This window comes from Diadema antillarum, unplaced genomic scaffold (genome assembly GCF_040938485.1).
Source record: "Diadema antillarum isolate AM-2024a unplaced genomic scaffold, OU_Dant_1.0 seq00000239_RagTag, whole genome shotgun sequence".
Classification (NCBI taxonomy): Eukaryota; Metazoa; Echinodermata; class Echinoidea; order Diadematoida; family Diadematidae; genus Diadema; species Diadema antillarum.
In genome coordinates this window covers 407745-478261 of record NW_027271286.1, presented here as the reverse complement: position 1 = coordinate 478261, position 70517 = coordinate 407745, and the positions used below count along the sequence as shown (strand labels likewise).

The window sequence follows — 70517 nt, the reverse complement described above, 5'->3', positions numbered from 1 at the left end:
CGTTGTACTCATGTGACTTCACAAGCTATAGTAGTCTTTTCATCCAGCCGTTGCTGAGCAGAATATTTAACTTCAAAAATTCATAACTTTTTAACGGATTGTCCGATTTTGCTCAAACTTTCACTGATGTGTTCTACTATATAATATTGCTGCATTCACTCAACCCACATGTCTACGAAGGTGAACTTGTCCTTTAAGCGTCTTTGGTGGACAGGCAAATAAACTACTGCTTAGTTTGATAAACGACCCTTGAGCTAACATGCATGTCCCTATTCCGTAAAATTCGCGGTGCAGCATTATTTAGAAAAAATATATATATATCCCGAAATCCCGAATCCCGAACTGTCTTGTTCCGAATTCCCCGCATGCCGCTCTTGGGATTGCTCGGCTTCGCTTATAGTCGGCAAAAAGGGAATCGACAAAAAGGGCCCAAAGCTAGACTATCGATAGTACCACCATGGCCTGATTAAAACATACCAGGAAATTGGATTTACAGATAAGATGACAATCTGAAGTTATTTCCTGGTATGATATTTTTATCTGAAACGATTCAATAACACTCTTTTATGCTAATAAAAAGTGTTTCATGAACCACGTAGACCCTATACGTATAGGTAGGTTTCCCCGTACCAGTTGTGTACGTACATAGTACATGTAAACTGTATTTTACAGGGGCCGCAGCACCTTTTTTTTTTTCTTCTTCTTCTTCTTCTTTACGGGGGGGGGGGGGGGGGTACGATGTGTGGATCCAGGTCAATGGTAAACACAGATATTGCCGATCATCCTTGATCGGCTTTGGATCGATAGTGACCGCGTCTGCTCAAATCTCAACTGATTATCTGCATTACTTGTTATGAACCACCAATTTATACACAATTTGGGAGTTTATTTCCATCTGCTACAGAAAGGTTAGTTCGCTCGATTTTGAGATGGATCTCGATCTACAAACCCATCTTAGTTTCTGAAATATTTAGCCTGATTACTTCTGAACGCTGCAGGTTTCATATGTTTCTTCATCCACTTATATTAGTAAAGCGCTTCTAGACATTTCTTTGATGTCCTTTACATGAACCAGCATGCTCGTAAAGTTAGGCTTATCAGATTCCTGTGCCCTTGCTGATCCAGAATCGACAAAAGTTGGAGAGAAATAGCCTTCGCACCTGTCAAGCCTTTTTTTTTTTTTTAGGGGCGACCTTCCTGACGAAAAAAAAAGAGAGAAAAGAAATGTAAACCACTGTGATTTCTTTAAAGGGAAGATAAACCCCAAGAACAATGTGGATTGAGTGAAAGCAGCAACATTAGTAGAACACATCAGTGAAAGTTTGAAGAAAATCGGACAATCGATGCAAAAGTTATGAATTTTTAAAGTTTTGATGTTGGAACCGCTGGATGAGGAGACTACTAGAGGTTATGACGTATGAGTGGACTACAATATCAAGAAAATATAAAGAAAATACTACAAAAATCCATATTTCATGAAAATTACAAATTCCATCAACTTGATATTGACATATGTTAAGGGTAGCAATTATTCCCCCTGCTTTCTGAAAGCGGTTGGTCCACTGCTCTTTCATAATTCTAGAAAAGTGAATTTTTGTTGAATATCCTTTATATTTTCTTTGTATTGTTGTCCACTCATACGTCATATCCTCTAGTAGTCTCCTCATCCAGCGGTTCCAACACCAAAACTTTAAAAATTCATAACTTTTGCATCGATTGTCCGATTTGTCTCAAACTTTCACTGATGTGTTCTACTAATGTTGCTGCTTTCACTCAATCCACATTGCTTTTTGGGTTTACCTTCCTATCTATGCCTACCGCCCCCACCCCCCCCCCCCCCCCACTTCTTGAGCAGTTGTGTGCATGTTGTCACGTGATTTCTTCTTTGTGTGCTACGTACGCCTTCAGAATGTTTATGCTGTAAGCCACCTTCCTGCTATAAGTGGGTTGTTCGAGTTACAGGTCACATCATATCGTCTGGGAAGGTACTCAACTTAATCTGGTTTATTTTTTTACATTTACGACATTGTGCTCAGGGGGGCACGACTTATGGTACTTATCAAAATAGGAGTATCCGGTGTCGCGCGTTCATTTCAGAGTCCAAGTCCAGATGGAGTTTACACAAGCGGCTCATTAGATTAGCGCATTGGACCTTATACATACATGTATACAGTGTTGCAGGATCTCGCCCCGACAAGTGTGCTCTACTACAGCAGTTGAAAACCATCCATTAGACCATCATGTCGGTGGAAGTTGTGCAGAAGGATGTTGGGTACCTCCTGGAAGGTCCTCATTGGGATGACGTCACAAAGACTCTTCTCTACGTTGACATCTATGGTCAGACCATTCACCGGTACGACCCAGCCAGTGATCAGGCAGACAAAGTTAACATTGGTGAGTTCCCCATATACAGTTTTTCCATTGCCCAGAACAGAACGTTTCAGGTACCTATACAATAATATGACAATAGCCCTGACTCTGTTTCTATGGGCGGTTCTGCTCAATACGCGTTATCATAATACGCTATTAGTGGCAGTTGCTGCATATTGTGCTGAAAAATGCGTATCGTAGCTTGTCCTTTGACTAAATATTATTGGCTGTCTGTGTTTTCAAATCATCACTCATCAAGATCTGTTTTTAGTCGAAATATACGTGTATCATGTATGGATATGTTCCTTTAAGTTGAAATCAGATTGAAACGGACCGGCCATTAGGTTGTCCTGAAGATTTTTAAGAGTCTTGCATCATCAGTATTTTCCCCAACTTGGGCTGAATACATTACAGGTGGATCAAACATTGAAGTACCACTTTTTCAATAACGTCTGGCATCATCATATTGAGCACTTTATTCTATCCGTATTTTAAACTAATAGGCCTACCCCCATAAACTAAGCTCTACCGCAATTTGGCATCTCAAAGCTGGACTCTTTCATAACGCAATGGTCTGCAAAGAGAGTGTCCTGCCCCAAAGTATACTCAAAGAGGCAACTCTCAATACATATTAAGGTTGTGGGGGTGCGATCCAGTTGGAACATATACCCATCAAAATGCGTTCTGCAAATCATTACGTTTCACATATCATGTATCTCGATACCGGCATTACCTTCATTAGATATGACATCATGAGAACATCAGGGGGGCGTTTCATGAAGGAACTTGTCGGATAAAATGTCCGACAAGTCAATTATATTCGCCAATTTCAGAGAAATCAGCCAATCAGACTAAACAATTTCTCAAAACTTGTCGGATATAATTGACTTGTCAGATATATTATCCGACAAGTTCGTTCATGAAATGCCCCCCCCCCCCTGATTGCCATAACCCTATGCCCAAGGGGAGGGGGGAAACATTGTGCCCGCTAGCTTGTTTGTCACTCCTATGCCCTTTATCCGAATTTGGTGATTTTTTTCTAACATTTTATAAAGAACATTTTTGATATGGCAATCGTAAACTGGCGACCAGATTTTAAATGTTGTTCTGTTCCAGTTCCAGTTAACAGTGAGTAGTGGATGAAATGAGTGTTTTCTTAGCTGTCATTCGTTGAATGACCAAAAATAAGAAGTAAATATGGTTTTGAGTTACCCTGAAGTTTATTGTCGTTGTTTTCAGACGAATCTATGTGCAGGTCTTACATATGTTTAAAGATAGTTCCATCTACAGAGCCAAATTTACTTACTGCTTGGCACCATAAAACTGTGTTGATGTAATATAATTGTAATCATTCAAAACAAATCGACGAATAAATCAATGGGATGAAAAATGTATTGTATTTACGAATACACAAACATACAAAGAGAAAAATACTACTGGTAAATACATGCTTAGAGTATTTAGGTTTGGCACTAATATTAACCCAATGGCCCGAATTGACGAAAGTGGTATAGTCCTTGTCCATGGTTTAAATCATTTCAAAGATTGTACCACCTTCGTGAATTCAGGCCAATAGGTTAGTAATGCGTTAAGGATTACACCTGGGAGTGTGTGGCAGCTCCAATTCTCTTTCCATCATTAACTCCGCCAAGGGAGGAGGTTATGTTTTCGTTACCGTTGGTTTGTTCGTTAGTTCGTTTGTCCGTGTGCAAAATAACTCAAAAAGTAGAGAACTGATTGGGAGGAAACTTGCAGGAAAGGTTGAGAATGACACAAGTAACAAACAGTAACAATCAGTGGTGGAAATGAGCTGCATGCTTGGCGGAGGTCTGCGCTCTCATAGTGCTTTTCTAGTTGTTATTGTGCCGAAGTTAATACGTGTAATCCCAATTCCACCTTTCACTCCAGGGGAGACGGTGGGTGCTGTTGTGACGACTCGAAGTGGACGAACGCTGGCGGCAGCAAAGCACCGCATCGGATTCGTCGACTGGAAGACGGGGGGTGTAGAGACGATTGTCGAAGTGGAGCAGGATAAACCGACGACCAAATTCAATGACGCCAAATGTGACCCCATGGGCAGGTTTTGGGCAGGTACTGGACGGAAATGAGAAAAATCCATACTAAACTCAGTTATAGATCTAGTTTGGCTTGATCGGAGTTCCAGCATTGATATCACATGAGCGCTAAAGCTAAATTGCAAACTTATTCTTTTTTTCAAAATAATTGAGTGTTACAAAGAGCGCAACCCCCTACGGGAAAGCAACAGAATACATCCTATACACATGGTCAATTAATGCTCCTATTTTCTTTCTACGCTGTTATAGTAAGATTAAAAGGTCTTTTCATTTTGTACCTACACACCTGATGGAATACAAACTTTCAGGAAGCCTAAAGATGTTTACAGACTAAAAATAATGTTTGTCTCTGTTTGTTGTTGTCGTCGCCGATGATAACCATTAGTTCTGGATGATAAAAATTGGCATACACAATGAAGGAAAACAACAGAAAATTATACGAAGGGGGGAACTCACTCATTTTAAATTTCATTGAAAAAAAGTGTGGTATAAAATTGAGGTCTTGATCATTATATTTGATTAAGTGGAAATGTTTATATTCCAGTATACCATCACTTTGTTTGTTATTCTCCATCACTTTCTCTCTTCGATTAATGCAGGTACAATGGGTTCGGAGGACACGTCTAAAGGACCAGGGGCCACGGATAAAAAGCAGGGCTCCCTCTATTGCCTGTATCCTGACAGGACTATTATCAACCGCGTACAAAACGTAAATTAAAGCAGAAAATAAGAGATTCTCTTGTGTGTGTGTGTGTGTGTGTGTGTGTGTGTGTGTGTGTGTGTAAAACAACGTAATTCTAATTTTGTAACACTCGCCAGTGTTTTATATCTCAAACTTTAAAAAAAAAGAACCCACAAAACATGAAACATGGTTTGGAGGATTCCTAACCATTTCTCTAATATGACATTAGAAATGAAGCTGCATGGTTTGCACATAAATGAGTTGCAAAATCAAACATTCGATAAGCATATGTCTTCATTTTCGCAAGGGTTGCTTTCATTTAATTACCCATCATTGTGTAAATTTCATATAAACTGATGTAAATGTTTGCATTGATTTTATCATTTTGAAGAACATGATATCACGATCAATGCGATTAACACATTCGAAATCTACGCGAAATCACTGTGTACATACGTAGTGACCGTGATGACAGCGTCATGTTCAGTGTGTTACTTGATAGCACATGTTCAGTGTGTTACTTGACTCATGATATATGAAAACCAGGTGCATGTGAATAAGCAATCTTGGTTTTGTTTGCTGTGTGTTGTTTTGTTTTATTTTGCTTTGTGCTCTTCCTTAACGTCTTTCTTTTTCTTTTTCCTTTACATCATGTAACACAGGTAGATATCTCAAACGGGCTGGCCTGGACCGCGGATAGGAAAACCATGTACTACATCGATTCCCTCACATTTGGGGTAGATGCATTTGACTACAACATCGAAACCGGAGAAATTGGTAAGGAAGCATAACAAAACTAAGTTCCCTTCACTCCTGAAAAGTTACATACTTCTTCAAACGAAGAATAAACACTCTTGATATCCATGTGATTACTTGTCGCAAGTATTATCACCATTTTACTGTGTATTTCTACATTTTGCAGGGGTAATAATTATATAACATGCTTAAATTTCTTGCAAATTCATATCCTGCAAAGATTTAATGAAGTTTATTCGTGCCAATTTAGAGTAATTATCTATAAAACTCAGTTGACTTTTGTTACACAATCTCCCTTATCAATCATTGTCATTTTCTTACTTGTCTCATTTTTGTCATTGCATGATGGATAAAGTTCAAAGAATATGTTTCGAGTAGGAGATTTGAGAGGATATCAAATCTAGGGCGGGCGAGCTTTCTTAGTCGTTCAGATAAAAAAAATCAAGATCAATAACGTATAACGCATGGACAACGCTTTAAATGACGTCATTACGTATCAGTCCATTATGGCGAGGTGTACATCGAAAGCTCCTGTCGTGACGTCATAAACCTTCTCCCTTTGTTGCAGCCAATCGGCGCCAAGCCTTCGCGATCCCCCGATGTGATGGCATCCCAGACGGAATGTGCATCGACAGCGAGGACATGCTGTGGGTGGCGCTTTTCAATGGCGCCGCCGTGATCAGATACAATCCTAAGACAGGTAAATTTATTATTTTGCTTTTTTCATTTCAGTTCGTTTCATTTACTTTTTCGTATCCAATATCGAACAAAATTATTGCAGGCCAGCAATTCTTCTACTCCTTCACTTCTCATGAAATTGTATCTGGAGTGAAATGGACTGATTTTTTTTTTCTCACACTCATTCAATATTCGGCTCTTGACTGCAACTCATCGACTCAGCAAATTTTCGTTCCATGCGAGTTTGGTTCGAGCGGATTTTGTATGTAATGATAATAATAATAATAGTGAACATAATTACATACAGATACCTAACTATATCAGCATTCATAACTGCAATAAGCTTCAATCGGGATTTAAAAAAAGGTCGCAGGCCATTGGAATAATGTAGATGATCCAAACTAACTAACCTAAGTATCCATGTAAACACACGTGAATAACAAAGTGAATGACTCTACTAAAGATATTAATCTGAATCGTTCTGGCTCATTGGCATAGATGACGATGGACATGATTGTCTGGAAAATAATGACGAACAGATTTACAGATATCTAATATTTTCCTCTTAAATGTGTGGCTCTCGGTTTAGGAGAGAAACTTCAAACCATCAAATTACCCACCACTAACATCACAAGTTGCTGTTGGGGCGGAGCCAGTTTGGACGAGCTCTACGTGACGTGCGCAAAACACCACTTGACGAAGGAGCAGCTGGAAAAGGAAGACACTGCCGGGTCGCTCTTCCGGGTCACTGGGTTAGGGGTCAAGGGGGTCAAGAGCGAACCCTTCAACGACAGTGAACTCAGCCAGTGATATCTTCTCTTCGTGCCTACGCGCGTTCCGTCTGAGATGAGAAGCGCACCAAAAGGATTTGGCGAACGTAGTTACATTAAACCGAAAAGGCTCTGTAAAAGTCGTTGCCATTTAGAAATATCTATTTTTGGATTAAGAGTTTGTGATTACTATCTTGACCTGTTACTGAAACATATACACTGTACAACCAAATACATGTGTGCCTGCTTTTCTCTATGCCTTCTCTAGGAATGCGATAAAGTCCTCTTTCCACATCTGAATGAATGGTTTGGCGAAATTCCTCTTGTATTTTACTACCATGACATCACGACTCGTAGTCTCCCACTCTACAGTACACGTCACGTGAAATGAAACATAATCATTTGAACTTGATAAGCCTTGATATGTTTGTCGTGTCTTGTTATTGTACTTTCCAGAATTTTTATTCATCGTTTCCTACATTCGCACAATTCTCAATTTATGTTCGGGGAATGTTCTCATGAAATCCTCTACACTTTAATATTGGCATGTACATTTTTTTTTGTTATACTTATACCTCGGAATCATCAAGTACTTGAACTAAAGGCTGCAATACATCTATCCAAACTGAGGAACAAGGCAGGTATATTCTACAGAGATGGCTATTCAACCTACGTACACAGTATTATATTAACGTTGTCAAAGTGTATTCTCCTATATCGTCATCGAGTAGATCATGTCTTAGGTATGCAAACTTTTCAATAAAAAAAGAAGAAAATATATATGAATGTGAAAGAAAGGAAAGAAAAAAGTTAGCAACGAATGCAAAGAACGAGATATCCAAAACTAGAAAAGAGTCTGAACAGCTGTCATTAAAAAATAAACAAATAAATAAATAAATGAATAAATAAAAACTGAGACAGCTAGGTGATGAAAAGATCATGATGAAACCAACGGCGATTATTTAGAAGTAATGATTCATTGTACAGTGGAAGCTCAGTATAACGAGATCCTTGAGACCAAGACAATTTGTTCTTTATATCAGATACTTTGTTATATCAGTAGTCAATAAACAATACAGAACAAAGGAAAATGAATTCATTGGGACCGGAGGAATTAGTTTGTCATATCAGGGGCCTGTTGCATAAAAGTTACTATTGTGTTACTATTGTGGTAACTTTGCCATCCAATGGTAACTACCATGACAACAATACTCAATAGCCAATCAAATCAAGAATTCCATGGAAGTTACCATTGGATGGCAAAGTTACCATAATAGTAACTTTTTTTGCAACGGGGCCCCAGGTATTTGTTGTATCAGATCTCTGTATATCGAGTTTCCACTGATATTGCGCTATAAATGAAAAAGTCTAGTCAATTAGACATTTATCCACCGATCTTTTTTTCTCAAGTATCGTTTGTATGCCTTTTTTTGTAATCATGAGTTTCGCAAAGAGTCTTATTTCCTGATAGTTTTGCGATTTTTTTTTTCCGAATACCTCATTGTGCCATTTCTCTCCCGTTTTTGCATAAATGATAAAGTGGAAAATAAAACAACTTGAAACAAATGAAATTCGAGTGAGACTAGTCTTAGTTGCTGCTTCGACATCGGATCTCAGACCATTAACATTTTATCATCAGTCAAAACCTATGTAGATAGGACCTATGTAGATAGGTCCCTATGCTGCCACGTGCTCAAGTTTTTGCTTATAGTGGCAGTCCTTCTTCCGCATAATTTCTCAGCTAATTATTTGGAAAATTGGTAATACGATTTATATATTGTTAATGAAATTAATTTACACATCGATTTTCCTTCTTTGAATCATGTACTTGTAATCTGCTTACTGATATTCCGTGTGATATTACTGAAAATAGTCTTGATTTATGTATGAAATTGTGTTGGAAGAAAAATAAATCAAACAAAAGGTATGAATATTAGATAACTATAATACATGTATAGACTGAAACGATAAAAACAAAAACAAAGACATGACAAGAACAGAAGAGTATGGGAGACGGGTAGAAGAATGAGAGAGAGAGAGTGAGAGAGAGAGAAGTATTCAATACAGTAGACTCTCGTTATAATGAAGTTCTCGGGATCGGCAGTTTTCTTTCGTTATATCGAAATTTTGTTATAACCGAATAATAAGCAATAACAATACACAGAGTGAATAATGTTGCGGCCTAATTTTTTACTTCGTTGTAACCGTAATTTCGTTATAACCATGTTCGTTATAACGGGAGTGCACTGTATGATGAAGAAGAGAGGAAAGTGGAGGAAGAGTTTCATTCCAAGCACTTTGATCATAGAAATAATGGCTATATATTACATTACTCTACCTGCACTGAAAACAGCATCACAGTTTGCTGGGGTTTTTTTTAATGCAAATGTTTCCGACATTTTTTTTTTCTGACGTAACAATGAATGATTGCTAACAGCCTGGTTAATAGTTCAGGTCAAATGTTACAGGAGAATGACATCACAGCTGGAATAACAATAAAGGTGGTCTGGAAGATATATATATTTTTTCTTAGGGGTTTAGGAGGATGAAAATATAAGGCATATCTTAATGAAGTATTTAAAAATAATGATAATGATGATAATAATAATGATTATAGCAATCATCATCATCAACATCACCATCATCATAAGAAAGAAGATTGATTAATATCATTGATGGAATAATAATAATAATAATGATAATAATGATAAAATAAATATATATATATATTATACGAATAATTTATGAGTTGTGAGTGCATAGGGCACGAATATCGCACGAGGCGCGAGATAAGCCACTGGTCTATTCAACAAGGCGCGTAGCGCCGCGTTGAATAGACCAGTGGCGAATCTCGCGCCGAGTGCGGTATTACGTGCCCCAATGCACGAACAAAATCATAAATTATTCGTTTTATACAACACCTTGTCCACAATCACAGTACTAAATTAGTGACCGCCAACTTAGGAAGGCCCAAAAATAAATGTAACAATTAGGCAGAGAATTGTTAACCACCCCGAGTACTGCTTTCAAACACTCGTCATGATTCGACCACACAGTCACAGGAATCACAAACTCCGCAGGGTCTACCCATTCTACGCTAACGTTAGATCGAGTTATAGGCCTGACTGTTAGGCCGATCTGAGATGTCGGTAGATCTGGTAGTAGGTCTAGACTTTGTCTATTTCCGAAAATGATTTTGTATAAAAACACAGAAAAATATTCAAATTACGGTTTCTCAACTTGAAATGAAGTCTTGATTTTGGGATCACTGTGGTCCACGTAGCAGATCAGAGTCAAAAGTAAAAACACAGCAGTAGGTATAAAGGCCGCTATACATGCAACTAGCTAGGTAAAGTAGCTGCGCGTACACGTACGTTAACGTTGCAGTACTCCGCCGCGCCTGGTCTACGTCTGTGAGACTTACCGGCAGCGCAGCGCAGCCGGCCAGCACGTACAATGTAGTTTTCTGGCGCTTTGCTACGGGTGTGAGCCACAGAACTCTGTGAGCGGCCATGCATTAGTAGCCCCCCGCGAAGCCGTGCTATAGTACCTTCGAGCCGTGCAATAGGCCCATGCCAGGGGCCTATTGTATGGCTGTCACTCTCAATGAGTTTGATAGGTATTTTCTATTGAATGTCATGTAACATGTTCTTGGCCAATCACAATTCGACATCATTCTGAGGTGTTGTATAAATATATATATTTGCTATATAAAGCATATTAATACATTTGATATTTCATCAAGTGTTACTGACATTTTGATTGAATGAAATATCATTAAGATGATGAGAATTAGTTTGCTAGTAGAAAAATGTCTTCGCTAGATACAGGTGAAAGTAAATTGTACGAGCAATTGTATGGTGAAAACAAATTGTTGACTTGTTTGTTTCTTGCCTTTTCACAACAAACTAATGCCCCAGTCACATAAACATCCCGGACCACCCCGGACCATCCCGGATCTGATCCGGAGTGATCCGGGGAGAGATCCGTGTTCAAGCCGGGAAGCCAACATGGCAACTTTTGGAGGTCAAAAACATCCGGCGTCATCCGGGGACTGCCGTGTTGGCAGAGCAATCCGGGATGGTCCGTGTGGCTGCCGTGTAGCTGCCGTGTTGATCCGTGTATACAAGATGCCGTGCTTGTCCGTGTAGACGCCGCGCTCTTCCTGCCTTATCCGTATGCCGTGTTGATACCATGTGTACAGTCATACCAAAATCCCGGATCTCCCCGGACGTCCCCGGATCTCCCCTGATCACCGTGTAGATCCTTGAGCATCCGTGTTTATATGTGACTGGGGCATAAGTTCTGGAAAAGGAGAGTAGGTCTAATTGGTACTTGCAAAGGCGGGTTCGATCGTTCTATCAGTGCTCACAAATCGCAATGTGTTTGCGCGATCCGCGAGCCTTTTGTTCCTATCTGCTATTGTCCATGCGGCCCATGCCATGCATAATCTGATGCATAGTGTCTGTGCAAGGTAGCCCCTTTCAAACCAAACGAAGCACGGAGGTGTGACACCTCCCAACGTCTTAGACGTCAACGTACACGGAGTTTGCAATTTTAAGCCAAAGGGTGAAGGATCCAGGAAGCGACTGTAGTTTCTATTTACAGTAAGGTATGTATAGCGGTAAGTGCAAAGTGAATTCTGGGTGCGTGTACCTTACAAATTTCCTGACACGATGTAGAGTTATTGAATATCTACCACGAGTAGTTAAAGAACCCCTCTGCGCAAGGCTTAAAAACGTGTATATTTGTTACGCTGTTCCAGATAGTACGTTGAGTACGACTGTTAACCCGTTCCATAATGACTATCAGTGGCAGAATAATAGAGAAGAAATGACAATTTTAAGAGTTGTTAACGTCCCGACTGGAGCGCATTATTGTTCAACCATGAAGCTAATGTATAGCTTCATGGTTCAATCATGGAGGTACCTCCTTGGTTGAACCAGTTGCCTCTACACGCATACATGTAAAGTTTAACCAGGGCGGTGTCTCCCAGGGGTGTCTCTTTCCACCTCCATGGGTGAACTTTGCTCTGTTCAGTACACATGACATTGTATAATAGTAGAAGAATGTCGCACAGGACCTTATCGGTGCAATCTAAGTACCTCCCTGCGTGTTATGCAACTGTATTATTGTAGGCACATGTACATTATGTTACTAAGCCCACTGGTTGCGTGGAAGGGTGGGATTCAAAAAGTCAAGGTGTTTAATTTTCCCTCCCCCTCTTTTTTTTTTAATTGTTACGAGTTGCTGACTCGAATTGCAGTAGACTCAGAGAGAAATGGAATAGCTGTCGCTGATATTATTTCATGCTGTAGGCCTATATCCTTCGTGTCGATCAACTACATAATCTTTTGTTTTAAACTTTGTCAATATCACAGTAAATATAATTCCTTCATGTTGTAGCTGATTTTGTCTTCAAAGCATCCGCGGGCCTGTAATTTACTTACGAGGCTATCAAATACAGTGTACGTCGAGTGACTGGGTATACGTACGTATAGATCACGTATGTATCGAGTTTTGCAAACTCTGTTAAAGTCAAGGCTGGAAAGTTATAGTCTATAAAATGATCGTCACTATTGTTGCGATAAGCTATTTACCGGCCCATTAAAAAGAAAGCGAACCAAATATCACGTATCATATTTGTGGGGAAATACATAATGATCTCGCAGAGACGTGCAGGTAGTTAGGAAGTGCAGGGCTCCTACGTGAAATGTACACCACGAAACAATGAACGGTCCTGCAGTTCAAAATTTAAGACACTATATTTAATATCTGTATTAGTAGCCTAAATTATGCATTTATAATTCTAGATTAAGTGTATAATGTGTTGGGGTGTGAGTCAGTGTGATACAAGCAACGAAAATGAAAATGAGTTTCTTAATAAGGCGAATTGAACAGCACAGCCATCAAATTTCTGTATCTATCTGGGTCAGACCCGATCGAGGGACATCGCCATCCAAACCGTACCCGTGATCGTCATCCGAGTCTTCCATCATGTCCGTCGAGGTGGTTCAGGAGAACGTCGGATTCCTGCTAGAGGGACCTCACTGGGATGACGTCACAAACACGCTCCTCTACGTAGATATCGTTGGTAACACAATCTACCGATACGACCCATCCTCGGGACAGAGCAAAAGTGTCAACATTGGTGAGAATTAAAACCCTTCATACAAAATCCATGGAAATTAATTATTTAGAATTTGAATGGAAAAACAGATTAACGCCATTTAAGTAATCAATTCATTATCAATTCTATTAGATCAGAGGAAATTGAAAACTTTCATTGATTATGTATTCGGTACATAAGAAGGAATATTTTAAAAGATGTAATTATGATTATCACTTATACTGTACTCATTTCTTATATTTTGTAGCAACTTAAATCCCAAATATCTCAAACTGATTGATGTTTAAAAACCTGTTTGCAACTAAAATCTTTATGATATATCACATACTTTCAATGTTTATAAATTCGGTACATGAGAAGGAATATTTTTAAAGACTTAATCATGATGATTACATATACTGTACTTATTTCATATATTTTTCATCAACTTAAATCTCAAATATCTCCAACTGATAGAAATGGAAATAACTGCTTTGAAACTAAACTCTTTATAATATATCACATAAATATAGATATCCATGCAATTGCAGGACACGTTTATAGTCGCAGGATCTTATGAGATTTTAATTATTTTCCTTTTCAATACCCCCCCCCCCCCCCTCTCTCTCTCTCTCTCTCTCTCTCCCTCTATGTATCTTTACATTCATATGAAGAGCTTGTTCACAAAAACCGATAAGTTCATTTTTGAGGATTTTGACGTACGGTCTTTGTCATTAAGTACAAAATAATACCTTTTAAATGATATATTGGTCACTACATACAAAGGTACATTTCTGAAGTTATGGTCAAAAGAAGCAAAACATTTCTTATTATTTTCTTTATTTTTCTTGACCTTTAATCGCAAATATCTCCATTTGGCAAAAATGGACTTATCGGTTTTTGCAAACAAACTCTTCATATCTTTCTACCTGCAATGGTTTTGCATCTTTGCTCTATGTAGGCCTATCTCATAATTAGATCAATATCTATCTATATCCGTTTATCTATCTTGGTAATTTGTTTTCACTCTTCTTATTCTGTCTTTTTGCCTTTTGTTTCCAGTGTAGCATGGAGGGTGTAGCTTATTTCTTGTAAAGGATTCCACGAAAGTTTCATATCTTTATTGAGAAGCATAAATTCCCACAACTCGTCAGTAACGTTTGGCAAGATCAGTTACCCCTCCTCCTCCCGTCCCAACCTCTGCGTCCTCTACGATAGTAAGACGGGGTAAATCGACTGCGTTTTCACTACGGTAGGAAATTGAAATGCACTCTAGGCCGATATGTCAAATTTTCTTTATGTTTTTTTTTTTTCAAAACGCTCTGACACATTGACTGCTGGGACATCACGAACTGTTGCAGCCTTATCCTCCAGGGATATGGCAGCACATGGATTTGATCACCCCCCCCCCCCAAAAAAAAAAAAAATGAAAATGAGATATGCCCTATAATATGTTCAGGTTTCAGGTTCAATGACATTCATTTCCAGCAAAGTTTATATAAGTACAAGTAACATGCGATCAATTGAACGGATTGCCAGATTTTCCCTGTAGTAAAATTATGATATTTTCTGCTGACATTTAGCAATTGCTCATGCCTTCATTGAGTTAAAGTATGAACATTTGGATTGAATTACAATTTACTGTTACTATGACAACAGGTGAGACGGTAGGGGCTGCCGTCCCCACGGCGAGCGGGCGAACCCTTGCATCTGGTGCCAGCCGAGTTGGGTTCGTGGATTGGGAGAGTGGAGACTTCGAAACGGTTGCCTCTTTGGACCTTCCACCATTCACAAGATTCAACGACTCAAAGTGTGATCCCGTCGGAAGATATTGGACAGGTATACATGATTATCCTTGCATCTACTAGCCCCTTATAAATTTTAAGGATGGGTATGAGCAGACAGACGACTTGTACGCTGTCGACATCAATTATATCGATATACACGGTATCTATGTCGTATACATGTAAATACCCTGTATATACAGTGTGTATATATTTTTTCTTCTTCTGGTGATGACCCTGTATTTTGTTTGTAGACCTACTGTAAGGGCGCTGTGGTATAGTGGCTAAGACTCCCGACTCCCAATCCGAGGACCGGAGTTCGATTCCCGCCCAGTGCTTATGTCCTTGGACAAGATGTTTGTTCCCACCACGTCCCTCTCGACCCAGGTGTATAAATGTGACCGTGCACCTCAAAACGAACATAAAGTCGCACACACTGATTTTGCGTGAGGACTGAAAATGAGTGAAATGGGTCAACCTAGCCGAACTTCACTTTTTCATATATTCTGAAAGAGTGGGTCTTATTTTACAGTGTGCTAAAATATGGTATCATAAAACGGGCAGGAAAGTGTGTTTTTTTTTTTTTTGCAGTTTATCTCGAACATTTTTGGTAGAATAGTGTGATTAGGTGTGTCTTTAGAATCCCTTTTTCATTTCTGAAAAACCTTGCTCACACTCTTCACTTTCAACTCTAATAACTTTTGAAAGGATAGTGCTACTGCTTTGAAAGTTGGCATTAATTATGAACAGAATGTGTTAATGAGGCATGCTTAATTTCAGCTTAATTTGATAATCCCTTCATTGTTGCTACTCTGGTGGTTTACTTCCTGTTTTTGGTCCCATTCATCGCACAGCCAGCACGGTTTGGTAAAGACTAAGCGCTGGAATAGACACTGTACTTCAGAGCCTCTTTTCTCAGTTCACACTTTTCCTGAGTTTGTGCTTTCTTTCTAATATTTAGATAGGTTAGGAGAGTCCATTTGATTTGAGTTATACATCATTTTAAAGCTGAAAGTCTGCTCTTTCAGAATATGGTCTTAACTAAAAATTCATGTCTGGCGACTTTTTGTTTGTTTTGAGGTGCAGGGTCACAAATAGTTACCTGGTAACGCGAGGGTAATAATAATGGCGGTGCCCTCTGGTAGAGCAGTGGTAACACTGAAGAGGCTACCCTGGATAAAGAAGACCATACTACAAACTAATTCACCTTTCAGGCATACTTTTAAGTGGGTACCCAATCGAATTGGGACTACGCGTGGAACAACTCTATAGCAGTTGTCTAGTCTCGCTGGTTGTGGAGGCGTCTCCGCTAGGCCTATACGTGACGTCTTCTGGAGACCATCCTGATGTCGTGGGAGTCACGATCAAACATGTTCGACTTTATTTCGGAGACTCTTTCCAGTCTCCAGGTGGTCTCGGAGATATCTCCTCAGTTGTAACCAAGTCGCGGGGACAAATTTCGTCTGCAACGTCTCGGCGACCTTAAAGAGACCCGTGACAACGTACCGGTGACAATGTGGAGACGTCGCGGAGACATCTGCACGTCTAAGAATATGTCTCCGACAAGTCCCGGTGATGTCGCGGTGACGTCCCCGCGAGTGCCGGGTGAATGATTTTTCCCCTTTTCGGAGACGTCTCAGACGTTGCCTTGGAGTTTCCTTCTTGGTCAAAGCGCAAGCCATTTCTTTGCTTTCGGAGTTGGCTTCCGAAACGTCTACAGGTGACAACTTAAATGGCCTGGAAATTGCAAGGACGTCGCGGGTTCGTCGCCACGACGTCTCCACATCGTCACTGGCAGATCGCCATCGTGGCGGAGACATGGCTGGCAAAGTAAATCTTCGCGACCAGTTTGAGGCTGAAAAAAAAAAGTTTCCGAAAATATTGCACATGTTCCGATTCTGTCGCGACTCCACGGAAACCAGACTAGTCTCCAGGAGACATCACGGAGACGTCGCGGAGACGTCGCGGAGACGACGTCTCCACATCGTCACTGACAGGTCACCACCGTGGCGGAGACATGGCTCGCAAAGTAAATCTTCGTTTGAGGCTGAAAAAAAAGTCTCCGAAAATATTGAACATGTTCCGATTCTGTCGCGACTCCGCGGAAACCAGACTAGTCTCCAGGAGACATCACGGAGACGTCGCGGAGACGTCGCGGAGACGTCTTTTCTACCAGCGAGACTCGAGTTGTCACCAGATTGTCACCTAGTCTCCAAGCCAATGAGAGACCCACTTTAGGCGTTATAAGCCAGTGGGTACAAATACATGCCCAGTGTTAACCATAGGTGATTATGCAGTCCTCGAAAATATTATTTTTCTCTCACACAATCAAGGAAAGAAACCTGCATCGTCTCGGCTGATTATCCCTTTGTATGCTTTGAGTGAGGATTAGCACAGAAAACCAAATAGCATTGTACACACTGTCCAAAGTCCCTGGAACAGAAAGGGTTAATGAACTTGTCTCGTGAATATTCAGTCCACAAAATATGGTACCTCGGGACTAAGCATTTGTCAGGGAGATTTGCGACAATTCCCTAGCCCATGCTTTACAACGAATAAACTAGACGACTAATTGAAGAGAGAGAGAGAGAGAGAAAAAATGTGCAACAGAAAATTTAAGGATAGCACGGTGATAGAGAAATCACTGCTGATTTGAGGGCAATCATGTTGAGAAGAAAACTACTTATTTCTTCCGTTTGTTTCCGGCACAATAGGCTGATCTTCTTTCGATATGATGAAGTCATATAGGGCTGTTGTGGGAATGGGTGAGATTTTGTAATGAGTTTGTATTCACTGTTTCAGGTACAATGGGGTATGAAGTAACGGCTTCTGGAGCCGAGTTACCTGCCAAGACCAAACGAGGCTGCCTTTACCGTCTAGATGGCGGTAATAAGCTCTCTACACATGTGCAAAACGTAAGTATAGATAATCACCTTTTCCTTTCTCTAGGAGTGGGATTGAGGAACGGCTAGCGGCAGGAGAAATATTATTATGATTTTTTTTTTTCTACAGCACTGCTGCCACTAACTGTCAAGTACCCCATTGACACTGTCTCAACGTCTCCTTGCATAAAGGAAAGCGATATCGGTTATACATAAAAGCCATATTAGCCATGATTTCAAGAAAAAAATAATAATGGACACACATTACTCGGGTTGGACTCGAACCAATAATCTCTCGATTTCTCCACAGGCGTCGTGTATCCTGCAAGACTACCAAGCTTTCGCCCAACAGCCATTGCTGATGCTGATTGCGGATGCTGCTTATTCACACCATTGAATTCTTGCGTCCAGTTGTTTTACTGGAAGTGATTTACAAACAAACAAACAAACAAACAAAACATGGCCCTTCATTAACCTGAATACCAGATTATTGTAGGCCCATGATTATTTTTCCCACGGCTACTACTAAAGAAACTGAGTGATCGGTATTTATCTGCATCGATACAGGGCAATTTGGCAATCAGTTGCAATAAAAATAACTCAATGCAACAATTCTTTGATTTGATATATGTGGCTGTTGTTACATACACAGCAGTGCAGCAGTCTTCAATCAAGTCCATGGCGTTGGCTTGAACATTAATTTGTCAAATGGAACTCTTTCGATGTTGATGATGTATTTTAAAAATTTTGTTGTTTGTTGAGGTTTTAGTTTCTGTTTTATCATTTTAACCTGAATGCTTTTCAGTAGCTTTACGGCAAACGATTTACCAGATTGCGGCAGATGAATTGTTATTACGCCACGAATCCTTTTTAGATACGCTTTTTCGTTGCATTTAAATCTTGTCCGCCAGGTGACCATCTCGAACGGTCTGGCGTGGACAGCTGATCATTCGACAATGTACTACATCGACTCATTCTCGTTCGCTGTGGACGCGTTCGATTACGATATAAAGACGGGGGACATTAGTGAGTTTCCTCTCTCTTGGCGATGGCGATGATGGTGATGATGATAATAGGGATGATCGTGGTGATGATGATGATAATGATGAAATGATGATGATGATGATAATGATGATGATGATAATGATGAAAATTATGAAAATGATGATAATTAATGCTGAAGCATGATGACGATGATAATGATAATGATGATGATGGTGATGGTAATGATGACACTGATGATAATGATAGTGATGATAGTGATAACGATAATGAAAATGATATTGATATTGATGATGGTAATGATGAGAATGATGATGATAATGATAATGATAAGGATGGTGATGATGATGCTGATGACGATGATGTTGAAGATAATGCTGATGATAATGATGTTGATGACGATATTGATCATAGTGTTACTGGTGACAATGGTTATGACGGTGCAGAGGAGAATGAAAGTATGATAACGACTATGACAATGATGATGTTGATGCTGAAATGACAATGCTTTGAAAATGGTTTATAGTGGTGAGAATGCCGTAAAATTGTCACCCTCTCGACAAGTATTATTGTTTTATTGTGAATGCCCAAATGGAAAGAGCACTCCCTCTCTCTCTCTCTCTCTCTCTCTCGTGCACTCTCCTTGTTTCATTACTTTGGCGTTATTATCATCATTATTGTCATTCCTATTGTTACTTCCACTTTTGTGTCATCATCATCATTTTCATCATCATCATTAGTGTTAGCTAAAATTTTCAATGCGTCTTCGGTTACAAGGTGTACTGTCGTTCCAGGCCTAGCACCCCGTTTGACTCCCGACTGAATCATTTACAAACATACAGAAGAGAAACGAAAACGTTGCTAACAATGGTGACTCGTGGGAATTCTGAAAATAACACATTCAATTCTGCAAAGATGTTATGAAAATACACCTGGTCATGATCCGTTAGGTATGTCTTCTTGTACTTTTCCTTATTGATGCTATTCTCCTTTATAAAATCGCCGTGCTCAGGTAACCGTCGACGAGTCATCACCATTCCCGAGTCGGCTGGATTCCCAGACGGTATGTGTATCGACAGTGAGGACATGCTCTGGGTGGCAGTTTTCGGTGCTGGAAGCGTGAACCGGTATAACCCGAGGACAGGTTAGCCACTCGGATAGACAAGTGATCTTAATGTTTGTCATACAATGAGAGCCAGTGGAATAAGCCAGGTCGGAGTTACATTCTGCGCATGAGCAGATAAGAGTCATCTGAGAAAATGGACATGATGAGACACAGAGTTGTAATGAGCAAAGTAGGGGCAGCACCTGAAAGGCTTCAATGTATATTGCAGTAGGCGTTTTCACATCAGCCCGATGTTTCGAAATAGCGCGCTATTTTGCTGACTATTTTCTGCGAAAAATATCTCGAGCTTGGATTTTTATCGGGCTGATGTGAAAACGCCTAGTGAGAGAGAAAGATTTCTGAATATTCAAGGGGCTTTTTTAACATAGGCATGCACTTCGAATACGTAGGCCTAACAGGTGATATCCTAAGTTTTTCTCACTACCGTATGAATAATTTATTAAACACTTTAGTACACGTATCTACTCCTTTATTATAAGCTCGTTGGTGATGTTTCATAGCTGTACAACTCTTTAGTTTCGATGACGTATAAAGTGGCGTATGAAGTTTGCGAGATTGTGGAGGTGAAGTTTAATAGAATTGTTTCCTCTCTCTATGAACAAAATTGGGCACGAAAACCCTACAAACTCTTGAAACAGTCTGTAAACTCAGTGATAAATCGCATACCTAGAGATGTTAGAACAAGTTTGAGGTTCAGTCTTGCTGTAAATCCGATTGCTCCGTTTACGTCTTTGCCATGCAAAACAAATCTCTCTTTTTGTTCCATGTATAGTGGACTGGTTACATGAACAGTGCACTTGAATAATAGACCCCTAACTTCATTTTTTTTTTAAAGTGGGGGTCCGTCATGTTTGATTCTGTCCGTCATACATTTTTATAGTGTGGAATTTCTAATTTGGACAAATTACGCATCATTTCAAGCTGTGAATTACCGCTTGAAGGCTTGCTCTTTACTTGAAGAAAAGAAAAAAGAATGACAATTAATCTTATCTGGCAACTTCTTGTGAGTTTTGTGATGCACGATCAAAGTTATTACTTGTTCTCCAAGGTGAATTACTCCGTACCGTTAACCTGCCAGTTACCATCATCACGAGCTGCTGCTGGGGCGGGGCCGGGCTCGACGAACTCTACGTGACCACGGCTAAAGTGTCTTTGATTTATTACTTGTTCTCCAAGGTGAATTACTCCGTACCGTTAACCTGCCAGTTACCATCATCACGAGCTGCTGCTGGGGCGGGGCCGGGCTCGACGAACTCTACGTGACCACGGCTAAGGTGTCTCTGACGGAGGAGCAGCTAAAGACACAGGACAAGGCGGGCTCTCTCTTCCGGGTCACGGGGTTAGGGGTCAAAGGGGTTAAGGGTCAACCGTACAAGGATGTGTGATGCCAATGGCAATGTGGATGGGCACGTGTGGTTAAAAGTCAAATAAGTCAAACTGCCAAATAAATATTTTCGAAAAAAGTCTCCTGCAATTTTTTACTTGTAGACAATCGTTTTTGTAAACAATCTCTTACAAATTTACTGGCGTGAAGCCAATATCTGATTAAGGATAGATAAAACGAAAAAAAAGAGAATTCGTGGTAGTTATATTTTCAAACATTTAAATCACTTTACTACCTTCATTCATCTTCCACACACAAAAAAGAGGAAAAGAACAGAGAGAGATCGAAAGAGATAAATACTGTCATTTTACGGGATTCACGCAATTTGATACTTGACCAACCTCGGAGAAATCTCATGAATTTGCATGCATTTACTCAAGTGCTAAGATATTCTGTAATCACCCCGAGAATTTTCAGCAATTTAAACGTTTTTCAGAACAGATTACATCAGAATGTGGGTTAACATGGATTTGAGGTAATGTGCAACGCTATTTTTACAAGTCATATAGGTTACTGAAATAGCTGGCATAGGTTACGTGTCACTGTTTGGTTTCACCTTCCTTGTAGCATTTTGTGGTAGGCGAATTTCAATCTCTCTCTCTTTCTCTTTGTTCTTTTTATTAAGTCCCTGTTATATATCTTGAAAAGTACTTCATTACACTTTGTCTTTTTTAATTTGAATAATTTGATTGGCTCATTGTTGTGTTGTGCTTTTTGTTCTTGATGGTTGTCACATTGTATATTCGTGTCTTCTTTAAAAAAAATAAAAAAAAACATGTCTGGCTGATCGAAGGCATCTTATCTCGTGATGAATAAAATCAAATATACAAACAGACAAACAATACTTCTAGTTTTCCTTTGACCCAATATGCATTGCCAAGATCGCATCTTATTGCCAAGTCGTTATGCTATGATTCAAGTAACATGATCTATGTCATTCAAAATATATAGGGGAGATTGGGTCTATTTTTTCTAAGATACAGACTAAAGTGATTTTGACTTTGACGCTAATTTACTGTACATATCCTACATTCCTGTGTTTTACATTCGTTTATTTCCAACTCAAACATGATGTTTTGCACATTATATAGAAATAAAGTGTTGAAAGCCAGTTGTTGTTGTTCTTTGTTTTTTTTACAAATGCAATTGTCATGGGGATGGAAGTGGTTGTCTACAAATTACCACGGATTCTTGTATAATATTGAGACTTAATTATATTTAATCAATGCATGCTTCATGATCATAAAAGAGTTAATAGATAAACTTGTCGGTTGAGAATGATAAGGGCGTTAAGTTGCCACTAAACCCATAGTGTTCGAGACAACTTAACGCCCTTCTCATTCTCAGCAGACGAACTATTCGTTATAGGTGATATCCTATGGCTGTAACAATGGCGTGGTTATCACGTAGTAATACATGTATCTGACATGTACGATGAGAAATGGATAGTACAATTGTAAGCGCATGCAATGTCATAATCTTCCACAGCAGTGTATTCATGTAGGGCAGTTTTAGGGTCTCTTCCTTCCTCTGATAAAACATTTCTGAAAGCTCTCGGGGGGGGGGGGGATTACGGGATCAACTTGTGATGCAGTCTTTATCCCTTTAATATAATATGACTTGTGATCCATTCATATAAATGTCCGGTCATCTAAATTTGATTAAGCTTGAATTTTCGAAGTGATAAACATCGCCCAAAAGGGCAATACCGTATTGACACCAATGAAAAATGACGGTCACATGGTTTCACCTTTTAATAACCAATTGTGATGTACGCAGGAAATTCAGAGCGGTTTTTCAAACATTTTTGGAGGAAAGAAATCATGACAATAGGTATGCTGTAACATATTTGTACCTACACATGTAATACAAAAGTATTGCATCACATGCTACGATATAAAAGAATGTATTAACTTAAATACTCATAATCATAACTCTTTGCCCGATGATAAGTCTGCCCGTGGAAAAAAAAAAGAATGTCTTTCTTTTAATAAGTACAGATGTAATTGTACACATTTCCTGTACATTACCCGAAATGAGCCTTTGAATAAAGCGATTTTAGTTTAAAAAAAAAACCCACAAAAATGCCCCCCCCCAAAAAAAAAAAAAACAAAACAAAACAAAACAAACTAGAAATGTCGCTATGGCGACTGGTATGCCTCCGCCATAATGCATGATTTTCCTAATAGGTCTAGATAGTACATGTGGACAATGTGTGATTACATTTTCACAAAACTGGCAAAATATTGAAATGACAAGTTTGTCACAAATGTGTTGAATGTTCACCTTCCTTGACCTTGGTTAATTGGATGAATAGGAGATCATGTATTTGGGGATTTAAGGACTTTAACTTGACTTTGACCCATTCATACATTTATGCATTGAGTAATTTTCATGGTACCGGTATGGAGAAAAAGTGCAATTTCTGTACTGAATAGTAAATTGTTACCATGCTCATCTGGCCTTTGACCCTAAAATTCATAAGACACTAGTAATCACTTTCAGGTAGAACATGCATAAATATGCAGTAAGTTTCACGATAAATTGAGCCACTTCTGAGATATGGACGAAAAGTTAGTTCAGCACTTTCACTTGATCTTTGACCTTCTGACCTTTGAGGCAAAAAAAGGAAAAAAAAAAAACCTCTCCAGAGAATTTCTATTAGGTTATACATGCATACACCAAGTGTAAAAAAAAAAATAATAATCCTGCTGGCATTGCATGAACATGAGGGAAATAGTAAAATTTTGAAGAGTTGCACTTGACCTTTGACCCCTGACCTTTGACCCCATGAACCCTACATTCTCTAGATAATCACTGCCAGTCAGTACATGTATATACTATGTTCCACGAAGATACAGTTCTGTACCTTGAACAATTTTCCAATTTACAGAGAAAAAAAAAGAAGTTTTAATACTTTTACTCGACCTTTTGACCTTTGACCTTTGACCTCATGACTCAAACTTTCACCAGAGAATCTAAATTGGGTAATACATGTATACACTAAGTTTCAAGAAAATATCTTCTGGCATTGCATAGATATGGTGGAAATAGTGAAATTTTATGTATTTGACCTTGACCTTTTGACCTTTGACCTTGAGCACGTGCACCCAAAAGTTGATAGGCACAACTTCACCCCCTAATACACATACATGCCAAGTTTCATTAGGATACCTCAACAGGTTTTGATAGTTACCTTGTCCACAAAATTCATTACGGACGGACGGAAAGACAGACGGACGGACGGACGGACGGACGGACGGACGGACGGACGGACGGACAACCCGAAAACATAATGCCTCCGGCACCACTTCGTGGCGGAGGCATAAAAACAAACAAACAAACAACTATTAACATTTCTATCCTAATTTCTGGTTGCGTAATAGCCACTTGCATGGCATGCTTTTCACATGTTTATTGTTTATTCTGTATCATCCACCATTACAAAATATGGTGTTAATGTTGTTAGATAAACAAGAAAATTCAGAATAAAGGCCTAATTCCACCCAACTTTTTGACAATAATGGATGAAGCTGGTTGAAAGGTATTGTAGGACGGCGTGGATAAACAGAATGAGAAACAGATAGTAGTGAGGGGATAGAAGCATTGAAGCATGAATAAGAGAAAGATGAGATAAAAGAAGGCAAGATAAACACGAGGGTAGAAGTAGCTCCATGCTGAGACGAGATATCACAGTTGAGCTGCGTCATGTCTGTAGTGGTTTGCGTAAACAACTTCGTTATACTTAATGCGAATTAGCATCGCGATCGAAAAGCTTTCGTGGGTTATTTGTACTGAAGCCTGCCGCGTCAAATGGCAAACATTCTGTATACCGACGACCTACTCAGGAGCTACTCGGTTAGACCAGGCTCTACGCCACTTACATTGAAGGCCATCTAAGAACACTTGAAGATTGGCAATTGGCGACCGCAGTGTACATCCTTGTACGCCTCTTCGAAGTTCAGTCGGTACGTATGATTTATGCGTGCATGGTATGAATTCCTGACAGTTTCAATATTTTTTTGGCAGCAATAACTTTATGTGCATGTAAGGGAACAGGTCACAGGCGAGCAAAAATCAGTTCAGAATTGTACCTTTTTGACCATGTAAAAAATGATACTTTTCAAGAAGACACAGAAGTAGGCCTAAACAAGTGCTAAAGCTGATGGCGAACAAAGTAACACTCGTGCGCAAGATGGTTGCATATAAACTGTTATAGGACCCTATAGATACTGATATTCCTTTGTTTGTCAGTCCTGGGGTTATAGTAAGAAGATTTGAAGAAATAATTGAAGGATTTGTTCCTACACATTCCATGAAAGATCCTTTCATGATTTTAGCATTTCCTCTAAAATACAAGTGAGAATTATTACAAATCTAGATCCTCTTATTCGGTCTCTATACCCAAACAGTTATGGAAGAACAGCTTCGTGCATAGAGCGGGACATAACGAGCACGAAAGCCAGTGACATGACGAGCATTCAGATGCAATGCTATTGAACCTACACATAAATCTTAGCGCAAAACGTTACAAGGATTCCGCTTCTCTATTGACACCTCTCTGATCAGACTTTGCTCTCTGTACACATCACGAATGTATTAGGTCTCCATAATAATTGTATAGAAGAATACACAGGACACTATTTTTCCAATTATCGTTCTTGGTTCAACAGTGGCGGATCCAGGGAAGACCGTACCGGGCGCACGCTCCCCCCCCCCCCCCCCCCCTTGTGTTGTTGTTTTTGTTAAAACAAATATAAAGAAAAAGGGGTAGGGGTGCATGCGCCCCATTTAATTTTGTAAACTCGCCCCCTCTTTACGGAATTCCTGGATCTGCCCCTGTTCAAAGTAATGTACTTAGACCCCCCCCCCCTCGATTGGTACGAGTTATTGTATCGAAATGCAGCTTTAGAGAACGAGATTAGCGATCTAACTTTGTCACGCTGTTATGTACGAGGCCTATCCCTCGTGTTAACTATCATTCTGTTTGTATTTGATAGACCAGGGGGTGTTTCGATCATGAAGCTGTTCGCAAAATTACGAACGTCTTAACAACGACAGGTGATCAGTTCTTGTGCAGGATTGTTGAAATTCTGATAAGTATAGCACACCAGAACTAATCACCAGTCGTTCTTAAGTCGTTCGTAACTTTAAGAACAGATTTATGACCCCCCCCCCTCCCTGTGTAATCTTTGTTTAATCATTAGGCATTGTTTACATTTAATGTCGGTTCGTTGGAATTATTTCCCCTATATTCTCGAAGCCTAGACACTATAGTGTCTATAGGCAAATGAGTCCAATGAACTCGACATTCGGCAAACAGTTGAGGTCTATAAGTCAGACACTAGGCTAACCTCTATCTATCTATATGGACCTTATAGACCTCAACTGTTTGCCGAATGTCGAGTTCATTGGACTCATTTGCCTATAGACACTATAGTGTCTAGCTGGTGGGCCTTTTTGTGTAGTGTCGAGCTCATAGGCTCATGACTCGTGAGATCTATCCCACACACACACACACACACACACACACACACACACACTTACAGTCAAACCTGTATAAAGCAGCCACCCAAGGAAGACGAAAAAAAAAGCGGTCGTTGTAGACAGGTGATCACATAGACAGAGTCTTGAACATGCCTCTTGAACATGCCTTTTCTATAGGCGGGAATTGAGTTTAGTGTCTGTATAGCCAGAAGGCCGCTATGGACAAAAATGGTCGTTATGACAGGTTTGACTGTATAAGAAGGTTACGAGCTTTTGACTCTCCATATTTTTCTGCTCGTATGAAGGGTCTGACAGAAGGAACATCATACCAAGTCAGTTCCGTGGTCGTCGTCGGAGTCATTCGCCATGTCCGTCGAAGTGGTTCAGGAGAACGTTGGGAAACTTCTGGAGGGACCTCACTGGGATGACGTCACAAACACGCTCCTCTACATAGATATCCTTGGCAACACAATCTACCGATACGACCCGTCCTCAGGAAAGAGCCAGAGCGTTAACATCGGTGAGAGTCAGAATTATACGTTTGTCACTTTTAACCCTTAGAGTACCGGATTCAGTCCACAAAATGAATTGCAAGATACCTGAGGGTTACAATTCGTTTTTCGGAAATGTTCGTTAATCCGAAGGTTCTTTAACCTGAAAATGAAATAAGATTCGTTTTCCGGAGGTTCGTTAATCTGATAATGTAAAAAATTCGTGATTCCAAAAATACATGTACGTTATGTCGTTTTCTTTGCCATGTATTTCATTTCCAGTGTATCAAGGAGTGAGTTGCTGTTCCGAAGAATACCACAAAAATTTATATTTATTTGTTTAATGAAAAGTGTACATTCCCTCGTCTCATTGGAAATCGATCTTTAGAGTGATATTACCCCCTGCCTCTTGCAGAAAGTTCAGTTACCTGCCCTTTCATTAGGCTGGATATATCATACTTCTTTTTTTCTTTTTTTTACGTGGAATCATTTTAATGTTTTCTTCAAAACGTTCCATTACCGGGAGATCTCGAACTATTGCAGCCTTATTTCTAGACATGATCGAGCGTGAATTTGGTATACTTTTTTTTCTTTTATTATTTTTTTTTTAGCAGATTGTGGGATTTTCCCTTAATTTGACTGACGTGTTTTAGTGATATGTCTGCATTCTGGATTGTTGTTGATATGTCTGCATTTTGGATTGATTTTCCCTGATGCTGTTACCATGACGACAGGTAAGGCGGTTGGGTCTGTTGTGCCCACAGTGAGCGGGAAAACCCTTGCAGCTAGTGAGAGCCGAATCGGGTTCGTGGATTGGGAGAGTGGAGACGTCGAAGCGGTCGCCTCTGCAGACCTTCCACCATTCACCAGATTCAACGACGGAAAGTGTGATCCTGCCGGGAGATTTTGGGCAGGTGTGTTGGCGATTATTGTTGCCTGTTGTCAATTTTGACGATGAATGAGTACAAGCATACTGCAAAAAATCGGGTGTTAAATATGATATGAAACACCGAGCTGATATTAAATTTTCGGTGTTCATTTGTGGTGTTAAATCAACATCTCCGGGTGTCACTTCAAAATTATTCTAAGGTAGGTAATTAATTACTGGTTTTTTTTTTCTTGTTGGTTTTGAACTTTAATAAGACGGACAAAAGCTTTCAGATAAAGTATTTGATTTTTGAAAAAAAAAAGTTCTACACCACAGTAGTGCCAGTTGGTGTGGTCTCCTATTGAAGCTGGGCTGGTGGTATACCATTGACATTAACACCAGCAGTATCAAATCAAGAGCAAGTATACATGTAGTGTCACCGTTGAAATAACACCAGCGCTGTGTCCAAATATCACCAGCTACAGTGCCAAATTAACACCAGGAAGTGCCATGTAAATATTATTCAACACCATCAAAACATACGTTCTACACCAGGTCCTGTCGGTATGGTCCTCTACTGACATTTGATCGGTGTTAGATTTAACACCCATGGTGTTACACCGCTCTTTCTACAGTTCAGACTAACAATGCTCACTATTGATAACAGATACGAATGGTGTCTCTGATTCAAATGATTATACTTTTCTATCGACACTGATCGATAACCTCTCATTCTGTTTGTAAGCCTGCTCATAAATAACCTAATATTACAAACAGAATTTAGTAATAATGGTTGCTTTCGACAACCTGTTCAGAAAGCTTGCCCGAAGTTTAACTCGTGTCGCAACAACTAATTCATGTAAAGTATTGAGATATATAGCTAAAGGTTTGGAGCAGGTGGAGATAGATATCGGACAAACGTTAGCGCAAAGGGACCACCAGCTGACAACAAACATGAACTCCTTTTTAATGCACTGTCACATAGCTCAACTCTACTTGATTTCTTTTTCTTTATTACTTTACCTGAAGAAGTCACATCAGAATTTTCAGTGTATTTAATGTTAAAGAGTCTCAAATAAGGAAAAATATTTTGAGTTCGTACGCCTTTAAAGCTCCCAAAAGGATTCGTTTTACAGTTTGAGATTTCCAGACTGAATGAAGTTAATACAATGTCGCCTAAACATTTTTCACAAGGGAGGTTAATACCTTGACATTAGTTCTTACAATTTCAATCCTTATCTCATTGCCAAAATTTTGCCAAAGCCCTTATCGATTCCCAGTTTCAATTGGACAAATATTTCTTGTCTCGCTGCCGTAGTCATTTTGGAGTATTGTTGGAACGGGCAATGACCTTTTTTTAATGTTGTTTCAGGTACGATGGCATTCGGAGAAACGGGTTCTGGAGCTGCTGACTATCCACGACGGGGCTCCCTCTACTGTCTGGGTGTCGATAGTAAGCTAACTACCCATGTGCAAAATGTAAGTTATAGATAAATAGAAAGATAGATAGATAGAGAGATAGATAGATTGATAGATAGATAGACAGACAGATAGATAGATAGATAGATAGATAGATGAATACAGATAGATAGATAGATAGATAGATCAATAGATAGATAGATAGATCAATAGATAGATAGATCAATAGATAGATCAATAGATAGATAGATATATAGATAGATAGACAGATAGATAGATAGATAGATAGATAGATAGATAGATATTATACAAATGGGTGGAGATAGAAGGAAAGAAAGGTGGAGTGTTGAGGTTGGGAATCTTCGATACTGCGACGGGCAAATTGATTTGCGGTAAGGAATCCTCAGTCACACTCTTTTGCTACATCTTCATCTTGTCCACCATTCAGGTGGCCATCTCGAACGGTCTGGCGTGGACAGCTGACCACTCGACCATGTACTATATCGACTCACTCTCGTTCGGTGTGGACGCGTTCGATTACGACATCAAGACTGGAAATATTAGTGAGTTTTTTCTTAGATCATGACAATGATGATGATAATGCAAAGGGGAAGAAGATGACGATAACGGTTACAATGGCGATGCTGATCAATGTTGATAATGATTAAATGGTGATATTAGTTTCTTGCGGTGAGAAAGCTGTAATAATTTTCCTTTTTTGACAAGTATATAGTTCTGTTATCAATGTCAAGGTTAAATGAATACTTAATCTATTACAATCTCCTGTTTTCTTATACTTTGTTTTGACTAAGTATCATCATGTCTATAATATTTGATACAGTCCGGTATCAGGACGTACTTTGATTATTGTATCTATCCTACAGTCCTATTTCACTCCCAGCTAAACTTTCTTTTACCCATTACACGCAAATAGGGAAGACAAATCATGCAAATCTTGAATTGTTATTTTTTCTTGAATTTTGAAAATAATACATTTCAGATTGCAGAGATGATTAATTTGCACGTAGTCATGATTCGTTAAATGGATGTCTCCTTGTATTTTTCCAAATGAAATAATGATATTCTTCCACACATAACTCCGTGCTCAGGTAACCGTCGACGGGTCATCACCATTCCCGAGTCGACTGGATTCCCGGACGGTATGTGTATCGACAGCGAGGACATGCTCTGGGTGGCCGTTTTCCGTAGCGGTAGTGTGATTCGCTATAACCCCAGAACAGGTTGGTATCTCGGGTGATAGTTTCAGTTTGGCATTGACTAAATGTCAGTAGGAAATAGTATCTCACTGGTGATAAATTCAGTTTGGCATACACTGAATGCCAGCAGAAGTAAGTAACATGTTATATCAGGGAGAAAACCGATAATTATTTCACCTGTCTCGGGAAGGGAAGGCAGCGGGAAGAGGAATAAGTTCGTATTTTTGTTATTTGGACTCAATCCTGAACAGCATGATTGTAATAAATCCGTGTACCAAGTTTCAGCTTAAACTACTAAGTTATTACAGGGATGGTGTCGTACTGGTGGCAATAAGGATTGGGCTTTTAACGTTTTGTAATATACCAAGAACCAAATTAAGAAATAGTTATACAGCATACCATTCTAAGAGGAATTCCAAGTTTGTTACATGCAAATCGGTTTTGGATTGGCTAAGACATCCAAAAACAAATTAAAACAAAGCCATCCGAATAAAAGGAGGGTTCTACCTTTAATCTGAATTACTCTGTTTTGGATACCTCAGCCATTTCAAAACTTATTTTGCATCAGATAAACGTTGAAGCCCTCTTGGAATTACATGCTCTTTTATAATTATTTCATAAGAATTTTCTCTTTACCTCACCCCCCCCCCCCCCCAAAAAAAAAAAAGTGTAAGAAAGTATAAGAACAATCAAAACTGACAAAAATTTCTTTTGTCATCCTATTATTAATAATGAGTATTTTTTAAATCATTAAAAGTTTGTGTTTTCAGCCAAATTTGTATAGAATGTCAAGTTCTTCCTCATGCCTTGGTGACCTTTCCAGATAACTGAATGTAGACATTGTCTCGTTTTGTTTCCGCCCTTTCTTTGTCATGCCTATCTTTAGTTTTGTTTTCTGTCTGTTCCGTCCCTGCTTTTATCCTTGTACTTGTCATAGTCCTTTTTTATTTTCCGATAATGTCGCCTGATATCAGGATATCAACATTTTATACATGAAGACCTTGACGGATCTTGAGATGCCCTTAAAACCTTCTACGGGAATTCACAAATTTTACAAGCTGTGCTTTTCTTGTGAATTCCTCTTTTCCATGAACAGTTATATAAAATTTAGATTGCATTGCTTACTTGTTTATTTATCCAAACCAGAGTTGATATCATTGTAATAATTGTATTCATGTTTTGTTGAAACTTGCGTGATTCAAAGTTCTTTTTAAAATTATGTGCTCATGTAAGCGTTATGTATATTACTTTGTATTACTTTATATGGAAATAAAATCATTTCGAATTGAATTTGAATTAAGTTGAATATTGAAAGCTGAGAATTACAATTTGAAGGCTTGATCTTCACCTAGAAAAATAATAATCCAAAGTGTCATCTAGCTGTATTTTTGGTGGCTTTTATGATGGGAAATCACATTTGTGATTTTCGATCTGCCAGGTGAAAAACTTCGTACCGTCAACCTGCCAGTCACCATCATCACAAGCTGCTGCTGGGGCGGGGCCGGGCTCGACGAACTCTACGTGACCACGGGTAAAGTGACTCTCACCGAGGAAGAGCTGAAGAAACAGGACAAGGCGGGGTCCCTCTTCCGGGTCACGGGGTTAGGGGTCAAAGGGGTTAAGGGTCAACCGTACAAGGATGTGTAATGTCAATGGCGATGTGGATGGGCACGTGTGGGTTAAAAGTCTGATAAGTTAAACTGCCAAATAAACTAATATTTTCGAAAAAGACTCATGCTATTTCTAATTTGTAGACAATCGTTTTTGTAAACAATCTCTTACAAATTTACTAGCGTGAAACCAATAATTGATTAAGGACCAACTGAAAAAGAAAACTCATGATCTTTTTATTTTCAAAAAATCAAATCACTTTACTACCTTCATGCATCTTCCATATACACAAAAAGAGGAAACGAACAGAGAGAGATTGAAAGAGATAAATACTGTAAATTTGATAATACTTCACAAACCTGTGAGAAATCTCAAGAACTTTGGGTGCATTTACTCAAGTGCTTAGATATTCCCTAATCATCCCGCGAAAGAGTAATTAGCAATTTAAAAGCTTTCGAAAGAACATTACATCAAAATTTGAGTTAGCATGGATATGACGTATAATTTGCCTCTGTAGTGCACGGTGCTATTTTATACAATTCCTTATACACACGTGCATGATATAGGCCTATACCAGTACTGCAATAACTTGAATAAGTTATGCGTCACTGCATGCATGGTTTTCACCTTTTTTCGTTGCATTTTGTGTTAGACAAATTTTCATCTCTCTCACTTTCTCTCTCGCTCTTTGTTTGTTCTTTTTTATTTAGCTTGTGTCATACATGTTGAAATGTACTTTATTTTGCATTTTTTTTAATTTGATTTAAGTGATTTGTTCATTGTTGTGTTGTGCTTTTTTTTTCTTGATGATTGTCACATTATATTCATGTCTTCTCTGAAAAAAAAAGCATCTTATCCCGTGATGAATAAAATCAAATATACAAACAAACAATACTTCGTTGCAAGAGTTTTTCTTTGATCCAATATACATAGCCAAGATTGCGTCTGATTACAAAGTCGTTATGCTGTGATTCAAGTAACATTATCTACGTACAAGTAGGGGGGGGGCGAGATGGCTTATGTGACTTCAACGCTAATTTACTTATCCTATAATAGCTTCTTGTGCTTTACATGCGTTTATTTCCGACATTATGTTTTGCACATTACATTGTATATAGAAATAAAGCGTTGAAAGCTGTCGTTTTCAATCAAATGCAGTCGTTTTGGGGATAAAGTGGTTGTCTACAAATTACAACGGGTTCTTGAATTATAATGGAACTTAATTTGGACTTAATCCATGCCTACTTCATGACCATTAAAGAGTTAATACATTAAACTATTCGTTCTAGGCGATATCCTATGGCTGTAGCAATGGCGTGGTTACATAGTAATATATGTACGATGAGAAAATGGATAGTACAAGCGTATCCAATGTCATGATCTTCCACAGCAATGTATTCATGTAGGGTAGTTTTAGGGTCTCTTCCTTCCTCTGATAAAACATTTCTGAAAGCTCGGGGGGGGGGGGTGGATGACCTAACTATAGTGCAGAAGCACAAAGCTCTTTATAGTGAAGGTGAAATGGGAGAAACATTATACTAAGGGAACGACTTGTGATGCAGTCTATATCCCTTACATATGTAATATTAATTTAGATCCATTCCTATAAATATCCGGTCATCTGAATTTGATAAATTTTGAATTTTTGAAGTGATAAACATGGCGTAAAAGGGCAATTACCGTATTGGCACCAATGAAGAATGACCGCCACAGGGTTTCGCCTTTCTTCATATCTTAATAAAACCAATTGTGCTGTACGCTGGAAATTCAGAGTGGTTTTTCAAACATTTCTGGAGGAAAGAAATGATGACAACGGGTATGATATAACATGTATGTACCTAATACAAACGTATTGCATCACATATTATTATGATATAAAAGAATGTATCAACTTAAAAACTCATAATCATATTCCCGTTGATAAGTCAGCCCGTTACTTCATTAAGTACAGATGTAATTATACATATTTTTTGTATATTACCCGAAATGTGTCTCTGACTGAAGCGATTTCAGTTTCAAGAAAAGACAAAAGACAAAAATGCCCCCAAACAAACAAACAAACAAACAAACAAACTGCCAACTATTGACATATCTACCCTAATTTCTGGTTACGTAATAGCCACGTGCATGGCATGCTTTTCACATGTTTATTGTTCATTCTTTATTGAACAACATCACCACAAAATACGGTGCTACTGTTGTTGGATTAAGGAGAGTTAATTCAGACTATGATTCCACCCAACTTTTCGACAATAATAGATGAGTCTGGTTGAAAGGTATTGTAGGACGGTGTGGATAAACAGAATGAGAAACAGATAGTGAGGGGATAGAGGCCACAGGGGATAGAAGCATTGAGGCATGAATGAGAGAAAGATGAGATAAAAGAAGGCAAGATAGACACGAGGGTAGAAGTAACTCCATGCTGAGACGAAATTTCGCCTGAGCGTTGCAGCGTCATGTCTGAAGCGGTTTTGTGTAAACAGCTTCTTTATGCTTAATGCGAATTAGCATCGCGATCAAAAAGCTTTTTGTGGGTTATCACGTTGTACTGAAGCCTGCCGCGTCAAACGACAAAACATTCTGTACACCGAAGACCTACTCAGGAGCTACTGGGTGGGATCAAGGAGGTATCTTCTTGGTTAGATCAGGCTCTACGCCACTTACACTGAAGGCCACGACACTTGTTGTAGATTGGCAATTGGTGACCGCAGTGTGGATCCTCTTCGAAGTTCAGTCGGTACGTATAATTATTCGTGCATGATAGGAATTCTTGACAGTTCCAATATTTTTGGCAGCAATAATTTTGTGTGCATGGAACAGCTTAGGCGAACAATAATCAGTTCGAAATAGTACCTTTTTAACCGTGTAAAATACTTCTCAAGAAGACACAGAAGTACGTATATATATATATATATATATATATATTTAGCCAAAACTTAATCTGAAAGATTTAACATATAAGTGCTAAACCTGACGATCAAAGTAATGCACACTTGTGTGCAAAATGGCTGATTATAAACTTTTTATGGCATAGGACCCTATAAATATACTGATATTCCTTTGTTTGTCAGTCCTGGGGTATTAGTAAGAAGATTTGAGGAAAATTGAAGGATTTGTTCCGTACACATTCCACCAAGATCCTTTCACGATTTTATCATTTCGTCTGAAATACATGGGAGAATTGTACAAAAATCTAGAAACTCTTGTTTGATCGCCATTATATCCAAACTGTATGGAAGAGCGGCTTCGTACGTAGAGCGGGATGTAGAGTCCCAACGCCGTGACATGCTAAGCATTCAATTACCATGCTACGGAACCTTGCACATTTTATTTGGACAAAACGTTACAAGGATTCCGCTCTTATACACACCTCTCTGATCAAACTTATTCGCTCTCTGTACACATCGCGAATATAGTAGGACCTACATAATTGTACAGAAGAATGCACAGGACATTATTTATCCAATTACCGTTCCTGATGTGAGGTCTGATTTTTAACATACCTTCAAGGTAATGTAGGCCTACTTATTCCTTCCCCTCGATTGGTACGAGTTAATTAATTCGAAATGCAGCTTTACTGAGCGGCGAACGTTTGGACAGGGCAGAGCCAGGCAAAAACTGCCTTTTTTTCCAGTCAAGGTTTTCTCACTTGATTCTGGTACTTTAGACCATACTTAACAAAATAAGCTTCTGCGCCATCTTGAAATCTGTCCCAAATCCAAGATGGCCGCCAAATATCCAAAATGGCCGCCAGAGGACCTAAAAAGTGCCTTCTGTGGTTAAGATTTGTCTGGGGATGGGTTTTTTTTACTCTATTTGATGATAAATGGTAAGAGGAATAAGATTCAGTGAATTAGAATTAAAATCAGTTTCTTTTTTATTGCGAAAATCCAACATGGCCGCCAGACGCAGCTGCCGAAATTAATAAATGTCATAATAACCGGAGGGCCAAACCCTAAAAACTTGCTTACTTAACAAGTGAGTTCCACTCTCTCTACAAACTAAGTAGACCATGCTTATTTTCAAATTTTTATTGTAAAAAACAACATAACACTGGTCTACCTCAAAAAATTTGTTGCGAAAGCCTCCAAATCCAAAATGGCGTCCAAGATGGCCGCCATATTTACTGAATTTGCTATTTGAAAGATAGAATTTGATAGAAACATCAGATTTCAACAATTGTGATGTCATATGAAAGAGAATAAAATTTCCTACAAGTTGATACCATTTTTGTGGGCGATTGTGATAACTGAATTGAGATATAAAGGAAAAACACTCATTTTTTGATATTTTTCTGAAAAAAGGAAAATCATGAAAATGCTTGATTGAGCATAAATCGGAAAAAGACGGAAGGATTATCTTGAAACGTTTTTAAGAATTTTGCTTAACATAGAATTAATATTTGGAGAAAATTAGGGGTCAGTACCATTTGCGGTTCAGGAGTTATAATGTCTCAAACTTGAAAACTCACTATGTAAAAATTTCCACTTTAGCTGTGACAAGACCTTGTTGGTCGTAAAGAGAGTCTGCACACGCCAAGACTACTACACGCACCACTGGCACTGACGCTTGCAGCAGTGCCAGCGGTGCATGTAGTAGTCTTGGTGCGCGCAGACTTTTTTGACAAACAAGAGTTTGTGCCTGCAAACTAACTTTTCATACCAAGTGGTAGCTCAGGTGACGCTGATCGTTATTATTTCAAAGTAGATTGTTCTGATATGTTTTTATGCCTCCGCCAACGAAGTGGCCGGAGGCACTATGTTTTCGGGTCGTTCGTCCGTCCGTCCGTCCGTACGTCCGGACGTCCGTCCCGTTTTGTTTTTGTCGATATCTCAAGAACCGTGTTGTGGTTTTACATCAAACTTGGTATGAGGGTATATCCTGGGGAATAATCCTTTGTTTGGATTTTAGGGTCATGGGGTCAAAGGTCAAAGGTCACAGGTTATTTTGTGAAAAAAAGGTTGAAATTTCATGTTTTTCTCCATATCTCGCAAATGGTTAAAGGTATCTTCATGGAACTTAGTATATATATGCTTGTACCGATGGGCAGTGATTATCTAGGAAAGTTGGGGGTCATGGGTCAAAGGTCAGGGGGGTCAAAGGTCAAGGTCAACTCCTCAAAATATCACTACTTATATTTATGCAATGCCTGAAGGTTTGTTTTTTTAACTTGATGTATGCATGTATTACCAAATATATATTCTGTGGGAAGTTTTTGCCAAAAGGTCAAAAGTCAAAAGGTCAAAGGTCAAGTGAAAGTGCTTAATTGCACTTTTTCCTCCATATCTCGAAAGTAACTCAAGATATCATCATGAAACTTACATAACTATGCATGTTCTATTAGACCTGACAGTGATTCTCTTTGGAAATGTGAGGTCAAAGGTCAAAGGCCAGGTTTAGATAATGCTATTTTACCATTTGATACTGAAATTATACTTTTTCTCAATACCTTGAAAATTACTCAATGCATAAACTTATAAAAGGGTCAAAAGTCAAGTAAAAATCATCAGTTCCCCAAATACCTGCACTGACGTTTTAATCATTCATCCAATTGAACCTAGTTCTAGGAAAGTGAACATTCAGCACATTTGTGGCAAACCTGTCATTTTAATATTTTGCCAATTGTGTGAAACTGTCATCACACATTGTCAAGACATTGATTTGTGGCAAACCTGTCATTTTAATATTTTGCCAATTGTGTGAAACTGTCATCACACATTGTCAAGACTTGTACTATAGACCTATTAGGAGAACCATGCATTATGGCGGAGGCATACCAGTCGCCGTAGCGACATTTCTAGTTTTTTATACTAAGCTGTCAACAGTTATCAATGTTATGGTTTCTTGAAAAGAAATGGTGATATCTCCGTATGTTTTAGGCTTCATTATATATATATATATATATATATATTTTTTTTTTTTACATGGTAGAATGTTTTGTGATACAACTAACCTGCACATATAAATCGAATGTGATATCTCTTCCAATGATAAACGATACCTTTAGTGTGTTGCGTCAGAGTCAAATCTTGATTAATAATTTGATATATTTTTAGAATTTCTTGTATTGCTGTCTATCATATATATTGTCCTTGTTTAAACCATATTGAGGGTTTATTTATTTATTTATTTTTTTTATTTTTTTGGGGGGGGGGAGGAGGGGTGGAGCTCATTTTAGTGTTTGGGTAAGGCCCGATCTTTGATTTAAAAAAGAAATGCTTCTGTATCAAAGATATGCTTTTGTACTTGTATGTTACTCTGCTGTTGTAGAAACGTGAATGATGATGGCATATGTGTAATAATATCTGATCCGTACATGTCCTTGAAAGCCCTTCTGATCCGAGCACCCCCCCCCCCCCTCCCCGAAAAATCCGACATGGCGGCAATTTCTCAAAGTTGCTTTTAAATGTGTTGTGCGAAATCACTTTTCAGTATATTGTTCAAATAACACTGTCCAAAATGATTATTCATGCTGTATATTCACATTTCTGAGGGGCCCACATTCTACAAGACTTGTCTTTTTAGTGGGTCCCTCCATTTTTCGAATTATCCACAATGTTTACTTACTTCAAATCACTCGAGTTTTATGATAATCTGTAATGATTGTAAGGTGCTACAATTATTGTATTCTTTTCATCTTACATAGTTTTGAGCACCTAATTTTCTGTTACCAAAAAAGAAGAAGTGATGTTTGTATGTTCTTGTCGAAAAATGAAATAAAACATTGAATTGAATTGAATTGAATTGAATTTACAAATAAGCATGCTGAAAGTGTATTCACTGTGAATAGATTTTTCTTACATCGTTTAAGGCTGATTTCATGTGGGTTATAGTGTCAAAATTGAATTGAACTAATGCCATTGGTAGATGCTTTCACATTTTAGATATCAGGATCACTCGAGAGTGGAAATGTTCGTTTTCATTCCTTTTAGAGTGATCTCAGGGATCACTCAAAGAGTGACGAGTGATCCCTAAGGTCACTCTAAAATGAGTGAAAATGAAAATTTTCACTCAAAATTCACTCCAATTTTACTTTAAATTTACTGATTTCCGTTATTAACTCCTTCAAAAATGAAACTTCCACTCGATTTTTTTTTCTTTTTCGGAGTAGAATATCACTGGTTTTTAAAATATCTCCATAAAAACCCATGACGGTTTGAAATAGCACTACAATGTTCAAAATATATAAAAACTATAAATAGATAGCACAACAGACAAAATTGTACCAAAATTAAATTATACATTTAATTTGGCGCAATAAACTATGTCAACTTTGATGGCCTGCAATCTTGAAGTTTTTGAGTGATTGATCCAAATTTTGTTTTAAACTTTCTATAGCATGGTTGTTTCAAGCTTCTACCTCTATTTGAAAGACATTTTTTGCTTCATCTCATCTGCTCCAGAACAATCTACTTTGAAATGATAGCGATCAGCGTCACCTGAGCTACCACTTGGTATGAAAAGTTAGTTTGCAGGCACAAACTCTTGTTTGTCAAAAAAGTCTGCGCGCACCAAGACTACTACACGCACCACTGGCACTGCTACAAGCGTCAGTGCCAGTGGTGCGTGTAGTAGTCTTGGCGCGTGCAGACTCTCTTTACGACCAACAAGGTCTTGTCACAGCTAAAGTGGAAATTTTTACATAGTGAGTTTTCAAGTTTGAGACATTATAACTCCTGAACCACAAATGGTAGTGACCCCTAATTTTCTCCAAATATTAATTCTATGTTAAGCAAAATTCTTAAAAACGTTTCAAGATAATCCTTCCGTCTTTTTCCGATTTATGCTGAATCATGCATTTTCATGATTTTCCTTTTTTCAGAAAAATATCAAAAAATGAGAGTTTTTCCTTTATATCTCAATTCAGTTATCACAATCGCCCACAAAAATGGTATCAACTTGTAGGAAATTTTATTCTCTTTCATATGACACCACATTTGTTGAAATCTGATGTTTCTATCAAATCATCTTTCAAATAGCAAATTCAGTAAATATGGCGGCCATCTTGGACGCCATTTTGGATTTGGAGGCTTTCGCAACAATTTTTTTGAGGTAGACCAGTGGTATGTTGTTTGTTACAATAGAAATTTGAAAGTAAGCATGGTCTACTTAGTTTGTAGAGAGAGTGGAACTCACTCGTTAAGTAAGCAAGTTTTTAGGGTTTGGCCCTCCGGTTATTATGACATTTATTAATTTCGGCAGCTGCGTCTGGCGGCCATGTTGGATTTTCGCAATAAAAAAGAAACTGATTCTAATTTTAATCCACTGAATCTTATTTCTCTTACCATTTATCATCAAATAGAGTAAAAAAATCCCATCCCCTGACAAATCTTAACCACAGAAGGCACTTTTTAGGTCCTCTGGCGGCCATTTTGGATTTTTGGCGGCCATCTTGGATTCGGGACAGATTTCAAGATGGCGCAGAAGCTTATTTTGTTAAGTATGGCCTAAAGTACCAGAATCAAGTGAGAAAACCTTGACTGGAAAAAAAGGCAGTTTTTGCCTGGCTCTGCCCTATCTACAGCGAATTTGGGAATTCGCCAGGGTTCGTAAACGGTTGCAAAAGGTTCGTTAACATTCGCAAGAAAGTTCGCAAACGGTTTTTATTGTCGCAAACAGTTTTCTTGTCGCAAAGAAATTTTGAACATGTTCAAAATTTCTTTGCGAACCTTTGCGAATTTGTATTTTCGCTAACAGTTGCAAACATTCGCAAACATTCGCAAAACACTCGTAAGAATTCGCAAACGGTCGTAATACGGTGTCGCTAACGTTTTTATGTGATTCGCCACTGCTAGCGAACAAGTAACCACATGGTTCCTATATAAAAGCTTCTGAAACAGACAAGGTTCCACTCTAAGAAAGTTCTTGAAGCTCTTGACATCTCCATCATGATTGTAATTGCTTCAAAAGCTTTTCATATTGACTAAAGTCTGTCCTCTGCAACAAACACTCTCTGACACTCTTTCTTTTTTTCTTCCTTTCTTGTTTTTCTTTATTTTATTTCTCTTATGCTGCGCAACTCTCTAAAAAAGAAAGAGTGAAAATGTTCACTCTTGAAGGAGTGAATCACAGAAAATAATGAGTTTTGAGTGAAATTGGAGTGAATTTTGAGTGAAAATATCTATTTTCACTCATTTTGGAGTGACCTCAGGGATCACTCGAAAATCTTGGAGTGATCCCTGAGGTCACTCCAGAATGAGTGAAAATTAACATTTTCACTCCAAAATCACTCTAATTTCACTTGAAACTCACACTTTTCTGTTATTCACTTCTTCAAGAGTGAACATTTTCACTCTTTCTTTTTTAGAGAGAATTATAGCTGTAGCAGCAGCCTGACAAAGCAGCTCTTCAAGGATAGCAACACCTTGAGCCTCTTCTTGGCAGAAATTTATATCCATATCCTGGAAATCCATCTTGAATGGTTGTCACAAGAGATCTGAATTCAGTGGAAGGTTTTATGTCGTTATATGGGTCTTACTATACACAATCGCCTGGTACTTTTCTAGGTCCAAGAACATTCGCAAAATTGTCGCAAAGGATTTGCAAACAGTTGCTAATATTTGCAAAACTGTCGCTAACATTTGCAAAATTGTCGCTAACATTTGCAAAACTGTCGCTAACATTAGCTAACATTCGCTAATAGTCGCCACCTGTGTTCGCAAACACTTTCGCAAACATTCGCTAAAGTGTTGCTAATTGTCGCTAAACATCGCTAAAAGTCGCTAACTGTCGCTAATGGCAAAAGCGAACTTTGATTTTTCGCAAACATTCGTCAGAAAAGTTGGCGAATCTCAAATTCGCTACGTTCGCAAACGTTCGCCGCTCAGTGAGATACCAGCTTTAGCGAACTGGATTAGCTGTCTGACTTTTCAAACTGTACGAGGCCTATATTCCTCGTGTCAAGTAATGACCGTTCTGTTTTTATCTACCTGTGTAATCTTTTTTTAATCATTAGGCATTGTATCATAAGTGTTGGTTTCGTTGGCCTTTTTTTTTTGCCTATATTCTCAAACTCATTGGCCTTGTGTGCCTTAAATCGGACTTATAGTGTCGAGCTGGTACGCTTTTTGTGTAGTTTTGAGCTCATGGGCTCATGACTCATGGGCTGTATGCAAAACACACACACACACACACACACACACACACACACACACACGCACACACACACACTCACACACGCACACGCACACATACACAAACACACACTTACAGTCAAACCTGTATACAAGTATAGCAGCCACCCAATGAAGACGAAAAAAGTGGTCGTTGTAGACAGGTGACCACGTAGACAGGGTCTTGAACATGCCTTTTCTATTTGCGGGAATTGAGTTTAGTGTTTGTATAGGCAGGAGTCTGCTATGGACAAATATAATAGTCGCTATGGCAGGTTTAACTGTATATGAATCAGAAGGTAACGAATTTTTAACGCTTCGTATTTTCTGCTCGTTCTAGTTTATATAAGTCAATTCCGTGATCGTCGTCGGAGTCATTCGTCATGTCCGTCGAGGTGGTTCAGGAGAACGTTGGGCAAGTTCTGGAGGGACCTCACTGGGATGACGTCACAAACACACTCCTCTACATAGATATCCTTGGCAACACAATTTACCGATACGACCCATCATCGGGAGAGAGACAGAGTGTCAACATCGGTGAGAGTTAGAATTATGCGTGTTTGTCACTGTTACCCTTAGAGTGCCAGGGGCCCGTTTCATAAAAGTTACAATTATGGTAACTTTGCCATCAATTATGGTAACTTTGCCATCCGATGGTAACTACCATGGCAACAATACTCCACAGCCAATCAAAATCAAGAATTCCACGGAAGTTACCATAGGATGGCAAAATTACCGTAATTGTAACTTTTATGCAACGGGCCCCAGATTCGGGTTATGTATAGGCTCCAAGGAATTGCAGGATATCGGAGGGTGGCAATTTGTTATTCGGAAATGTTCGTTATTCCGAAGGTTCTTTAACCTGAAAATGAAATTATATTCGTTTTCCCGAGGTTCGGTAATCCGATAATGGGATAAAATTTGTTATTCCGAAGATACATGTAACGTTATATCCTTTTCTTTGACATGTTTTTTTTTTTATACCCAGTGAATCATGGAGTGAGTTGCTGTTCTGAAGAATACCACAAAAAATTAAAATGTATTTGTTTAATGAAAAGCATACATTCCCACGCCTCATTTGTAATCAATCTTAACAGTGATAAGTTCCCCCTGCATGGCTCCTGCAGAAAGTGAGCCAACTGCTCTTTTATTTCGCTAGAAACTGATAATACATTGTAAGTGGAATACTTTATAAGGGAAATCCATTCCGAATATAAATTAATTTTATAAGAAAGAGTAAAATATTACGAGCCCAACGGTAAAATTTTGATCGAAATCGGGTGAAAAGTAAGCAAGTTATGAAATTTTGAAGTGCGCTAATTTTCAGGAAACAGTTCTTGAACGGCCAATATGCAAGTGACAAAGTGAGCATGTCATACCTTCACATCTTACCGTAAAGTTTGTTCATGAAATTTTTCAATTCAGTTTTTTTTTTTTATTCAAACGCAATTATGCCCAAGCCTCAAATCCTGGTATATCTAACTGATCACTATACTCTGAAGTTTTTCATCCAGGAATAGCCTCATGTTTCAGACTTCAACGACAGAAACATTGGATTTTCGTCATTTTTTGTTGTTGTTGTTGTCCATGATCAATGGAAAATTGTAAGGTTTTATTAAATGGTAAGCTCACTCATTTGCATAATAACATCCACTGTACAAGAACTGTTTTGTAGTAAGTAAAAGCAGAAGTTCAAAGTGTCATAACTTCGTAATTTTTCGTCCGATTTCAGTCAAATTCTTGCCGTTGAACTTTGAAGATTTTACTCTCTTTTTTTTCAGACTAATTCATTTTTTTTTTAAACTTGATATCCCCTTTAGAGGTTTTCTTCAAAACGTTCCATAACTGGAACATCACGAACCTTATCATCCAGGAATGGCCGCGAGTAAATCAATTGTTTGGTTTTCAAAAGGTTTCAGATTTCCCCAAATTTGTTTGACGCGTCCTGTTGATATATTTGCATTCTGGGTTGATTCCCTCATTCTGTTACCATGACGACAGGTAAGGCGATTGGGGCTGTTGTCCCCACAGTGAGCGGGAAAACCCTTGCAGCTAGCGAGAACCGAATTGGGTTCGTGGACTGGGAGAATGGACACTTCGAAACGGTCGCCTCTTTGGACCTTCCACCATCTACAAAATTCAACGACGGAAAGTGTGATTCTGCCGGGAGATTTTGGGCAGGTATATGTACAGTGCACTCCCGTTACGAACACTTTTATAACGAAATTCCGATTACAACGAAATAAAAATTCAGGCTGTTTATTATCCTCGCTATGTATTCTTATTGTTTATTAATATGCTAGGTTGTAACGAATTTCGATATAACGAAAGAAAACAGCCGGTCCCGAGCACTTCGTTATAATGGGAGTCCACTGTATACCTGATTAATTTTTACTTTGGCCCTCTTTCAATTTTGACGGTGCGTGGGGTACTAACAGACTGACAATGCTCACTATTAATAGCACATACGAATAGTGTCGCTGATCCAAATGATTATATTTTTTTTATCGATAATCCCGCATTTTGTTTGTAAACCTGCTGGTAAGCAACCTACAAACAACCTAATAATGGTTCCTTTCGACAACCTGTTGAGACAGCTTGCCCGAAGCTTAACCAGAGTGTCGCAACAACTAATTCATGTAACGTATTGAAATATTAAATATTTATCGAAAGGTTTGGAGCAGGTGGGGATAAATATCGGACAAACGTTTGCGCAAAGGAACTTCAAGCTGACAACAAACATGAAGAGCGTTTTGTTGCACTCTCACATAGCTCAACTCTAATTGATTTTTTCTTTATTTTATCACTTACCTGAAGGAGTAACAACGGAACTTCCAGTGTAAAGAATGTTAAAGGAATGGTACAGTACTGGTGGAGATGAGAATTGGGCTTTTAACTTTTTGTGAGATACCAAGAAAACACTAATGAAATAGTACAGGGCATACCATTTTAAGAGGAATTCAAAGCTTATTTGATGAGAATCGGGTTTGGAATAACTGAAACATCCAAAACAAAGTAAAATAAAAAGATCGTAATAAAAGTGTGGGTCCCACACTTTACTATAATCGCTCTGTCTTCGATATCTCAGCCATTTCAAAACCAATTTCATCTATTAAGCGTTGAATTCCTCATGGAATTACATGCTCTTTCATATTTTATCGGAGGTTTCTCATTATCTCACCAAAAAATGTCAGAAACCTGAAATTAGGTGTCAACCAAAACTATAAGATCCCTTTAAAGGGTCTCAGTCAAAGAAAAATATCTTTGAATTTGTACGCCTTTAAAGCTCCCAAAAGGATTCCTTTTACAGTTTTAACTTTCCAGATTGAATGAAATTAATACAGTGCCTCGTATAACGCGAACGCGAGTAATGGCCCACACATTTTCAAAACAGCCGACGTTAATACCTTGACATTCTTAGATTTTCAATCCTTTTCTCATTGCCAAAATTTTGCTTAAGCCCTTATTGATTCCCAATTTCAATTGGATAAATATTTTCTTGTCTCACTGCCATAGACATTGTAGAGTTTTGTAGGAACCGTCCGGGTAACGACTTTGTTTTTAAATGCTCTTTCAGGTACGATGGCATTTGGAGAAAAGGCTTCTGGAGCGGGCTATCCACGACGGGGCTCCCTCTACTGTCTTGGTGTCGATAGTAAGCTAACTACCCACGTGCAAAATGTAAGTTATTAACTTCCTCTGGGAGCGGGATCGATATAGGGCCAGAGACTGCATATCAAGGAAAATAGTGCTCTAAATAGTCTCTTTAATGTAGTATATGGCTGGTTAGACTTACAGTCTCGACCAGCTGCCCCTAGTACAGTTATCTGCTGTTGTCTCAAGAATAGGCTTACAATCTCCCCCCTGCTATCTGAAGTGTACTATCCTCATACAGTCACAGGAAAAATATCCACCTGCAGTCTGTAGTAGGCCTACTAGCCTCCTACTGACTGATAGATAGATAGATAGATAGATAGATAGATAGATAGATAGATAGATAGATAGATAGACAGATAGATAGACAGACAGACAGACAGATAGATCTAGATAGATAGATAGATAGATAGATAGATAGATAGACAGATAGATAGATAGATGGATAGATAAATAGATAGATAGATATTTGCTCCACATTATTTAAGGGAGCTACCTTAAATCTACACACCAGAGAGGAACCTTCGTTCAAAAAGTAAAGATTTATTTGTTATTCCAAACAGAAGAACCAAATTTTACGGAGAACGAACATTTGCTTTTAATGCCCATATCTTATGGAGTAATTTACCTCAGAAAGTTAAGACAAATCACTGATATAAATAGCTTCAAGTCTGCCTTGAAAAGCATTTGTTTACAGTGTAAACAAACATGAAGCTCGGTACCATCACTGTAATTGGAATTGTATATTTTCGTATATATCTTTTCAGTTTTTGAGCGCATAAGGACATTATTAATTTGTATTATGCACTATGTAATCCCTGTCAATTATTATTGTTATTATTATTACTATTATTATTATCATTATTATTGATAGATCAATAGATGGATAGACAGATGAATAGATACATAGATACTTAGATACCTAGATAGAAAGATAAAAGATAGATAGATAGATAGATAGATAGATAGATAGATAGATATTATACAAATGGGTGGAGATAGAAGGAAAGATAGGTGGAGTGTTGAGGTTGGGAATCTTCGATACTGCGACGGGCACATTGCTTTGCGTAACGAATCCTTTCACACTCTATTGCTACATTTTTCATCTTGTCCACCTTGCAGGTGGCCATCTCGAACGGTCTGGCGTGGACAGCCGACTACTCGACCATGTACTACATCGACTCACTCTCGTCCGGTGTGGACGCGTTCGATTACGACATCAAGACGGGAGATATTAGTGAGTTGTTTTCTCCTTAGATCATGACAATGATCATGACAATGATCATGATGATAATGGCAATGATGATGATTATAATGCAGTGTGGAAGTGATGATGACGATGACGGTTACGATGGTGACGTTGATGTTGATAATGAGTAAGTGGTGATGTTATAGTTTCTTGTGGTTAGAAAGCTGTAATGATTTTCCTTTTTTGACAAGTACTTGGTTCTGTTATCAATGTGAAGGTGAAATGAATACTTCGTCTCCTACCCTCTCCCGTTTTCTTATACTTTGTTTTGACTTGGTATCATTATGTTTATTTGATACATTTTCAGTTTCAGGACGTACTCACAATATTGTTTCTGTCTTGCTGCCCCATTTCACTCCCGAGGGAACTTTCTTTTACCCAACAGGCACCCAGGGAATGCAAACAATACAAAATAAAATGATAAATCTATACAATTTTGAAAATGACACATTTATCTAAGCAGAAATGATGAATATGCACGTTGTCATGATTTCTTAAGTGGATGTTTCCTTGTACTTTTCCCAATGAAATGATGAAATTCTTTCTGACACACTGCCGTGCTCAGGTACTCGTCGACGGGTCATCACCATTCCCCAGTCGACTGGATTCCCGGACGGTATGTGTATCGACAGCGAAGACATGCTCTGGGTGGCCGTTTTCCGTAGCGGTAGTGTGATTCGGTATAACCCCAGAACTGGTTAGTATCTCACTGTTAATAAATTCAAGTTGGCATACACTGAATGCCAGCAGAAATGAAAAACATGTAATATCAGGGAGAAATATGTGAATTATTTCACCAGTCACGGGAATGCAAGGCAGCGGGAAGAGGAGGGTAACGTTTGTCTTTTGTAATATTTTGACTCAATCATTAAACTACTATTATTTATTGAACATGAGGATTTAGCCTTAAAGGTTTTGCAAGAGACCAAAAGCCAAAACTATGAAATAATACAGAGCATACCATTCTATGACGAATTCCAAGTTTGTTAGATGTAAGTCGGTTTCGGAATGGCTGAGACATCCAAAAACAAAGAGAAACAAAGCGATCCGAGTAACAGGAGGGTTCCACTTTTAATCTGAATTGCTCTGTTTTGGATACCTCAGCTATTTCAAAAACTAATTTTCGTCAAAGACGCGTTGATTCCCTCTTGGAATTACATGCTCTCTCATATTTAAGAAGAAGCTTCTCATTACCTCACCAAAAAATGTAAGAAATCTGAAGTTAGGTCTCAACCAAAAGTAGCGATCCCTTTAATAGTTATCATCATCAAAATGCCCCTTTTGTTCCATGTTTATTGAAGGTCAGTTAGTCAGTGCAGGTGAATTATTGGAGCCCTTACTTCAAAGCCCATATCTTAAAAAGTAAAATGTTTGATTTTGCGTCATTTCTTTTGGTAGGCTAGGAAATTTCTAATTTCGATCAGTCACGCATTCCTACTATAATTCAAAGCTGAGAATTACTATTTGAATTAGGGCTTGATCTTTTGAAATATAATAATCAAAAGTGTCATCTAACGGTCTTTTGGGTGACTTTTGTAATGGGCAATCACATTTGTGATTTTCTATCTCCCAGGTGAAAAACTTCGTTCCGTCAACCTGCCAGTCACCACTATCACAAGTTGCTGCTGGGGCGGGGCCGGGCTCGACGAACTCTACGTGACCACAGGTAAAGCGACTCTCACCGAGGAGGAGCTGAAGAAACAGGACAAGGCGGGGTCCCTTTTCCGGGTCACTGGGTTAGGGGTCAAAGGGGTTAAGGGTCAACCGTACAAGGATGTGTGATGTCTCACTGACAATTTTCAGCGGGCACACGTTTTAAGGATACTTTTATTTGAATGCCCGTTTGTTTTAGTATTTCCTCACAAGCACACACACACACACATGTTCTACGCATGAAAGTGTATTGGTATTATATCATGTATGTAGCACACACAGGCTGTATTACATAAGCATCTAAAACTAGGGTTATGCGTCATGCAAAAAGTGTGTGGGTGTATGTGTGTGTGTGTGCGTGTGTATGTGTGTGTGTGTGCGTGTGTATGTGTGTGTGTGTGGTGAATGACTGCATAAAATCGATGTTTTGTCTAGATACGGAGCTGGAGCTTATATCGCAAATCTGTTTAAACCATGGTTTGATTAATGTTCGAGTAGCATGTAATTATTGAGAGACTGCTTCTCGTCGTCGCGTAATGTCACACTCCTTGGTTATACATGTACTACTTTAAACGACTGTAGTACTGCAATGCCTCAGTCGCTGGTATGAGCTATTAAAACTGATTGGGATCGATTGCACAAAGAGCAGATTGCTGCATCCAGACCATGTAGGCCTAGACTTTTGTGTTCCATGTTCGTTAATGTGCCAATTTTATCCGACTGAATCGTCAACTCCACTGGGTTCCAGTCAAGGATATAATCTCAACCAAACTTCTTTTATTGGTCTACAAAATGGTCGGCAACAAAGCACCAGAGTACATCGATGAGTGTCACATGCATCATTCCCAATCAAGATGCACTCTTATCAACGTCAGTAGCTTTCGTGCAAGCGTTTAACAAAATATTAGGAGGTGATGCAGATCTCTTTACTGCTCCAAAACTATGGAACAGGCTCCTTAATGGTCTTGCATCTCCATCGCCAATCTATTCAATCTCAGTTTCAAGGCGCTTCAGTTCTGAGACCCCTTGCACTTGTTGAACTTGCACGGTCACTGCCTGATATACTTTGCACGTAACTTTGACGCCAATGCAGACCCAAGGATGAAAATCTCACAGCTCATTGTATACAGTGGAAAAGTGGAAAAGACGCCACACGAATATATGAAGAGTTTGTTTGCAAAAACCGATAAGTCCATTTTTGAAGATTTTGAAGTACGGTCTCTGTCATAAAGTACAAAATAATACCTTTTAAATGATATACAGGGCGTATAAAAAAAAAGTTACACTTTTGAAAAAATTGTCTAAATTACATTTCAAAATATTTGGAGGATTTTTTTCATATGTATGGATACCCAATAGTCTCATCTATCAAGTGCAATCAACAAAACAAATTTTTTTGTTCACGCTTGGCTGAACACTGACGCTCTTTGTCCAGAGTGTGAAAAATTGCGCCAAATTGAAAGAAGATGGAAAATTCAGCCAGCAGTCCAAAGAAGTGCTCCCATTCAAACAAACTGCTCTTTTGCTTAAAGCTTTGATTATGTTATGATAGTCTGAGATTTTTTTGTCAGCTTTATCGTAATTTTAATGATTTCATTTCTAAATTAATTGGTGAGAATTGGAGTGTGTAATCACTTCACAATACACGGACACATCAATACCAAACAATAAGGGAAGAGAGCAGTGAGCAGTGGCCATTTTGGATGAACAAAATACCAAAAACCTACACAAAACAAAAAACGAGCCTTTAAGTCACGGGGGGGGGGGGGGCGTGGTATTTCCTATGTCGATCTGTCACTTTAAACATGCATACAATCGTGACTGTCTGATTGATTGATTAATTGATTAAATGAATGATTAATTGATTGATTGATTAATTGATTGATTGATTTGATTGATTTGATTGATTTGATTGATTGATTGATTGATTGATTGATTGATTGATTGATTGATTGATTGATTGAATGATTGATTGATTGATTGGATTGATTGATTGATTGATTTGATTGATTTGATTGATTGTATTGATTGAATGATCTGAGGATGTATTAATTTTATACTTTTCTTCTTGACTGAGTGACTGGCATATGGGTTTGATATGTCTGTGCATGATTTGTGATAACTATGCTTAAAAGATCTTGATGTTGTTAATCAAATCAACCTTCCATAACACAATGGAGTCATTTAAAACGTGACAGAAAATCGCCAGAAAATTCCTAAACAATCATAACATAATAAAAACTGTGAGCGAAAGAGCAATTTGTTTGAATGAGAACATGTGGCTTATTTGGACTGCTGGCTGAATTTTCCATCTTCTTTCAATTTGGCGCAAGCCATTTTTCACACTCTGGACAAAGAGCGTCAGTGTTCAGCCAAGCGTGAAAAAATTGTTTTGTTGATTGCACTTGATAGATGAGACTATGTGGTATCCATAGATATGAAAAAATCTTCCAAACATCTTAAAATGTAATTTAGACAATTTTTTTTTTCAAAAGTGTAACGTTTTTTTTTGTTTGTTTTTTTTTATACGCCCTGTATTGGTCACTACATATAAAGGTACATTTTTGAAGATATGGTCAAAAGAAGCACAAATTTTCTTATTATTCTCTTTATCTGTCTTGACCTTTAATCGCAAATATCTCCATTTGGCAAATATGGACTTATCGATTTTTGCGAACAAACTCTTCATATACTACATGTCTTAATTTGGGGCAATTTGGGGCAATTTATGTACATGTACAGCAACAACTCACTCCCGTCCATTTTCGATTCTATGTTTCAAAGAAATCAGTCATCCCATGGATGAGTATCCCACTCGACGCTCCAGTGAATTTCATTTACCTCTTTTACGAACGATTTTTGCTAAGAACACACTTATTTATACTGGCCCAACTTATTGCAATTTTCTGAATAATGATATAAAAAAATATATTCATTTAAAAGAAGATTAAAGCCTTTTTATTGCAATTTTATGATCCCACAGAATTGAATTAGCCTGTTGTCTTATTTTAATTCCTTTTCGAAGAACTCGGATTACAAATAATACACTGTCACATATTTTCTCGTCTCTGTTGTCCTGAGACACTTACAGAGTAGATTTGATTTTATTTATATTACTTCTGCATCTATTTCTCTCCACTTCTCTATATTTCCGTATCCTTTTCACGCATCCCATTATTTTTTCGATAAATTCTATCGAGGATCACTGGATCTGTTTTGCCTTTCTGTCCGTTGTATTGTCTTCCTGTTATGTTAGTCTTGTCTCGTTCTGTCTTGTCTTTTAGTCCCCCTTTATCAGTTTCGTCGTCCCAGTCTCCTTTTATGTTTATTCGCCTGTGTATGTGTGTCTATTTGATACTCTTATCTTCTTAGTGGGCTTCCAGACGTTTCTTTCTGACTTTATTCCCAGTCTTTTTTCCCCTTTTTGCATCAGAGCATTTTCTATTGACATTCTGTACTTGAGGGGTCCACATTCAACAAGCATTAGGGAGCTTTAGATTTTGACGCGCGGACGTTTGAGCCGACGCTTGCGCTGGACGTTCTCCTCTCCCTGCGTCGTGTGGAAAAGTAGCTTTAGATTACGCTGGGACGCAACGTATAAAAAATAAAATCGCGCCCCCATATGATCAGTGCATGAAGAAGCTCTCTGCGTCGCAAACTGTGCGGACGTGAAAATAGCCCAGTACGCGTAGTAAACAACTCAGGCGACGCAAGCTAAAAATAGATTGACTTTACGCGCGCTACTGCGCAAGCTCAGATCATGTTTTTTTCCTTTGAACGTCCGCGCGTCTAAAATCTAAAGCTCCCTATGTCTTTTTAGTGGGTCCCTCCATTTTTCGATGTTTTGCGTATTGTTATATCGTCTTTATCACTTTAGTCAATTTTCATTACAACGCATTTGTTACCCCAAGGTTTCACAATAATATTTTTCTCAATTTACTTTATTTTGATTATGCAACCTTATTCTCTGTTACCAAAGAAAGTAGATGTTTATGTTCCTTTCGAAAAATGAAATAAAACTGAATTGAATTGAAATACTAAATGTATTGCATTTATTTACTGTATCTATCCTTCTTTTTTTCTGTATTTGTATTTTTGTATTATTTTAGGCTGGATATTAATTTTCAGGTAAGCTGTGCGCTTAGAAACATCTATATTAAGCGCCTTATAAATGTATTGAATTATTATTATTATTATTATTATTATTATCATTATCATTGTATGGTAGGTGTCCAACCTACCGACCGGGTCCATAACGACCGGCCGCGCATTATAATGGCATTGCGCGTACAGAAAGAAAATGTACGCATGGGACTACGCGCAACGGTGTTCGATTCTTCACTGGGCTACGCTACCGAGTAGAATGTGGCGAAAACAACTAAGTATTCCCTCTAAATTACCGAAATTTAGCAAAATCGAATAAGGTTTATCGTGTAACTACATATAACTAGGCCTACCTTTGCTGACTCGTTGTTAGATGTAGAGTATCCTTCCGTAATAAATTTGACGATTTTGACCGCAAAATTGTCACCGCCGCTTGTACGATCGTGCACACACGTTACACATAGGAACCCTACACATGACATAAACATTTTGTCGCCCGCTGGCTACGACCGTACGAGTTGATGCAGAAACGAGAAATGAATGTGAAAAAACAAACCGACTCATCTAACGTTGTTAATTTATTTCAATTACGATGAAAAGTTTCCTAATGAAAATCAAGTCAAATTCATCAAACAGTCCTTCAAAAGTAATATCGAAGGATTCAAAATATATTCAAATATTATCGGGGAAAAAATGACGGCTAGAAAAAAAAAAAACATCGGCCTGTCGAAAAACGCATTTAAGTGCCCTTTATACGTATTGTCAGGGTGGTCGGTAAAATGAGCAGGGCAACTGAGTGCGGAAAAAATGACACCCCACGCGTTCGAAGCCGCCATCTAAGAGCGCGTCCCTCAGATCGCATTTTCAGTGCGCGCTTGTGAATCCGGAGTATTTTCTCCACACGTGAGTAAAATTTCAGGCAAATTGTGAGATTTTTCACGTTTCTATTGATAGCAAAACGTTAGGTGTCCGGTATTATGAACACCCAACCCTACTAGTTAATAAATCTCATTAGTGAGCAAAGGATTAATACAATCCTTCTCGAAGACGACTGCGTAAACGTCTGATTCTTGAATTACTATTATACATGTGTATAATTATGCACCATATTACGCAGTAAACATGATAATTGATAGTATAGTACCCTATGTACAGGTAAACCTTTCAGTACATCATGTATGCATCCACGGGTCAATTTCAATGCAATATATATCCTTCAAATCCGACCTGCACTTACAAGAAACACAAGATTCAGATGTGAGTGGCAGCTTCCATTCATAACATATATTGATATTTTATTTTGCTTAGACATTCATTTCACATTCTAGTTTTACATTGTACCATATATATACAGTTGCCATTTACAGATTTCTTATATGTAATCCCTTTGGACAGTTTCAAACAAATATTCGAGAAAAAATATTGATAATCGATAACCCATTACGACTCATGAACAATAAAATATTAAAAGCACCTTATGCCAAAACGGTACATAATGCACGGCATAAGGTGGAGAGTCAAAATATTTTCGGTATATACTTCACAGTGTAGACCTAGTGATATATTACTCATGCTGTCATCTCATAGACATAAAGCACAAATCCAGCTTTCCTTATTAAATATAGTTAGACAAACAAAAAGAAAATAAGTCCACGCTAATTACTTTTTCATCATTTCAATAAATGTCCACTTACATGTATTTCTCTTTATTTACCATCATAGCGATTCAAAATATTTACATACCCTCAAATCTTTGCATGCTTACAATTTATTCTTTAAAAGGAGAGACCCTCTTTCAAAGTAGAACAGGAAGAAGAAAGAAAGAAAAATATCAAAGGAAAAAGATGAAAGGAAGAGAGAAGTGGCTTTAGAGTGAAATAGAATGAACAATGTATTGATTAAACTAACACTTTATGGTTATCACAGCATCCCAATCATGCTTGAAAAAAAATGACATCTTCACATGATTTTATTTTTCCTTTTATTCCAGTTCTCTTCATCGTATGGCATATATAGTCGCTTGCCATGGATTCAAATGAATATGAAAAAAGGGGGGAAAAAACTCAATGAATGAATCCATTTTAGTTGTAAGGGTCCAAAAGTGATGCTTTTATTTTCATACAAAATATATTTATTTTTGTACCAGATACAATTTTAAAAAAAATCAAATTATGTGGCAATAAGGGAGATAATAAAGAAATGGTTCCTACAGCCATTAAATGTAAATACTACAGCAAATAGCAGCAAGATTGACAGAAAATGCTGCAGGTCACAGAAAGCACAGCTTGTTGGCTCACCAAAATATCAAGTATGCGACATATTCACTCTTGGTTACGCATTGCTTGGACAGGCAGGAATGTTCTTAATAATCACTTGATTATCCTGTTTCCACGGTATTTTGGTCAACAAAAGAAAACTAAGAATATTCATTGTTTTAAACTCTTGGAAATATACCTCATGAGCTCTTCCCACATTTTTCTTAATAAAATTGAAAAAGGCAAAATATGTAGTTAGATGCATATTTCGCATTCAAATTTCAGATGGCAATCAGGTGCCTTTTAGGTCTATAAATTCGATTAAGGTCGTGGCCAGAGCCCCGTAATCTGCAACCATGCAAGCAATAGGCCACATGACTAATGCATTCCAATAAAAGGATATTTTTTCCTCCCAGGACAAAGTAAGAAGTTAGTCTATTCGCACGTGCAGCCATCTCCACGTACTCAAAGCCTTCATATTCACCAGTACACTGTACTCGGAATCCATTTTGCATGCATTAGTTTTGCTTTGTTTTTTTCTCTCTCTCTGTCGAATAAGTTTCAGGCTTTTTTTTTTTTTGGGGGGGGGGGGGGGGGGGGATAACAAAAAGTTTGTTTTACAATGTGTCGACAGTATGTCAGTAACTCGGCCTACTGCTAGCCACGTGCTGTTAGCCGCTATTCCACAACCACTCAGAACTCAGTTAACGGTTAGTTCCTAGGATTGGTAGATGATGTTACACATTACGGGGCCCTGAACCGAGCACTTGAGAGAAATACTGATTTGTATGATATGCAAAGCCGCCCTCTCCGCGAGCAAAAAATGCTCATCGCCTGCTAATACTGTTTGAGCAACAATGTCTCCTTCAAGCGCATTCTACACTGATCTCTAGTGGCGTTTCACTTGTTCATTCTCATCTAACAGATGCAAGGGCCTATACAGATGCTAGTGGTGTACACGTTCGCTGAACGTGTAGACTGTTGCGTGTACTCCAGTATATCACTCACGAACACGCGGGTACAATACACTGCTTATGTGTCAGCAGTATTGTTACGTCTGAAACATATAAAGAGATAGGTACACGTGTATATACACATATCAAATCACCAACAACAACAACAACAAAAAAAAGACATGTAAATCAACAACTGACCCATTGACACATAAATCTGCCAAACAGAAATCGTGGGGAAAGTACGACGACTTTCGTACATACAATTAGACAATATTCCTTGTTAACTTGGGTATCGCTTGGGTCTCCTTGGAAACAGTAACCATGGTAATGCTAATGTGAGAAAGGAACACTGAGATTGCCAGATTTAGATACAAGTTTTGTGATGATCTGTTATGGAAACTGGAAAAATGTAGAAGGGAAAAGGATACCAACAAAGGTCTCTTCACTTGTATTCCTTTGACTATTTTTACATTACATTTAAGACACAGAGTGGATAAGCTTTTGGGCTATAAGAAAAAGGTTTCGCTACTGGTTGTGTGTCCATTCTCAGAAATGCTGATTGGGGAGAAAGGGTAAATGCAGCAAAATAATGTAGACATGCCAATGACATTGTATGAGCAAATTATGGAGGGAAAGGATCATAAAGAGAGCAAGAGAGGCGAGAGGGGAGGGTTTTGAAGATTTTCAGGATTTGCAAAATTTGAAGTAATGAGTCCCCATCTTGTAATTCAAATAAATGCAACGTCAGCATTTCATTTCATAGCATCCACTAAGCAGCTTGATGTCCGTCAGAATAATGGAATTAAGTATTTACAGGAATCTGCAAAACCATTACCAATAACTTATATGAGCCTCATAATGGGAGACATTTGGGAGTAATAGTGTAGTTAAACCATTACCAACGACTTAAAATGAGTCTCATAAAGGGGACATTAGGAGTAGGTAGGCCCTGCCTTTTTTACAGCAAAATATTACAGAACGAATGACTTTAAGGAGTCTGATAATGGGAACATTTGGAGTATGATAACAACAAAACTGTTACCAATGACTGAAGGAGTCTTATGTTGTGGACATTTGGAGTATGACTGCAGCAAAACAATTACCAATGACTGAAGAGGAGTCTCATAATGGATACATTAGGGAGTATTATTGCAGTAAAACTGTTACCAGTGACTAAAGAAGTCTAATTATTATGGGTACATTTCAAGTATTACTGCAGAATGTTTAAAACCATCACCAATGACTTACAAGGAGTCTCATAATGGGGACATTTTGGAGTGTGAATACAGCAAAACCATTATCAATAACTTTAGGAGTTATATATCAGGAACAAGTCGAGTATTACTGCAGTGACTTAAAATTAGTCTCGTAATGGGCTCATTTGGTGTATGATTGCAGCAAAACCACTACTAATGACTTATATGAGTGTCATAATGGGGACATTTGTAGAATTGCAGGAAAACCATTACCAATGATTTAATGCAATTCTATTACGGGGATATTTGGAGTACTTCTGCAGTACAACCATTACCAGTGATTGAAAGGAAACTTATAATGGGGATCATTTGGAGTATTGTTGGAGTTAAACAATACCACTCACTTTATTTCTAGTTCTCTTTCCCAGTTCAAATTCACCACACTGGTTTCAATCTCCCTCATGGGAACAAATCAAACATACATCAGCAATACGGCCTTGAGATGGCAACACAACGTATCTACATCCAACATCATTTCCAGTAAATCAAGTTTGAAGTTTCGCAAACCTACAGCTCTTTTTCTGTTTTTGTTAAACACTTCATATCTTACCCTAGAAGGACCAACAGTATCAGTAATACAGTGAATGCAAATTAATTTCACTAGACCCTTTATTCTTAGAATAATTTGCGTTTTAATCAAAACATAAGGTGTTTTGCCATCTCAACATAACCACGCTATTGCCATTGCTATGGCAAAACAACGTAAGTCTCGATCACTGGCGCACATATAATGTCCAACATTGTCAATGTGTGCACGCTTTTGCAGCGTGCGAGCAGTGCGCAGCCTATTACCACATAAGCATGCAGATGGCAGAACAACATATTGCATGTAGATACATTATTTTACCAAGTCCATGCCCGATGTGTGTTGAGCAGGAGCAAGCGTATCGCCGCTTACGTTGTTTTGCCAACAAAATTTGAACAATTCCCACTGGGAGGGGGCATTATATCTTAGTAACGGAATGGGTTCTGATTTCAAGATTTGGTCAGGACTTAGATTATACTAAAATAAGCTGAGATATGTGATTATGTCAATTTTCATGAATTTTCGACATACTTTATTTTGCCATCTCACGTCCGAATACTCCCAAGTATTCAAAAGTTTGCATGGGCAGTTCACACAAAGACAGATTTTTGCCCCGTTTACACACAATGTTTCCCTGGACAATGATTGTGAGAAAGCTCAGGCACACATTTTGCTCATTAACAACTACAGTAGTAATCAGGCAAGACTGATGCATTCACAAAACAATTTGACAAGAAGATTATAATCACAGAGTACTGTGATGCATATTTTACATTATATACATATCATTATCAATCAGTACAATATTCTCTGGAGTTTCGAGGTTCATGTTTCTGTGAATATCCTGGAGTTGTGCAAACTCTACGTCTACTTTGGTCATTAACAGTAATGTACAATGTAGCTGCTGCACGGAAACAGAAACAAAAAACAACAACAACAACAAAAAACATAATTTTGAATGCATTGTCAATACTTAGTGCAATGATCTATGCAAATATTCATCAAACATCTAAGTGTACATTATTGTCTCTACCCTCACTCAAATGACCAGCATCTCAGTTTAACAGCTGAGCAACCGATGTCTCAGTTGAGCGCGGAAGAAAAAGAAAAATTACAAACAAAACATTGTGGATGCAATTATGAGCCATCACCACAAAAGCCTGATATACCTAGCAAACCTTGATTTCCTTATTTCGGATATAAGATTTTCAAGATTCATTTTCAATGATGTACACTGTCTCCAACCATATTACCTAGAAGTCTTCCACAGAAATTGTTTGAAAGCTATCCACCAGAGAACAGATCAGATATTTAATACAAGATGTCAAGTCATACATATCACAGTAAAATGTTTCATGAAAACCAAGAAGTTTTTGAATTTCATAATATTCCTGAAGGTTGAAATTCAGACAGTGGATCAAACTTTGATCTCGTAACGAATGAAAATTTGCATCATTTCAGTCAGCCAACTCACCTTACGGTGCTGTTTTCTTGTCTTAAAAATCAGTTTTCACATCACTTGGTGCCAGGTCAAAAATAACTCATTACACGTAATGGTGTAGTCATGTACTCTTTGTGTGTAACTATAAAACATTGTGAGTGTCCCATTCACCCTTCATATGCCCAGGCACTTAGCTTAATCCCACATTTTTTTTTTTACAACAGCATTCATTTACCCAAACAAAATTGACCTATATGTAGACTTCCAAGCCCATTTAGAGGTAGCAAAGTGCCTTACTCTAACGTGAAGCCATGGGAACAAGTGAAATATTTGCTTGTGACCGCATTGTTCTAAGTTGTATGTTCATCTTTAAAATCATTAAAAATGCACAAACTAAAAAATATCAAGTACACAATTTAGAAGTGACAGCTTGTTAGGTAACGCGACATGAATGGCAGGTTAGATCCGTTTCTCTCATGCTTGAATCTGCTCACTAGTATGCCAGTTGCTTCTATGGGGAATTACTATATTTTTTAGTAAAATTATCAAAACTATGGGTATCAATGCCACAAGTTTTTGAAGTAATTCTATGGTAATAACCCATTTATACATAATGTGAGTGGGGAACGGGAAAGGAGGTGGCTGAACTGAAAAATATAAAATATAAAATCGTTTTGCTAAATCTGGAAACTAATCCTAAGTTTTTGATTATAATCTATTCATATGGTAAAAGCCAAAAGATAGAAGCAGAGCAAAACCTGCCCAAAGTTTTATATCCCAGTTAAAATATTAACTCAACACACTAAACATATGAGGGAATGTTATGATGAAGAGGAGAATCCACTTTTTCACTTATTAAAATTAATATGGTTTTAAAAAAAATGGACATTCTATTTAACATTTTTTGTTTTGTTTGTGCTTCAATTCTTTGAAAACTAGATGCAGTAAGTATCAAACCCTGGACAATGAAAGAATTATGAATATAGCTTTGCTTTACTACAATCAAGGCATACAAATAATATTCTTACATCATTTCCTTTCTTCTATCATGGGATTTGAATGAAACGTTACAATACGAGCCCTGATACAGCATCACTGGCGATATACTACATTGTATGTCAAAAGAAGCATATGGAAAGCCACCTGTCACAATTCTTTCGTGGGTGAGGATGATGTTTTGTAACTGCAGCGATAATGTTCGTGACGATGATGATGACGATGAGGTTGGTAGTGGTGATCCTAATGATTATGATGACAGTGGTGGTAATGATTAACAGCAGTGATTGTAATCTGGATCTGCAGTGTGTGCTGATGGGGAGGGGTGATAATGAAGATGAAATTGGTGATTTTGACAACAATGATAACGATGACATTGGGAAAATCATGCTGATGAAGAGTACAGTGATGATGATGATGATGATGCTGGCTCAAATCCATATCTAAAGAGCACCTCGAGTCCGTAACTTGAGCGATGAGTTCGAAGGTCAAACAATAACAATAATCGTCCACTTGTCTCGAGTACATTCAAAGACCAATAGCCCGACAAAATGAGCAAGAAAAAGACAGTCTAGTATCCAGACACACAGCAATTATTCTTGGACATGATTCACACCGTCAACAGAAAGTTACATCCAAACTTGTGCGCATGCAATCTACTGTTAAATCAATGTGAGTTGCATTTCAGACCGTTTGCGCTGGACCAAGTCCAGTCATCTCAAGATAAAGTTAAGACATACAATCTATTTCATTTCTTTTCCTATAATTATGACAAAATACCACAAAGAAGAGATCAAGTACCTACTGTTACATCACAATCAAACTCCACTATGTGATAAAAGCAGATCATTCGTCAAAATTTTGTCATGCAATATATATTTTCTGACTACCCACAGTAATATTAAAGAAGACATACAAAAGTGTAAAGAGATTCTTCATAACATATCACCTCAGAGTTGCAACCATCTAGTCTGAATTTGAAATAAATTATCTCTGTGATACTGACAGGGGTAAGAAGTAAAGGGTATCTGCCAAACCGGTCCTCCTGACATCACATGACCTTTCACCTTGGCATGGGATCCCATACACTCAGCTTGCCTTCATGGAAAACCAGGTTCCTGGTGGGGAAGGGCAGGGATGGGGCGTGGCTTCGTTGGGTGGAGGACGGTGTCAGGCCGCTGTCCGCTGGCAGATCTGGAACTACGGGCAAGTCCTGGTCCAAGAATTGAGAAACAGATCCAAAGATGCTATTAGACAAACTGTTTATATATCAAATTATTTGGGGGCAAACAATTTGATTTTTACTTGAGGGAGAACACTGCAAAGTGTGATTTTATAATTTTGTATGCCATTCTTTCTAAACGAACACAAGGACATGCTTCAAAATATCCTGTTTAAGCCAACTAGAGAAGACGAAGTAACTGTGTTGAATATCTAAAGCTAGTTACATTGTGATCATGGTTTCATGACATTTGCTCCTGCGACAATCGCTCCCATGTAATATCTGCATGGTATAAAGCCAAACATAAATTCTACCCTCACATGTAACCCTAACCCTCATCCTAATCCTCGCATTGAACTAAACCTTAAACCCTATCACAACCTTTAATAACTCTAATGAAAACTCACAAAAAAACAGGCAAAAATGAATATCCACTTTTCTACCTAGATTAAATGAGTACACTCTAAGCCTTTAAGGGATGGTACAGTATTGGTGGAGATGAGAATTGGGCTTTTAACTTTTTTTGCGAGATACCAAGAAAACACTTATGATATAGTACAGAGCATACCATTTTAAGACGAATTCAAAGTTTATTTGATGAAAATCGGTTTTGGAATATCTGAAACATCCAAAAACAAAGTAAAACAAAGCGATCGTAATAAAGTGTGGGTCCCACACTTTATTAGAATCGTTCTATTTTGGATATCTCAGCCATTTCAAAACCAATTTTCATCAAATAAACGTTGAATTCCTCATAGAATTACTTGCTCTTTCATATTTCATAAGAGGTTTCTCATTATTTCACCAAAAAAAATGTTAGAAACCTGAAATTAGGTCTCAACTAAAACTGTATGATCCCTTTAAAATTATATACTGTAAAAGTGGTTTCTTTCGCGTAGAGAAACTTTCACGGTTTCCATCGGTGCAGACTTTGTCGCGTGTATTTAAATTCGCAGGCGATAATGATAGCATTGTACAAGTGACGAGTTCAAAACATTTTCGTGTGATATTAAATTTGCGGTTCAACCTCAAAGCGCCAAAAGCGCGAAAATAAAACCACCCAAAAGAAACCACTTTTACAGTATAACATGTTAGAATTGGACCATCCTAACCCATTCAAAATGTGACTGAAATGAGAGTTAGGAGGTGTGGTTTCATAGAAAAAGGGAAAAAAGAGGATTTATAGATTAGGGTCACTCTGGTGTGATGTGCAAAAGTATCAATGAAAACATGTTCTATTTCACAGTGAAAGCAGCACCTGTTTGAAATAATAATATGGTCCAAAGAAACTGCTCATATCTTGCTTTAAGTTTTGTCCTAAGCCCCAAATTTTGAAAGGAAATGAGGAAAAGATTACTCTTCCACAGGTTCAGAAAAACTTAAGCAAGTGGGCAGTGTACCCAGATGGCATCATATTTATTATTTTGTTCAATTACAGAGATTCCCAATTTATAACTTTTTGTGGGTTTTGAGTTGGGCGGTCACAAAAATGAGATGTAGAGATTCCCCCACCCACCTGCTGGCGTGCAATGAAATTGAGCAGTTGTAGAGACAGTTTGCGGCTGGAGTGAAGGAGGCCCTCGAGGCTGGACTTCTCGCAGAGCTTCTTCTCGGCGATGCGGCGGCAGACCTCCTGGTTGACCCACTCGTCGAACAGAGGGATGCCGAAGCTGAGGTCCAGCAGCGTCCAGTCCGTTTCCGTCTCCTCCACATCCTGTCTACTCTCACCATGGACCTGGCAGTTTGTAAAATGGGAAATGTTTTCATGTCACTATGCGAAAAATCCATGGATTCCTGCACATTTTCAGGAAGAGTAGGGGAGGCAAGGGCTTGATATTTTCTGTAACCAGTACAGCTTTATCATCAAAATAGATACGAATCATGAGAAGAGTTGTCAAAACATCTTCCATTAAGATGTCAAGAGAGGATATCAATGAAAATGAAAATGCTACATTGCTATTATTAAAAGAACACATTGAAAATTAATCAAAATTCCTACAACCATTCTACTTGTACTGCCCTGATGACTCTACAAGGCAAAGCAGAAGTGTTAAGTAAGATATTCAACTCAAATTCATGCAGTTAATGCTTTGTTGCTTACTGCAAAAAAAAAGTTTGTGAGTTCCTATGCAATACAAGGATACTCCTGAGAGGTGATAGTTCATGGGATATATTAAATGGTGGTTAAGGTCAACTACTGGGCCACTAGATGTTCAAGGCAAAACCAGTCCAGACTACTTGCAAGAGACCAAACAGGTCTGAATCTTTCTTACCTCTCTTGGGCCTAGAGGGAGCTTCATGGAATCCTTTGTCTTCTCTATGTCCATGGTCTGACCGCCAAGTTCTTGACCATACGACCCCTGGTCATCCTCCTCCGCTGCCTCACTGAGCTGGGATGCAGTGAGGCGGCTCTGGGCATCTTCCAATTCGTTGCCCACGGCTCCATTGCTGGGGATGAGATGATGCTGGGTTGCTAGGCGACCGGACTTGAGGAGGGTGATGTAGCCACAGGCGTGCTGGAGATCCAGCTCCGCTTCAAGTTTCTTGACAGTCTCGTGGGTGTGCATGCAGCTTCGTGTTAAATGACCTTTGGAGAGCAAGGGATGAAAGCACAAAGGCACGAATGTCATTTGATCCATATACTGAAAGGATTTGTCTTGAAAGATGACAATTCATATCAAGTACTGTAGTGTTTCCTGTGTGGTAAAGAGAAGATGCTTGACCTCCTAAGCATATCCTTGATCTATATAATAATAATAATAATGATAATAATAATAAGGTCGTATTTACCCAGGGTAGCCTCTTCAGTGTTGCCACTGCTCTACCAGAGGGCCCTGCTATTATTACTACCCTAGCGTTGCCAGGTACCCATTTATACACCTGGGTCAAGAGGGACACAGTGGGTAAAAACATCTTGTCCAAGGACGTAAGCACTGGGCAGGATTCGAACTCGGATCCTCCGATCGGGAGTCGGGAATCTTATCCACCATGCCACAGTGCCCCAATACTAAAGCGAAACGTTTAGATGAGTACCTATGGCATCTCTTCTTGAAACATGATGGAGTATTAAAACTAATTCCATTCCTCTGAGGCCCCCCCCCCCCCCTCGACGTTCCGCGCGATGTATGGCTATCGCGAAAAGCTATCGCCGTGATGTTTTACGACTTTTTTCTTTCGAGTCTCCCGCATCTTTTGACACCAAATTTGTGATGCCCGGGTGCACGTTTCGAAGTTGCGCATAAATATGTATGTGCATGTCAGACCAAAAATTGCTCAAAAATGTGAATTTGTGTACAATTTCAATGCAATCTGTGCTTACAGGCAAATTTCATAAAGGCATGATTATTTGGGGGTTTTATTGATCAAAATCAATCAATAACATAAATTCTTCTTCAGAACAATGTCATAGACAAATTTCATTGAAAAAAAAATGAAAAACATAAAGTCGACAAAGAAATACATAAGAAATTTAAAAAATAATAAAATACTGAAGATTTTTTCTGATGGCACAATTTTCTTCCTCTTACAATGAATATTTACACAAAAAAATGTGCCTGTTTTGAGCTTTATTTAGTGATTTATACAAAATTGTATGCTTTCATGTACATGTATCATTATGCATAAATTAGCATAATTTAGCATAAATGATAATTTTTTGAAAAATTAACTTCATGGTACCTTAGATTACGTCATAGGCAATGTGTGATCGCACAGTTGACGGCCGAGATCGGGGGGGGGGGGGGGGGGGGGGGGGGGGGGGTGGGGGCACCCCCGGCTCTATCATCTACCTAAATTGCCCGGCCTAGTTAGGATTAAAGACTCCTGCTTTTTGTTTTTTCAAATCGTCCATTTCCGGGCTGTCGGTACTATGTAAATCTCCTGATGTCAGTTTTCAGGTATGGAGTGCAAATATAAGTTGCTATGTGGTGTCTGGATTTATATATTTTTTAAGTATTTTATGGTGGTAGAACGTTAAGTGATGGATGGTTTCGCAGTACACCATGTATTCTTCTTGGATTGCTGTGAGGTCCAGAAAAGGACGTAATCAATCTCAATATTTCAGTAGCATGTTCTTACCATCCTTCAGGAGAATGAGTCCTGAGGATGGTAGGAAAATGTTTTCAGTAAAATTTGAGATTGGATAGGTGTCTGAGCTTGTAATCTTTAGACTGGAAGATGTCTGGCCAAGTCAGAAAGAGAATTTTTGTTACCTTTTCTCTCTGATTCCTCCAGAGGGAAGGGAATACATATCGTCTCTCCATCATTCAGCCAACCATGGGCCTGTGTTCGGAAAACAGCAATCAAGATAACAATCAGACACGGCACATTGATGCCAAAATCATATCTTCACAAACTACCCTTCTTTTTAGGCTTACAGAAAATGAACCAATAAATGATACAAATGCACAAGACTAAGCTTTTATAAATTTGCAAGAAAGAGTACAAACTTGTAAAAATCTGAATATCAAGACAAACAAGCTTGGATAATGGGTAAATCTTCATCAAAACAAAATATTTGAACCTGATAAATGAACCTACAGTACACAGTCAGGAAGATAACCTTCTGCAAGTATCAACTTGCGTGTATGAGGGTTCACGAGAAACTTACTTGCATTCCTTCCAGAAAATATGCATAATGACCACAACATCACTTTCATAAAAAACTGCGATCCATGCCACAAAGGACAGTATCAATCCGTACAGTGCTACACAATAACTCACGCTCATTCAATTCTTTAAAGAAAGGTGTCAAATGTTACATGTCAGTTTAGGGAGATTCAAAAGGGTGATCAGGGAGATACCTGAGTGTTTATGCGCATTCCAATGGGAAAAATTAATGTAATATCAGACTCTCGGAGGCTTTTTACATATACTTGTCGGGACACAAAGAGATATTAACTTTTAGGGCAGTCTACTGGCAAATCACTTGGCAGTTCTGTGCAGACTGATCTTCAAAAACAGAAAGAAAGAAAGAAATAAAAGGCAATAACATTGCAAGATTGGAGCAGAGACGTTTGACCAAAATGGAAATTTGGCCTAACACAAAAGTATGACGTATAAGTCGATTGACATTTCTGGCAAGTTTGAACACGTCCTAGAGGATCAGTGTCTACGCCACTAGGGGAAATTAAAATGGATCTTTGCGGACAGTGAGGCACTTGTAAGCTTACTTGTATGAGCACCGCTGAGTGAGAGAGGGCGTCATTAATTGTGAGAAGAGCGTTGGACGTGCTGACCAGGCCGGGGTCGTGACCCCATGTGGTGATCAGCAGACGGTCGTAATCCTGGGGAACATACAAAGAGACATGTGGTGGACAGTGTTGAGGGAGAGACAGGGAGAATTAGGCAGAAGCAGCTCCACTTCCAGTCAATGCCTACCACAGTATGATAATTTTCGAAAGATTAATTACAGAACAAACCTGTTCCTAAAGACAATGAGTCAATGTGCACTCTTGCATGAGTTTGCGTCATTATCAATGAAATACAGATAAAAGCTTCAGAGCTGTTTCAATCTTTTTGCACCACAAGGGCCTACTACCGTATAAGCTGTTCTTTTCATGAGGGTTTAATTTTCACAAATTTCGCGAATTACTGTTCAAGCTTTGGACTGCAAATTCAACACCACGCGAAAATGTCGCCATGTACTAGGGTATCAGTGCACTTACAATCATTAGTACAGCCTCAGTGTCAATTGGTGAAAACAACATCTCACAAAAGTGTCCTTCACCTCCTAATTTGCAAAAACATCTGCATGCAAAAATAATAGCTTATGCAGTACTTCTTCTAGGATGAAATGTCAAACAACAAAATTGTTAGACTACTAACAATTATCTTCTTTTGTTCCATGTCCATTTCACACCAAACCTTGTCCATACTCTTTGATTTATTTATACCCAAATTATCATAGCTACAGTACATTACAAAAACAGACAGAAATTGTATTTTAAGATGAGAGAACACCATACCTGCAAGATGGGAGGCAGATATCGTAACCGACTTCCTTTAACCAGGAGTAGGGATGGAGGCCCGCTGCCCACCAAGTGGTAGAGGAAAAGCTTGAACCACACAGAGTTCACCTGAGAGTAGGGACGTAGTCAGAGAGATAAATGTGGAGTGAGTGAACCTATTATATGTCACATATTTGGTTTGCACAAGAATTTTCAGGCCACAAATAATCAAGTCATGTATCATCACTGAGGTGAAACCCTCATATCTCAATGGGCACATACTGCAACACCTGAAACATCCGTGGCACGAAACTTTCGCAAACTGAAGCAACAGGCCTTTTTGCAGCATGAAACTTTTGCGAATTGTCACTGCCATTCAATGCATTCTTTTGACAAGAAATTTTGCGTACGTTCTACTTCTGCAAATCTTGGCTCCTCGCAAAATTCATAAAAGTTGCATGCTTGCAAAAATTTGTAATTTTACTGTTTCCATAAACGTAACTTTATTTTGAATATCAAAAGCATCAATTTGAATTTTACAACAGCATAATTATCAATGTAATCTACAACAATGCTTCTTAATCATTTGACATCAACATTGATGTTATGTAAACTCTTCTGAAATGCATGATTTTGGAGATGCCAGGTTTTATCATCACAGGGATGGTATGCAGTCAGTATTAAAAGCATTAAATCTTTGTTGTCATGGTGACTGTTGCGACTCACTCTCACATTCCTGTTATTTTATTAGATGCAATACGAAAATCGTCAAGTATTGTACAAACCTCTGGAATGGCAGGGCCTATATGTTGTGGCATGCAGCTCGTGATTGGTCGGATCTCGTTGCTGAGCGGCGCCATGGAAACCAGCAACCTTGATGAGGAAAGAGAACCAAAGATTATACCCTGATGGCATCATAAAAATGGATGCTTACTTCAATAAATCACTGCTAAGCTCCCAAAATATGTGGCTAATTTCTTGAAGAGAATCTGGGAAACAAGTTCTTTTTTTGTTGTTGTTGCTAAAACAAATATTTTCACTTGTACATGCACCCAGTAACCAAAATTCAGAGAAAGGAGAGAAAGACAGACAGACAGACAGCCAGAAACGCAGAAAGACAGACAGACAGACAGACAGAAAGACAGACTGACAGAAAGACAGACAGACAGACAGACAGAAAAACAGGCACACAGACAGCCGGGCAGAATAAAAGGAAGGACAGAGAAACTTACTCGTAGTTCTTCTGAAGGACCCTGGAGCAGGTAGCTGGGTCCAGACTAAGGAGGCTCTCACACCGCAGCAGGTCGATTCCCATCCCCTTGGACCCACTCTCTCGGTCAGCCGAGATGTCCCGATTATACCTGGACATGTCAAGCATTCAAATGTTAATGTTCACATCTGACGAAAAACACGATCTGCAAACTCTTGGAATCCCAAGTTTTTTGCTGTTTTTCCTCAAAGTCCCATTTGGCTATCATGAACTATTCTAGATTACAAAACAATGAAAAAACAAAAGATTTAAAAGCAACAAACACAACAAAATATACCGAGTATAACAAATAAAGATATACATAAGATTTTTGCTGTGATATTTGATACTTAACGAGGTAATCTCTCTTACAGCTCCAAGAAGCTATACTGGGATGAACTATGCGTTGTGTCATGGTGAGGATCTTTATTAACAGTAAAAGAATGTGCCCTGTGCAAGTAAAATAATGATGTGCAAGTAAAATAATGATGTACAAAAAAAGGGAAAAAATAAGAATTTTGAGAAAAGTAGCATATTTGCATAATCAATTACAATTATAAAGATAAAATGTCAATACATTTGACTATAAAAGCTACATCCTTTAAATTACATGACAAGCTACAAACATAACATGGCATATTCAATTGTATTTTTTTCCATAAATGTTGGAAAACTGAAAACAGGTTATGAGACTACAAAATGCAGCAAGCATTTGGTTGTCATACGCTCTGGAAACTCTATGAAATATCATGTACAAACCTCAGGAATGTGATTGTGTTTTTCAGGATCACGGCGTGTTCAAAATAGCGCTGGGCCTCTCCCTCCACCACACTATCCTTTGGAACCTTGTGAGACAGAAAGACATACATATTAAAAGACTTCAATCAAAAGATATACACTTCAGGGCCCTGTTTTATGAAAAGTTAAAATTGAAAATATGTGACCCGCTACAACAAAAGGATCCGAAAGTCGGGGGAGGACAATTTTCTGAAAATGGCATGACATTATTCCCTTAGTCTTCTACTTTAATTTCATATATAGCACAGCTCATGAAATTACTCGGTTGCGGAGATATCAATGATTTTATTAGTGCATGTCAAGTGGTAAAGGAAATCAGCGTTTCGAGAAAAACGCCTTCAAAGTTTCCCTTTCGACGCTATCATGATCAAGGGGACACGAGACAGT

The 70517-nt window shown here is 38.5% G+C and overlaps 5 protein-coding genes across 5 annotated transcripts in view; 4 read left to right on the top strand and 1 right to left on the bottom strand.

The window, feature by feature from the left end:
• Window positions 1-2075: 2075 nt before the first annotated feature.
• Window positions 2076-7470, top strand: LOC139729419 (regucalcin-like). The gene is made up of 6 exons (XM_071640346.1): window positions 2076-2394; window positions 4279-4461; window positions 5045-5154; window positions 5790-5904; window positions 6452-6583; window positions 7151-7470. Exons 1-6 carry the CDS (start codon window positions 2241-2243, stop codon window positions 7369-7371), a joined length of 915 nt encoding a protein of 304 aa, XP_071496447.1. The 5' UTR covers window positions 2076-2240; the 3' UTR covers window positions 7372-7470.
• Window positions 7471-13268: 5798 nt separating this feature from the next.
• LOC139729435 (regucalcin-like) lies at window positions 13269-21619 on the top strand. The gene is made up of 6 exons (XM_071640360.1): window positions 13269-13482; window positions 15100-15279; window positions 18027-18139; window positions 19018-19132; window positions 20121-20252; window positions 21411-21619. The coding sequence occupies exons 1-6, from the start codon at window positions 13329-13331 to the stop codon at window positions 21617-21619; spliced, it is 903 nt and encodes a 300-aa protein (XP_071496461.1). The 5' UTR covers window positions 13269-13328.
• A 5807-nt stretch (window positions 21620-27426) lies between these two features.
• Window positions 27427-32747, top strand: LOC139729417 (regucalcin-like). Its single transcript, XM_071640345.1, has 6 exons — window positions 27427-27625; window positions 28331-28510; window positions 29837-29943; window positions 30332-30446; window positions 30993-31124; window positions 32539-32747. The coding sequence occupies exons 1-6, from the start codon at window positions 27472-27474 to the stop codon at window positions 32745-32747; spliced, it is 897 nt and encodes a 298-aa protein (XP_071496446.1). The 5' UTR covers window positions 27427-27471.
• Window positions 32748-43206: 10459 nt separating this feature from the next.
• On the top strand, window positions 43207-49508 carry LOC139729433 (regucalcin-like). Its single transcript, XM_071640359.1, has 6 exons — window positions 43207-43360; window positions 44825-45004; window positions 46401-46504; window positions 47600-47714; window positions 48292-48423; window positions 49300-49508. Exons 1-6 carry the CDS (start codon window positions 43207-43209, stop codon window positions 49506-49508), a joined length of 894 nt encoding a protein of 297 aa, XP_071496460.1.
• A 12406-nt stretch (window positions 49509-61914) lies between these two features.
• Window positions 61915-70517, bottom strand: part of LOC139729416 (protein FAM91A1-like) — a 38806-nt gene continuing 30203 nt past the window's right edge. The window contains exons 13-21 of the mRNA XM_071640344.1: window positions 70092-70177; window positions 69316-69444; window positions 68869-68956; window positions 68102-68212; window positions 67307-67420; window positions 66347-66416; window positions 64409-64722; window positions 63652-63870; window positions 61915-62126 (exon numbers count right to left, since the gene is read on the bottom strand). Of these exons, the coding sequence (XP_071496445.1) occupies window positions 61977-62126; window positions 63652-63870; window positions 64409-64722; window positions 66347-66416; window positions 67307-67420; window positions 68102-68212; window positions 68869-68956; window positions 69316-69444; window positions 70092-70177 (1281 nt within the window). The 3' untranslated portion in view covers window positions 61915-61976. The remainder of the gene's footprint in view (window positions 62127-63651; window positions 63871-64408; window positions 64723-66346; window positions 66417-67306; window positions 67421-68101; window positions 68213-68868; window positions 68957-69315; window positions 69445-70091; window positions 70178-70517) is intronic.

Excerpts from the sequence above, each read along its gene's own strand:
- LOC139729419 (XM_071640346.1), top strand. The coding sequence starts at position 2,241 with ATGTCGGTGGAAGTTGTGCAGAAGGATGTTGGGTACCTCCTGGAAGGT. Across the intron at positions 4,462-5,044 it reads CATGGGCAGGTTTTGGGCAG|GTACAATGGGTTCGGAGGAC; the intron begins GTACTGGACGGA and ends CGATTAATGCAG. Across the intron at positions 5,155-5,789 it reads TTATCAACCGCGTACAAAAC|GTAGATATCTCAAACGGGCT; the intron begins GTAAATTAAAGC and ends CATGTAACACAG.
- LOC139729435 (XM_071640360.1), top strand. The coding sequence starts at position 13,329 with ATGTCCGTCGAGGTGGTTCAGGAGAACGTCGGATTCCTGCTAGAGGGA. Across the intron at positions 15,280-18,026 it reads CGTCGGAAGATATTGGACAG|GTACAATGGGGTATGAAGTA; the intron begins GTATACATGATT and ends TCACTGTTTCAG. Across the intron at positions 20,253-21,410 it reads CCGGTATAACCCGAGGACAG|GTGAATTACTCCGTACCGTT; the intron begins GTTAGCCACTCG and ends TTGTTCTCCAAG.
- LOC139729417 (XM_071640345.1), top strand. The coding sequence starts at position 27,472 with ATGTCCGTCGAAGTGGTTCAGGAGAACGTTGGGAAACTTCTGGAGGGA. Across the intron at positions 27,626-28,330 it reads GAGCCAGAGCGTTAACATCG|GTAAGGCGGTTGGGTCTGTT; the intron begins GTGAGAGTCAGA and ends CCATGACGACAG. Across the intron at positions 31,125-32,538 it reads TCGCTATAACCCCAGAACAG|GTGAAAAACTTCGTACCGTC; the intron begins GTTGGTATCTCG and ends TCGATCTGCCAG.
- LOC139729433 (XM_071640359.1), top strand. The coding sequence starts at position 43,207 with ATGTCCGTCGAGGTGGTTCAGGAGAACGTTGGGCAAGTTCTGGAGGGA. Across the intron at positions 47,715-48,291 it reads CATCAAGACGGGAGATATTA|GTACTCGTCGACGGGTCATC; the intron begins GTGAGTTGTTTT and ends TGCCGTGCTCAG. Across the intron at positions 48,424-49,299 it reads TCGGTATAACCCCAGAACTG|GTGAAAAACTTCGTTCCGTC; the intron begins GTTAGTATCTCA and ends TCTATCTCCCAG.